A 70,597-nucleotide genomic window follows, 5' to 3' on the forward strand; every position below is an offset into this window, starting at 1 on the left:
CTGTGGCTTGGGGGAATAGGCTTGTTTATCATGCCCGAGACAAAAGGAGGAAGCTGAGAGCAGTTAAAACAACAGTTCTTCCTGTTGCCCCCACGCCTTTCATCCGAGGAGGCCGTTGTGAAGGAGAGTCCTCTCGGTGGTCAGGCCAGGCTCTGGGATGCCATTCGAGGGGGAGGGGAATAAGGCGGGGCCTCAACTGCGCAGGCGAGGCTCAGTCAATCCTGCTACAGCCCCACAGGGCAGATGCGATGTCTCCATTTTACAGAGGATGGTGACTGGCTCAGAGAGGTTGATTCATTCCTCCAAGGCTTCACAGCTGCCAAAGGCTAGCCCTGGGATGCTGAGGGGTCTGGCCGCCTGCAGACTGGCTCCTCTTCCCTTTGCTTCATGTTGACACCTTCATGCTGGACAAAGCAAGAGTCACTGGCCCCAGATGCCCCCAGAACCCTTCTTTAAAGCCAAGATATTGGGTGTCCTGGAACTCTTGTTATAGACTCAGTCTGAGCAATGGCAAGGCGCATAAGCATTGTGGAGTCCAAATGTATTGCAAATAAGTCATTGGACAGATGAAGAAACTGAAGTCCAGAGAGGTGAAGCAACTCATCCACACCAAAATAGTATTTTAGTATCTTGCAGAAGGCAGGTGGTCAGCAGAGCTGTTGAATGATGGAATCTGTGGCAGGGAGCCAGACTCGCGTCCCCACCCAGCTCCCTGTGCTCTCAGGCCTGTGCCAGCCTCTTCAATGGGGATGGTTTTGTCCGAGGGTTGATGCTACAGCCTGACCCGGGGGGTCTTCCAGTGTCTGCTGGCTCCAAGCATCCCACCTGGTGGCCTTCTGCTGATCCTGAGTCCCCACTCTCTGCGCTCTGTAAGTAACTAATATTTATCTTGGATTAGTTCCAAATCTACTGCAAAGTTGCAAGAATGGTACAAAAGGCTCCCACATCCTCCACCGTCTTCACAAGCACTTGCTGCTCTTACCACTTACTTTCCTGGCCATCAGTAGCCCTGTGCCAGGAGGGAAGGAAAGAAAAGAGCAGAGAAGATGGAGGCTCTGGGCACTGAGTAGATCAAAGGCTCCTCCCTTTCTCAATTCCACGGTCCCCTGGAGAGTAACAGAGTAAAGAAGTTACCTGGTCTTCTTTCGTGACCATGCCCAGGTTGAGTAGGTATTCAATAGGGATTTGTAGAGTGGAGGAATGGATTGATCTCATACAACCTGAATTGCGTTGGCTACATTCCTTCAGGACACCTGGGAGAGCAGAAAGTGCATGAGGGGTTGGATCTCTGGGGTGCGCTGGGAATAACCCAGCCTGGTAGGGTGAAGAAGACCAGGGATTAGCCTGGGGTGGGGGAGCATTTCTGGATGCCCAGAAGGGTCCCCCTCTTAGAGAAGGTGACAGAATTATGGGCTGCTGAGGCTAAGGGGTCAGTTGGAGGGCACCTGAGCCTCCATTTCCTCCCCCAGTTTCCAGAGGGGAAAGCCAGGTCCCAGGGAGGTAAAGTGACTTCCTCAAGGACATGCCCTGGCCAGTGGCAAGATCACATGAAGACCGCGTCACCCGAGTCCCCAGCCTCTGCCTGTTCCCTCCCTGGTTCCATTGCTCTGTGCGTTTATGAGGATTAGCCCATGTTAATGCGGCAAAGCTCACAAACACTTTCATACATCCCAGGTGGCACTGCAGGGAAAAAGTGACTAAGAAGCCCCAGCACTCTCCTAGGGTTGTGGTGGATGCATTTCTGGGGGAGATGGGCCTCTTGTTCCTGGTGAAGAGAGTCTTGGGGAGACTGGAGGGGCAATGACTCTTGGTATCTCTTGAGGAGAGGGAGTCCCAGTTGGGGTTGGGTAGACTCACACCAGGTGAAACAGCCATAATGCCTGCAGGTGGACTTGCTCTACCTGTAGGTGGACAGGGGTCCCCGGGGCTGGTGGGTTCTGTGTAGGGCCCCTGCAATGCTAGGAATAGCAGCCACTGCAGCAGCCATCCCCGGGCCTGTGGACTCATTCCTGGGGATGGCTCCTAATCCAGCAGGAGCCTGGGTGATTGGCACTCTTCTGCCAAACCTAGAGTTTTCTGCAGTTCCAACAATGCCAGGAAGGCTGGGGGTGGTCCCCAGATGGAAATGGAAACGCAGTTCTCTCCACACAGCAACACCAGACCTGACCCTCGCTTTCTGCATGTCGGCTATTTTGCATTCTTTGTGTTGATCTTCCCCACCAAATTGGTCCATATGCTGGGAGAAGCCTCACAGATGCCGATGATGACGATGCCGTTGTCCTGGAGGGTGGGCTCATCCTAGGGTCCCTGTGTTGCAGCCTCTTGCAGCTCTGCCCACAAGCATTGGTGCTGCTCCTTCTCGGGTCCTGGGAGAGCGCATATTCAGAACTGTTTGCAAAAGAGGGTGACAGGCACATGATTGAGTTCATTTAGGAGGTGGATAAGTGGGGTGGTGTCAGAGATGAGCCAGGGGACTCTTTTTTCCTCTGGCAGATGCTGTGTGGCATGAGTACTGTACCATGTTATGCTCCCATCACTTCTCTTCTTACTCAGACAGCTGTGGTGTGGTCCAGCCTGACCCTCTGAGCTCTATCTGCCGTGCTGTAGGAGCTGAGGCTGCCTCAGGCCTGCAGCTGGGGATCAGGGTGAGTTGAGCCGCCTGGTCAGGCCCTCAGGCACCCTTCTCCACAGGCAGAGAGAGAGAGAGGATAGGGTGTCGACAGTCCTGAAGCCTGGGTTCCCCTCACATTGGTCAATCAGTTTTCTCAGCTGAAAAACTTCAGGGAGGCTGAAAAGGGATATAATTCATGCGTCCCTCATGGAACTATGTGGAGATTAATTGGACATATACCTTGTATTGTATACCTACAATAATTGGAATATGCCTTGCCATGAAGCAGTGGTTACTGAAGCTCGTGTAGTCTGCACGTAGGTCTGGAGAACGTTCCAGGGCAGCTTGGGTCACGCCCCGGAGGTTTGGAGTCCTCCTGGTGCTCTGGGTGGATGGTGGACTCAAATGATGACCACAGAACAGCAGTTGTTCTGCCTCCTGTGCGGGACGCTGAGCTCCTCTGAGTGGGCTTGCAATTTCCTGGGTCTCCCCTGCGCCTAGCACATAGTAGAGCCATGGAGGGTGTTTGTGGAGCCGAAGGATGCTCCAGGTTGCAGGGATGGAACTGGTGTCCTTGCCCGGGGTTTTGTTTGGCTGGAAGCTGATGCGATTTGGGGATGGGACTGGTGTCCTTGCCCGGGGTTTTGTTTGGCTGGAAGCTGATGCGATTTGGGGTTTAGGCTTATTACATCCCTGTCTGCCCTGGCCCCCCGGATCTACCCTTTGTCCTTTGAACTAAGGGTCTGGCCTTTCTGGGTTGCCTTGTCAGGCTTCTTGCCCTATGATTTCGGGTTGGATTTGGTCAATGGGGGCACCAGTGGGAGATCAGAGAGTAAAGGGAGAGAGAGGTCAGCATCTCTGCTTCCCCATCCCTGACCTGGCTGCAGCTTTGTGAGGCCAGCATTCCTGGCTCGCGGCCCCGGGGCAGCTGCTGTGCAGCTCTAGCTCCCACTGGCCAGCAGTCTCCCCTCGTCCCTCCAGCCACAGATGAGGTCATCACTGCTACCGTCTCCTGGGAACGTCGCCGTGCTCTATTGGATGCAGAGCACTGGACATTGCCCATGTCTCTTCCATAAACCCCATGATGCAGACCCTCACTTTCAGAGTGACCCCCAAGGCACTGGTGCTCCTCTGCCCCCAGCAGTGAGTGAGGAAGCACACATCTCATTTTGCAGCCTCCGCCCAAGGAGAGGAGAGTGGACATGGATGGCGCTGAAGGATGGGCTGGGCATCCTTAAAGGGATAGCTCACTCTTGGCTCTGAGTTGTGTCAGAGACGTCAAGGGGTCCTCAAAGGCTTCCAACTCCTCATCTTGACCTCGTCCATCCTATATCAAGTCAACCTCAGACTGGGAATCAGGGGACCCCTGCGTCGGATGAATGTTGATCCGTTTACTCATTCAGTCTCTCAACAAATAGTACCCGAGCACCTACAAGGTGCTGTGCACTGTGCTGGACACTGGGGAGCCAAAGTCAGCAGCCTCATCCTCACCCTTGGTCTAGCGGGAGAAATAACGCGTGTACACACACGGGGATCCTACAGGCCGTGAGTTGGCAGGAGAATGAGAGGAGCAGAGACAAGGAGCTGCAGGCGTGCAGGGGGAAAGGAAAAAGTCGGGATGAGATGGGGGTCCCTTCCCAGGATGTTAGGTGGAGATATCTGTATACGTCAATAAATCAAATTGCATAGCCAGGAGCTGATTGTTACCAATGAGTTAAATGAAAACATGTGAAAGGTGCTTTATAACCACCATCTCAGACACGCCGCCTCCATTTCCAGAGGAGAAAAGGCTGAGGAAAAATGTTCTAGAACGTTCTAGATGGCGCCAACCCAACTCTAGGATCACAGAGTATTGCCCAGTTATAGCTAAATCTAAGCAGGGAAAATGGGGAATTTCCCACAATCGGACATTGGTGCCCCTGGTTGCTTCCCGTTGTTTGTTGGAAGCAGGGCAGGACTGCAAAACCACACTCCTGCCTTCACCTGAAGCCTCCTCTGGGCCAGGGTCGCCCCATCTTTGTGCTCTTTGTTTCCTCGACAGGACCTGTCCTCTGGTGGCCCTCGAAGCCTCCCTCCCCCACTGTCCACCGTGTGAAGCACGATGACAAAATGACAAAAACATTCTCAAGGAAATGAGCTGCTCTGTTCCTGGGGCCACCGCGAGTGTCAGAGAAAGCAGGTCTGGGAGTGATTCACTCACGTCCATGGCCTGACTCCAAATCCGCCCCGTGCCGGCTTCCCCCTTCCTGTTTTTGAATCCAGACCTTGCCTGGCAGTGTCTTCCCTGCCATGGAGAGCCCCCCAGGACCCATCGCCCTTGGTCTTCATTTGTTCAGGGGTGGGCTGCTTCCCTTCGGCCTCCAACCAGCCCTTGTCCACAGGCTCCGGTGGCACTGGCAGAGAGAACCCAGCGCTTGCGGTCTGAGGGCCAGCTCCAGCCTTGCTGTGGTCGTCTCGGAAGTGGAGGAGGGGGGACAGGGACAAACTGGAACTTTGCCAAGCCTCGGATGTCTCCTTTGTTCAGTGGGATTTCCCGGCCATCTCTCTAGGTAACTGTAGGAACAGTTGAGATAATGTTTATGTGTATATATAATCCCGCTATAAACGGAAAAGAGCTTCACACACGTCATTACGTATTTGAAGAAGTGCTCCCTACCCAGAGTGTGTGTGCGTGTGTGTGCATGTGTGTGTGCGCGCATGTGTGTGCATGTGTGTGTGTGCATGTGGGTGCGCGTGTGTGTGTGTGTGTTTTTGCAGGTGCTGTTGCCTTGACAACATTCTCGCCTGGGCCCCCCAAAATATCCTGCTGGTTGATCTTGGGTGATCACCGCTTTCACAACGTTAGCCCCTGCTCCGAAGTCGACCATGGCTCCCAACTGTGGCAGCCGTAAACAAACCTCCTCCCCACAAGCCCGGCAAAGCCATTCCCCCTGAGAGCCAGGCATTCACTCCACTCGAGCAAGACTCCACCTGCAAAGGGGCCTCCCTTAGCCCCACTCTGCCGGTGCACACCTCCCAGCCCCCACAAGCCCAGCTGGGAAGTTTCATCCAAATTCTCCCGCTGCGATGACTGGTCTCCTATGAATCTCTGTTGTAGACTTAACATCACATGAGTGGGCATGCAGTTGTCATTCCATCATGTCCAGTGTTTTAGCTCAGTGGATTTCAACACTGGCTGAGAATCACCTGGAGAGCTTTTTAAACATGAAAAAATTCACTTATTTGTGCAAGAAGTGAATTTAGAGGTCACTTTACTGATGGGAACCTGAGTCCCAGCAATGGAGGGCAATTTGCCTATGGTTATCTAGGGAGGCAGAGCCCAGGCAGGAGGCTGCCTGCCCAGAGGTGCAAAGCTCCCTTCTCTGACCCCAGCTCCCCTACAGGCTGGGAAACAGAAAGTGAAAGTGAAACGCTCCACTCTCCAGAATTTGTCTTGACATTTTCTTTCAACCTGTCCTTGACAACTCTCAAACTCTACCCCCCTTTCTCTTTTCTCCACTTGAAGGCCCAGCCTGGCTGAGAGTGACATCCCTGCCGTCCCTTCCTCCCGGCTCTCTGCGTGTGTAGGGACAGTCCTGGAACTCAGCTCTGCAGTGGGGCGGAGGCAGGACTTGTTAGATGGAGAGGTCAGGTCAACCTCATATGAGGCCAACTCAGTCTGTGCCTTTGCCTCTGCCCGTCCTCCTGCCTGGGGTGTGGATGGGGTGGCAGAGAGAAGAACGGTCAGGGACGGAAGACAGCAAGATGGGATCTGGTCCCCACTCCACTGCACTCCCAGCTGGGGGTCAAGGGAGGACCATCCAGGTATAGAGATAGATGCTCCAAGGACAGAGGGCCTTTGCCCAGCTAAGCCCCACGACTGAGCTCTAAAGGAGACCCTCCACCAACCTGAGTCCCACTCAGGATGGGGCCTCAGCAAGACATGTTAAAGGCAAACAGATTGGAGAAGTCTCTGACCTTTGACTCCCTGAGCCACCTTAATGCCTAGGTGGTGTGGACAGGGCCATGCCGGAGCAGGGGATAAGTGGTCTTGGTGAGCACAGAGACTTGGGGACAGACCACTAATGCCAGGCAGAATGGGATCTCAGTCAAACTGCAGGGCCCACAACAGCCTTCCTCTGACTGTGAGGCATCTTGAGGAGGGAATAAGTGGTAAGGACAGCAGGGTGGAAAGACAGGAGGAGCCGGGGACATGGGTGGCACCATGGAGCCCCCATGCCAGCGTGGGAGTGGCCATCTCTAGACTATTTCTATGTGAGAAGAAAATAAACCTCTACCTGGTTTAAGTCATTCGTGGGGAGGGACTCTGTTGCTGACAATAAAATGCAATTCTTGATTGCATTTTGTTGCACAGTAGCCTAAGCTGCCTTGGGACCACACCTGTGGTTTAAAGTTGTTTGCTAAGTTGAGCTGAGATCTGCCTCAGAATCCAAGGAAACGCTGGCCAATCCTAACTCCCAGTTCCACCAGGACCACCCCAAAGAAATCTAGTCCCTTCCTCCTCTCCAGCTTTTGCCTATTCCTTCCCATTTTCTTTTCGTCTTGATGTTCTTTGCTCCATCTATCTGTGACTGTTCGTTGGCTCCCAGGCCCCCTTAGTCACCTTCTCACTTGCTCAGTGCCATGGGTAGCCCCAGGCAGGGCCCATGCCCTGCCCATGCACTTTCCAGACCCTTGGCAGCTACCTCCAGCCCCAGCAGCTGCTGGATTTGCTTGTTCCTTGGCTGTTTATATGTTTCCTCCATGCACTTGCTCCATGATTGGGCAAGAGAGCTTTCTACCTGTCCTGTGTTTTATTATCATCCTGTTCTGTGCTTACCATACTTCTCACTCCATTCTCTTCCCTGTTCAGCTCTCCAAGCATTATTTATTCTTCAAACATTTGTCCAGCACTTGTGATGTGCCAAGCACAGGGCCAGAGGTGCACCAGACCCACTTCCTGCCTTCAAGGGAGCTCTGATGAGGCTGCACATCCCGCTTGGTGTTGTAAGCCCTGCAAATCCAGGCCATCTCATTAACCTACTTCCCTTGCTGATAAGTGGCCTAGAGACTATTAGCAAGTGTGTGTTTGTGGGGGGTGGACAGGAAGATACTCTAGTACTTGTTTTTGTTTTGTTTTTTGACAGTTTCCAAGGATTCTACTCCTGGTGTCAGTATCAGGTTTCTTCCAGTCCAAAGTCTTTTATCCTGAGTTGTCATGGATGTGTCCCTCTTTTACCAGACAGAACGGGAACTATCATTGGGAAAATTTTCCCAGTGACTACAGTTTGGACAAGAAAGTCTACATTCAGGAACGTGATTTCTTTTCTTCTTTTGAAGTCATACCATCAGGGCTCCATGGCCAGCCCAGAGCTCCACTGTCACTCTCTCTGTTGTTTCTCCTCTCCTTGTTTTTTTCTCATCACCAAGGATTAGATCACAGGTTCTTAACCTGGGATTCCTGGATCTCTGGGGCTGGGGGTGGGGGGTGCATCTATGATGAGCTGCAAGAGCCCATGCTCTTGCAATTGTGTGTAGTATTTTGCGTTTATAGGAATGTGCTTGTTTTTCAGGAGGGGCATTGGTGTTATTCATGGTTTTCACTATCATTTTGAAAGGGAGGGGGGCTACTACCTAGACAATTTTAAGAATGAACGCCTTTGGTAATTTCTCAAGAGGTCTCTCAGATTGAGGGACAGCACAGCCTCATGTGCTAACTTTTCCTACAAACTCCTAGTGTAACCTCAGTGATCCTGTGGTTTGGCCTCTTTGTTTATGGTTCAGACAATGGAAGCACAGACAACTCAAGTAGGTCACTCAAAGCCATCAGCTTGCTACTGGCAGAGCCTAGTTGGGCTCATGAACCTGGAGCCCTCCAGAAGCAGCTGGGTTGCTCATCCATTATAATAAAAAGAAAAAAAAGAAAGAAAAAAAAGAGTGAGGACCTTGGTGCTATCTGTATTCTTTCCTGGATTATAAATTCCAGGAGGCATGAGCCTGCCTCCCCAAGCTGTGCCTCAGTCTCTGTGTCTAAGTAAAGGTCTGGCACACAGTAGGTGGTCATCATTTGCTGCTGGATTGCTTTGTGCCTGTTCATCAGAAGTACTGATTACCCTTGTGAAGCCCTCTTTCCCTACTTGTTCTGTTACTCTCCATCTGAATTTACTGCCCAGAACCTGGGGCACCAGAGAGTTCCGTGGTGTGGAACGGTGTGATGTTTCCCTAAACTCTCACTAGTTTAGGAATTGGCTTAGGGAACATGTCGTCCACCAAATTACCTTCTTAAAGGGTAATTCATCCCACCCCCTCCTTTTAAATTTTTTTACTTTTTTTTTATATTTCATATTGTGATAAAATACACACAAGATAGAATTGGCCATCTGAACTGTTTGTAAGTGTACAGTCCTGTGCCATTGGTGTGCAACCACCATCACCAACCATCCCCAGAACTCCCCAGGGTGAAACTCTGCACCTCTGAAACATTAACTTCCCACTCCCACCTCCTCCCAGCCCTGGAGTCCCCCATCCTACTTTCTGTGTCTATGAAATTGACTGCTTTAGGGACCTCATACAAGTGAAATTATACAGCGTTTGTCTTTTGCAACCGGCTCATTTCTCTTCACGTAATGTCTTCAAGGTTCATCCACGTTGCAGCGTGGGCCAGATTTTCCTGCCTTTTTAAAGCTGAGTAACTCTCCTTTGTTTGTCTATATCGCATTTTGCTAATCTGTTCATCCACGGATGAATGTTTGGGTTGTTTCTACCCGTTGACTACTGTGAATAAAGCTGCAATGAACGTGGGTGTACACATATCCCTTTGAGCCCTGCTTTCAGTTCTTTTGGGGAGATACCCACAAATGGGATTTCTGGATCATGTGGCAATTCTATGGTTCCATTTTTGAGGACCCGCCATACTGTTTTCTACAGCAGCCACATCATTTGACCTTCCCACCAGCAATGTTCAAACTTCTCCCCATCCATGCCAACACGTGTCTTCTGGTTTTTACAGTAGCCGTTCTAATGGTGTGAAGTGGCATCTCACTGTGGTCCCTCCTTTTTTTTATGAGTCACATTCATCCACCTGCTAGGCCTGACCTGTCAGGTTGGAGCACACTGGCTCCTGACGCTCTTAGCACCCAGAATCAATCGAAATCACACTTGATGACGTGCTGTGGCTTTCTCGTGGAAATGCGAGCCATTGGTGCTTGGCTTTTTGTCATTCTGTCTTTCCCGAACTTTGATACACACAGATTTGGGTTTTTTTCCATGTGTGAATATATCTGAAATCAGGATGCATCTTTGCAATGAATGGCATGTCTTTGTCTTCGTTTGTCACTGTTTCTTTTTTTCATTCTTCCTTTCTTATTGGTTTGTAAAATACCAGTGCTCTTACGACCCGTGGCAAGTGCGAGCCACTGAAAGGTGGTGCTGAAAACGGCTGCCTGACCTCATGCGGCCAGTGTGGGCCTGTGGGGTGGTGGAGAGCCTGCAAAGGACCCAGCTCCCTGCTGTGTGCCCGCAGCTCTTGTTCTCTCTGGGGGCTGCGTGCCCCACGCGTTTTTCTCTGGGGACATGTGGGCTTCCCATCATGCTTGGCTTCTTTCAGTGATCCGCGTGTGATATTGATCAGCCCTTCAAGGTCTCGCAGCAGCCCTGTCCCCCACCCTGCTCAGCCCTCTGGGGCCTAGCTTGGGTTCCTGCCACTTGCATTCTCTCCTGCAAAGCCCAGCCTCCCCCATCCTCCTCCTATTCACTCTGTTCCTGAATCCACTGCCCCTGCTGCCTGCGCCCTCTGCCAGCCCCTTACCCAGCCTAGCCCACTTCTGTTCCCAGGGCTGCCAACAAAACTGTTTCTTCCCTGCAGGTCCGCCCTGCCCATTCCTCCACAGGGGCTGTCAACTCTTGGAGCATTTCCTGTGACTTCTATTTTTTCTCCTTTTGCCCCGTAATCTGTTTTTCCTTGCTCTGTCTGCCCCCTCCCACACACAGCTGGAAGGCCTCTGCTTTCCTTCCCTGCTTCCTCCCAAAATCCCCGGCACCGCCCCCTCCTTTTCCATCCCACAATGCTGCCCTCGCTGCCCGCCCCCCACCTGCACTGACTCAGCCTCCCCCCGGCTCTGATCGGTGCAAGTGGACCCTGGGGTTTGCTGGGGCCTTATCAGCCCCAGGGGTGGATCCCTCGGTCTCTGTGCTCACTGAGACCACCCACCACAGCTCCCTGCTTCCTGCCAGGCCCTCTGCTCCTGCGTGGTCCTGTCCACAGCCTGGGGTGCCTGGATGGTTCAGAAGTGAAATGTCGGAGCCTCGTCCAATGCATTCTACCTGCCCACACCTGAGGAGGCCCTTCCCTGTGTGGGAGGCGGGTCGGGAGGCACCTTTATCGCTCAGTCATGAGGTTTGGCTGGGCAGAAGCCCTCTGCCTATGGAGCATCTCACACCTCATCTAGATGCTTCCCCTCCCACCCCACCCCTGCCCCCCGGGGCTCCCCACTTGACCCCCAGCTGGGCATGGAGTGGAGAGCGGGGACCACACCCCACACCCGCCTTCCAGCCTGGCCCTTTCTTCCCTTTGTCCTTCCTCCCAGCATTTCCTGGCACCCCGAAGGCCCAGGTTCCTGGACTCACGCCCCAGGTGAGTGGCACTGGAGGAAGAGCCTTCTCCCTTCTGGGAGCTTCTGTGACCCTGTAGGTGGCCTGATTCCTGAGATGGTGGAGAGTTGCTTGGTGTAGGTAGGGTGTTCTGTCTCTGGGCCCGGCCTGGTGCCCACCCAGCATGTTTTGTTAAGAGGTCAGGTCTTCCCCTGCTCTTGCTTGGAGGAGAAACCTCATGATTTTGAAAGGAGGAAACCAGCAAGGGGAAAAGTGACTGATATGCGACTTTGCATATCAGCTGATTGTTCACCCTCGGTCCAGCTTCTGAAGGCCGGTCTGGAATGTAGGGATGCAGTGACTGTCCCCTGTCATCCACTGGACAAAGCGGGGGATCTGACAGGAGCCTCGGCTCCCACCCCCACCCAGGCTTCTTCCTAACTCAGAAACCCAGCTTCAGGGTCACTGAAGGTGAGGTGCTTGCTGTTGTCACTCTCTGGGGCCCACATCTCAGTGGGGCTCTTCCTACTCTACAAGACAGAAACCCCAACTCAAACCCACTCAGCCAAGGAGAGAATTGTCAGCTCATGGAACTGAAAAGCCCAGTTTTCCAGGCCGGGTTTTGAACACCCCGATGCAGGGATGGCAGGTGTCCGGCACCCAGAATGGCTCTGCTCCACCCTGACTCTACGGCAGCTGATCCCAGCTTGCAAGAAGCTTCCAACCTTTTCCTCCCAGCCTTCCATCCCAGCTTGCAAAAAGCCTCCAACCTTTTCCTCCCAGCCTTCCAACACCACCCAGATGGCCAGAGAAGACGCCAGGGCCATATCTATTTGCTGTGGTCCTAACTTCTTCCCAGAGCCAGAGAGGCTAATCCCTAAGTTGTTTTTAGGCTTCAGCTCAGGAGTCTCTGCATCACCTCCTCCAGGAGGCCTTCCTTGACCTGCACTGCCATTCCTTTTACTCTGCATTCAGTCACACCCAGTGTATATTGTGGTGTATGTGTGTGTGTGTATGTACACATATACACATCAGAACATTTATTACTGTGTGTAGGAGCATGTCTGTTTGTCACACTGGAATGTGAAGTTTCTGAAGATCAGTGCCATGTCCTACTAATGTTTGCATCCCAGGATGCCACGCAGAGCCTGATACAATAGATGCTCGGAAATCTTTGTTGGCTACATGAGAGAGGGAGTGATGAGTGACAGAATGTGTGGAGAATGTGATGAGTATTCTGAGAGTGAGGACTGTAAGGTGATGCCTCTTCCAAGAAGAAAACCTTCCACGTTTGCAATTTCCTTCCCCATGGCTGCAAGATAAGGTCATACTGGGGACAAGACAGTGCTGAAGACACAGTGATGCCGGGATATGGAGGTGCTGGGGACATGGTGATGCCGGGATATGGAGGTGCTGGGGACATGGTGATGCTGGGGATGTGGAGGTGCTGGGGACATGGTGATGCCGGGGATGTGGAGGTGCTGGGGACATGGTGTTGCCAGGGATGTGGAGGTGCTGGGGACATATTGGTTCTGGGACATGGTGATGCGGGGGACATGGTGATGCTGGGGACATAGTGGTGCTGGGGATATACATGGTCATTTTGGTGGCATGGTGATTCTGGGGGACAGGGTGACAATGAATCATAGCAATGCTGGGGACATGTGCTGTGCTGGGGACACAGCAATGCTGGGGACATGGTGACTCTGAGTGCATGTGATTCTAGAGACATGGTAATGCTGGGGACATGGAGGTCCTGGGAACATGGAGGTGCTACAGACGTGGCTTTGCTGGGGACACGGCAATGCTGGGGACATGATGATTCTGGGGACATGGAAGTGCTGGGGACATTGAGGTACTGGGGACATGGAGGTGCTAGGGACATGGTTATGCTGGGGACATAGTGGTCCTGGCTTCATGGTGGTTCTGGGGACATGGTGACTCTCAAGGCATGTGGTGGGAACATGGTAATGCTGGGGACATGGTGGTGCTAGAGATATGGTGGTGCTGGGGACATGGTAATGCTGGGTTCATGGAGGTATTGGGGACATGGAGGTGCTGGGGACATGGTAATGCTGGGTTCATGGAGGTATTGGGGACATGGTAATGCTGGGTTCATGGAGGTATTGGGGACATGGTAATGCTGGGTTCATGGTGGTATTGGGGACATGGAGGTGCTGGGGACATGGTAATGCTGGGTTCATGGAGGTATTGGGGACATGGTAATGCTGGGTTCATGGTGGTATTGGGGACATGGAGGTGCTGGGGACATGGTAATGCTGGGTTCATGGAGGTGCTGGGGACATGGTAATGCTGGGTTCATGGAGGTATTGGGGACATGGTAATGCTGGGTTCATGGTGGTATTGGGGACATGGAGGTGCTGGGGTTATGGTAATGCTAGAGGACACGGTCATTTTGGGGACGTGGTGATGCTGGGGGACATGGTGACACTGAAGACATGTTGGTATTGGGCACATGGTAGTGCTGGGCCACGGAAGTGCTGATGACATTGTGATGGTGAGAACATGGCGGCGTTGGGGACGTAATTGTGGAGCTGGGAACATGGCACATGGCGATGCTTGGGACATCGTAATGCTGGGAACACAGTGATGCTGAAGACATCATGGTGCTGAGGGACATGATGACACTAGGGACATGGCAGTGCTGGCAACATGGTGTTGCTGGGGATATAGTGATTCTAGGGGAAATGAAGCTGGATGATACAATAATGCTGGGACATGGTGCTGAGAGATACAGTGACACTGGGGATAAGGTGGGCTTCATTTCTTTAGCTCCCTCAGTGTGAGCCAGATGGATGCTCACAGTGGCGGGTGCAAATGAAAAGATGTTGGAAGAAGGGCCGTCCTGCAGCAGCGTCTGGGGGAGTGCTCCAGCCCTGCAGAAAGGTGAGCCGAGGGCTGGGAAGAGCAGCTTCAAGGGATTAAATGTTGGGCGGGAGGAGGTGGCCCAGCTAATTATAAAGCTTGTGTCACAGATGAGGGCAGATTATCAGGTCTTTTTCTGCACTACGATTTTGAAAAAGAGAGGAGAGTTCTTTCTCTTGGGACAGATGGGGCTACGTGGAGAGGAGGGTGAGAAGGGGAGATGGGGGCCCCAGCTACCCCAGAAATGGGCACAGTGGCCACAGCCAGGGAGGACCGCAGCTGCCTGTGGCCTGTAAACCAACAGGGGTCCTGGGCTGAGCCACCTGTAAGCTGGGACGACTCCTCGCCTCTGGTAAGTGCTCGGGGCCAGCTTCCAACAGGCCTGGCTCTAGGAAGCACCAGCTTGGCTCATCTGTGTGCATTTCTCAGCCCGACTCTGTGCACAACGCAGGGCTGGAGCCTTGGGGAGCACAGGTTCTGCCTCCTGGGCCCTGGTGGAGTTGGCCAGAAAGGGCGCAGGCCCAGATGTGGGAACTGTTGGAGAAGCCGCACTGAAGATGGGGTTCCCCAGGTTTTGGGGGCTGAGTAAAACTCTGCGAAGGAGGAAAGCGAGGCAGGGGCCACAGGACAGGGCCATATTGCAGGAAGCCCTTTGAGCCAGGCAGCTGGGTGGGATTGGGGAATTCCCATGTGAGCAAGAAGCAGGAGGTGAGGTGCCCAGAGCAGGCGTGGCCTCCTGGGCTGGGAAGAGCACAGAAACGCACAGAAGGCCTGTGCAGCCCTATGTGAGGCTCCTCTCTGGGGGACAGTAGGAGCAGGAATGGACTGTGGGAGACTGGCCTTTACCTCCCACAGCAGCTCTGAGCCCCCATCTTCCATGATGGCAGCAGTGGCTGGGATATTCACCTGTAGGGTTTATCATGCACCTTGCACAGACTTCAGGGGAATGTGAGAGGCAGCATCGTGTTTATATGAAAGCAAACCTCAATATATAATGAAGATACACAGCTTCAAACAGTGGGTTTGAATCACCCCCTCTGGGTTAAGGACACAGAGCTCCAAGTCTCCCTGTCTGTACCCTTGTCCCTGTGTGGCTTGAAACTCATGCCTTCCGCTTCAGCCCTCTCACCCAACATCTGGAAAGGGGGAGTCCGAGAAGGCGAGAACCCCCAGGGGCCACACAGGGAGACCTCATGAGCAGGGCTGCGCTGCCCGAGCCTCCCGAGTCTCCATCCAGCCTTCTTACCTCTGTGTTTCAAGGTCCTGTCTTTACTTACCCACCTCCTTAGAGACAAACTGCTAAAATACTATTCAAAAAAGTTCAAGGTTGGTGGAAGTGGGCAAGAGAAACAAGAGGAAGGAAAGAAATAAAGATTTATTGCTGGGCGTGGTGACTCATACCTGTAATCCCAGCACTTTGGGAGGCCGAGGTGGGTGAATCACCTGAGGTCAGGAGTTTGACCAGCCTGGCCAACATGGCAAAACCCCGTCTCTGCAAAAATACAAAAATTAGCCAGGTGTGGTGGCGTACAACTGTGATCCCAGCTACTCAGGAGACTGAGGCATGAAAATCGGTTGAACCCGGGAGGCGGAGGTTGCAGTGAGCTGAGATCACACCACTGCATTCCAGCCTGGGCAACAGAGCAAGACTCTGTCTCAAAAAAAAAAAAAAAAAAAATTGATTCTTGCTCAGTGTCAGCTGCTTTCATGTCTAGACTCATCTAATGATCATAACCACTATGCAGTGTGGCTATGGCTGCGTTTTACAGATGGGGGCCACCAAAGTCCAGATTGCATCTTCACCTTCTGGGCCACACAGGAGTAGGTGGTGGGGCTGGGATTTTTTTTTTTTTTGAGACAGGGTCTTGCTCTATTGCCCAGGCTAGAGTGCAGTGGCATGATCAGGGCTCATTGCAGCCTTAACTTGCCAGGCTCCAACCATCCTCCCACCTCAGCCTCCCAAGTAGCTGGGACCACAGGCACACACCATCTAGCTAATTTTTGTATTTTTGGTAGAGATGGGGTTTTGCCATGTTGCCCAGGCCAGTCTCAAACTCCTGAGCTCAAGCAATCCACAGGGCTGGAATTTGAACTCAGATCTGTCCCATGCCCAACTTTTGTCCTTCCTTCTGTTCCATCCAAATAGATTCACTTGCCTCTCCATAGTGGAGCGGAGCACATTTGGTATGGGCAGGAATCACCTCTATAAAGAAGGGAGACACAGGAAACACCAATCCCCAAGCTGCTCTCTGACCCCTCTTCCTCTGCCCTGTTATAGCTGCCAGAGCCCCCACACCATGAACAGCACCGCGAGGGATGCCCAGGCCCCGAGCCACCGTGAGTGCCTCCTGCCCTCTGTGGCTCGCACCCCCTCGGTCACCAAGGTCACGCCAGCCAAGAAGATCACCTTCCTCAAGCGAGGGGATCCACAGTTTGCTGGGGTCCGCCTGGCCGTTCACCAGCGCGCCTTTAAGACCTTCAGCGCCCTCATGGATGAGCTCTCCCAGCGCGTGCCTCTCTCCTTTGGGGTGCGCTCTGTCACCACACCCCGGGGCCTGCACAGCCTCAGCGCCCTGGAGCAGCTGGAAGATGGTGGCTGCTATCTCTGCTCTGATAAGAAGCCCCCCAAGACCCCCAGTGGACCAGGCCGGCCACAGGAGAGAAACCCCACTGCTCAGCACTTGCGGGATATCGAAGGCCAGCGTGAAGCCCCAGGAACCTCCTCCTCCCGGAAGAGTCTTAAAACCCCCCGGAGGATACTGCTAATTAAGAATACGGACCCTCGCCTCCAGCAGACAGTGGTTCTCAGTCACAGGAATACTAGGAACCTGGCTGCCTTTCTCAGCAAAGCCTCAGATCTCCTGCACTTTCCTGTGAAGCAGTTGTACACGACCAGCGGGAAAAAGGTAGGCTGTTGGGGTCTGACGTTTCCTTGAAAAAGTTCTTTAGACCTCAGGTCAAAATACTCACATGGAAGAGGGAGATTATTCCTTAAAAAGAGGCATTTGATTGCCCTGTTACTAATTAAAGGTGAATAGCATGGAGACACTCAGTAAAGTCAATAAATCAACAAGCAGCTGTAATTCATATTTTTAGGTATACTTAGAGAGCATGTGGTAAGTGGCAGGCATTGTGCCTTGTGTACTCTTTTTTTTTTTTTTTTGCTTTGTTTTTTTTGAGATGGAGTTTAACTCTTGTCACCCAGGCTGGAGTACAATGGCATGATCTCGGCTCACTGCAACCTCTGCCTTCTGGGTTCCAGTGATTCTCCTGTCTCAGCCTCTGAGTAGCTGGGATTACAGGCATGTGCCACCATGCCCAGCTAATTTTGTAGTTTTAGTAGAGACAGGGTTTCTCCATGTTGGTCAAGCTGGTCTTGAACTCCCAACCTCAGGTGTTCTGCCCGCTTCGGCCTCCCAAAGTGCTGGGATTACAGGCACGAGCCACCATGCCCAGCAGCCTTGTGTACTCTTATTGTTGTCTTATCCAATAACCTATTATTGCAGGAGTTCAGTGCAGGAAACAAACTACTCAAGTTACCTTAAGTAGAGAATGATTTAATACAGGGCATTGGAGGGCTTCATCTTTGGGAAGCTAGAGAGTGAATTGGAAGCTGGATCTGCAGGAATGGCTCCCAGCACGTGCAGGAAGCTGCTACCTCTGCTGGAAGCCACTATTATTATCGAGTTCAAGGACACTCGTGAATGTAATTTTTGCCTTTCCAGGTTCTGCAGAATATGAATTTCCACCAAAGGTGGGCAGAATGGAGGATGGAGGTTGACTGATCTAATTCAGTCTCCTCAAGATTCAGTCCTGTTGCTACTTAACATCTGTATGCATGATTCCACCAATACTTCATAAACATCATATCACTGGGCGCAGTGGCTCACGCCTGTAATCCCAGCACTTTGGGAGCTGAGGCAGGCGGATCATCTGAGGTCAGGAGTTCGAGATCAGCCTGGCCAACATGGCGAAACCCTATATCTACTAAAAATACAAAAATTAGCCAGGTGTGTTGGCACACACCTGTAATTCCAGCTACTCAGGAGGCTGAGGCAGGAGAATTGCTGGAACCTGGGAGGCAGAGGCTGCAGTGAGCCGAGATCGCACACTGTACTCCAGCCTGGGTGACAGAGCCAGACTCCATCTCAAAAAAAAAAAATCATATCATAACATCATTACAAAAACTTCATTATAAACATCAGCTACAGCAACATGCACTCATGTAGTAACAGAGCTCTCCCTCCTACAATCAAAAACACATTCACCTTCTCCCCACAATCACATTATCACTGGACCCTTCGTCTTCTATGCTGTGACAACCTCACCTTGATATCATCTATCTCAAGGTCTACTTACGTAGTCCAGCACCATCAAAGTACCCTATGTTAAGTAGTATAGGAAATAAAGAACAAAGAAAAGGGAAATTGATTAATATGTATACCTAGCAGAGCTGTGAAAAAAATTAGGCTATCTACTGCAAGGCCTTCGTTGGTGTTTAAAACTTCTTTTCACTCTCTACTCCCTGTTCCTCTGTCTCCCACCAGCACCTCAGCTGATTATGGTTATGTACTCAGCAGAGTGACCGAACCGTATTCCTGAGGGGTCTGAGCCCTTGGGGTTCCTCACTACATGGGCCATGATCTTGTGTTCATGTTTATCCCTGGACATGACAGCCAATGGGCTGCATGGGTAATAGATGACTTCCTCCCTATCCCATTGTGTAATAGTAGCCCTATTTCGCCTTCAGACAATCAAAACCAGCCACCCCGTCCAACACAGAACTTCCTTGTTGCCTATTGGTTCATTGTCATGAGAAGCCTTGTATGTCCAAAGTGACTGTCTCAGGTTTCAGCTCCATGGGGCCACTGTTGTGTCTTCCTTTTTTTTTTTTGAGAGAAGAGTCTCTTGTCGCCCAGGCTGGAGTGCAGTGGCGCGATCTCTGCTCACTGCAACCTCTGCCTCCTGGATTCAAGCAATTATCCTGCCTCAGCCTCCCAAGTAGTTGGGATTACAGGCATTCACCACTATGCCTGGCTAATTTTTGTATTTTTAGTAGAGATGGAGTTTCACTATATTGGCCAGGCTGGTCTTGAACTCCTGACCTCAGGTGATCCGCCCACCTCGGCCTCCCAAAGGGCTGAGACTACAGGCATGAGCCACCGCGCCCAGCCCACCATTGTGTCTTCTAAGGGGGAACATTCTCCCTTGGGTCCTGAGACCTCCAAACCCATGCCATAACCCATGCAGCTTACTTCTATGCAAAGAACTAATTTTATAGCAAAAGAAGTGAGACCGTGGACTAACATCCATGGAATTCACTGTATAGCTTGCAGAGACCAAAACTGCTGGGATGGAAAGCAAAATGTTTGCAGTGAGGTCACAGGTGTAGTAGACTAAGATACAGGTGTCTTAGTCCCCAGAGAAACAGCACTATGTGTCAGTTGCCATTTCAGAGCACATATCACATTCTGTAAGACAACACCCCAACATCATAAAGTGATGTCTTCCAGCTGCTGTCCAACTGGGTCTTCCGTAGAGTATTCCATTGTTCTATAAGTTAGAGCTGCTTTGGGTGATGGGGTACGTGGCCAAACGGTGAGTTTCATGGGTGTTAGTCCATCTTCTCACATCTTTGCTATAAAATCAGTCCTTGGGTGGAAGTAATCTTCATCGGTTTTGGCAAGGATGAGTAAAGCGTTCAGTGAGTCCATGGAGGGTGGAGAAGGATGATGGGCCAGGTGCAAAAGCTACCTGTGAAGCAGGATTACAGTTGGCACAGATTGCTGAATGCTACCATATCAGAGGGGTTCAATGTCATTAGCTTTCCACCAGGGGTCTGGCTGTGTCCCTCAAGGTCTGATATGAATCATTGGTCTCTGCTCTTAGCAGATCAGGCCCTGAGCAGAGGTGGCAGCCAGGTTTGCTTGAATGGAGGGTAGCGTCTGCTGCTAGTTGATGCTTCTTTGCCACTTTGTTCAGGAGCTGCCTGAGCATGCCCTGGGGTGGCTGGAGGAAGAGGATGATTGACTCTACAGAGCTGGTCAATGTATCCACAGGATTTTCACTTTTTGGTAAACATCCACATGGGACACCAATGTTCTTACCCTCTAGGCCAATTCTCAACGATCCATTCACAGGTCCTTCTCTGGACTTCCTGTCACCCATCCTCCAGTCCCCTTCCTTCCAAGCCCCTTGATTGTCAGATTTAACTGCTAACCACTGCCCATAAATTGCTCTAGAACCTCTTGCCATTGCTTCTTTCGAGTAGTCACTAAATCACACTGTCTCCTGGTTTTTCCTTTCCCACTGCCCTTCATGGCCGAAGTGCGTCTGTCATGCAGCAGCCAACTGTTGGTCGTGTCAACATACTCTGTGCAACCATCTGAAAGCCAGAACTGAATCTTTTCTTCTTCAGTTAGCTGGGAGGGGGAATTTCCCAGGAAGTCATAGGTGTGTGCTGAGGAGAGATGGGAACGCAGCAGGAGGAGATGAGCTGGGGTGTGAGCCACCTGCTCGAGCAACTTAACTGAGGCCTCAGTCAAGCTACTTGAGCCTGATCTAGTCCACGTCATCTCTACCTGGTGATCAGGGGCCACGTCTGTACACCACCGCTGTTTATGGCTTGATGGAACACCTAACACCCAGTTCAGCTGTCTTTCAGCCACCAGCAGAAGTAGTTCTGCATTTAAGTTTTGACAAGAGAAAAGAGACTCTTTGACACAAGAGAAAAGAGACTCTTTGACAGCAGTTGCAGAAGCCCCCAAGTCCTCTGGCCATCCTCGAACTAGGGCTTAGACCTTGAGCTTGCCATTTTTAAAAAGTGAAAAGCAGCCAGCCCACTCCATAGCCCTTGCAGCTCTTATTCTCATTGTAAGGGGCTATCCTGGCAGCCAGCGGAGGGTCAAAGTCCTGCTCTCAGGAAGCACTAGTTTCTACTATCAGAGGGGATCATCTAAGAAGTATTTTGTCACTGTGTGCCATGCGCTATGAGTGTCCCATTGTCACCAGTTTATCACCACCTTCAAATCAACCAGATGAGAACACGAATCCCAGATTCCTGTCCTTGAAGGTCCATTGCCTGCGGCCACCTCCGATGTGATACACTGTATAGCCATGCTTCAGTACAGGAAACAGAATCCTCTCTCAACATCTTTTTTTTTTTTTTTTTTTTTTTTGAGATGGAGTCTCCCTGTGTCACCCAGGCTGGAGTGCAGTGGCATGATCTTGACTCACTGCAACCTCTGCCCCCAAGGTTCAAGCGATTCTCCTGCCTCAGCCTCCCTGAGCAGCTGGGACTACAGGCACCTGCCACCATGCCCAGCTAATGTTTTTTTGTTGTTGTTCTTGTTTGTTTTGGGGTTTTTTTGTATTTTTAGTAGAGATGAGGTTTCACCATGTTGGCCAGGCTGGTCTTGAGCCCTTGACCTCAGATGATCTGCCCACCTTGGCATTCCAAAGTGCTGGGATTACAGGTGTGAGCCACTGTGCCCAGCCCTCTCGGCATCTTAAGCAGGAAGGAATTACACTCAGAGGGTTTGATGCTTAGAGATTCAGTGAAAGGCTGGAGGAGCACAGGCTGGGTTCCTGGAAAAGTTTCCCAGAATGTCACAAACCAAACTGTCAGGGATGTCTAGGAAATGAGGAAAGTGGGTTTTGGGTCTGAATTACCCCACCATTGCTGGAATCCCAAATGGGAACATGATGGGTACTAGAACAACGAGGGCGACTTTTGATATCTCAGCGGCACACACCTCTCTGCATCTTTGACTTCCTTTTGCTTGTGGCAAGAGTCAGGAACAAAAGGAAGATGGCCTGTGCTTCGCTGCCATGTTCCATGCCCTGTTCAAGTGCATCTAATTAGTGGGACTTCTTTCGCATTTAGATCCCAAGCTGCAAGAGAGTTCAGGAAAAGGGCTGGCAGCTTTCTAAACTCTGCAATACCTGGCCAGGCACGGTGGCTCACACCTGTAATCCCAGAACTTTGGAAGGCCGAGGCAGGTGGATCACTTGAGGTCAGGAGTTTGAGACCAGCCTGGCCAACACGGGGAAACCCCATCTCTACTAAAAATTCAAAATTAGCCAGGCATGGTGGTGCGTGCCTGCAGTCCCAGCTACTGGGAAGGCTGAGGCAGGAGAATCGCTTGAACCCAGGAGGTAGAGGTTGAACCCGAGAGGTGGAGGTTGCGCCACTGCACTACAGCCTGGGCGACACAGTGGGATTCCATCTCAGAAAAACAAAAAAAAACACCAAAACAAACAAAGAAACCTCTGCAGTACTGGAAAGCACACCAGAAAGAGAGTGGGATAGAAGCAGCTGGTATGGGGCATAGCATTTACTACACAAACTCTCGAGGTAGCTGATATTACTATTATTAATTTATTAATTACTATTATTAATATTTGAGACAGGGTCTGGTTCTGTTGCCCAGGTTGGAGTGCAGTGGCACAATCTCAGCTCATTGCAGCCTCGACCTCCTGGACTCAAGTGATCCTCCCATCTCAGCCTCCCAAGCAGCTGGGACTACAGGCACATGCCACTATGCCTGGCTAATTTTTTTGTTTGTTTGTTTGTTTGCTCTTTGTTTTTGAGATGGAGTTTCACTCTGTCACCCAGGCTGGAGTGCAGCGGCCCAATCTCAGCTCACTGCATCCTCCACCTCCCGGGTTGAAGCAATTCTCTGCCTCAGCCTCCCGAATAGCTAGGATTATAGGTGCCCGCCACCACGCCCAGCTAATTATTATTATTATTATTTTTTGTATTTTTAGTAGAGATGGCGTTTCACCACGATGCCCAGGCTGATCTCAAACTCCTGGACTCAAGGGACCTACCCGCCTCGGCCCCAAAAATTGCTGAGATTACAGTCGTGAGCCACTGCATCTGGCTGGTAGCTGATATTATTACCCCCTTGGGACAGATAAGAAAAGTGAGGCATAGAGGTTAAGTAATTTGCTCCTAGTTGCATGGCTGGCTAATGAGAGAGCCAACATTAATGCTTGGAAAATGAAAAAGAACATGCTCTGTGCTTTAAAGATGGAAATACATCCCCAAGCATTGCTAATTACAATGTAATGCAAGGATGCTTTTGAGTTAGTGGCATTACCGTGGACTAGCATGTGCCACATAGACAGACAAATGAGACGAGGTCCCTACCTTCAGTTAGGTACAGTTTAGTGGGTGCGGTGATGGGGAGAGAGCTGGCATAACATGAGTGAACTGGAGAAAAGTACTTAGGGTATTTTCACCTAGACTTATTGTAGAGCTGTGAGAGTTTCTGTAAATATAATGACCTCATTTCTCCCCAGGAAGGACTGCGACATGATTATCAACTTTCAGATTCCCTCCTGGATAGTTATTCTTGAAAATGCTCCTTTTCCTGTAGATTTTAGACTTCTACGTCTCCCTAGGAATGGGAGCATCATTTAGTCTTCAATTTTTTTCTTCTTCCCTGGAGAGTTTGATTGCCTAGAAGCATGGCTACATCCATGAATTGATAGACTTGGGTCATGTTTGCAATTTTTGATGGACTAGGAATCCAAATCAAAGAAGAAATTGACCTCTTCATTTAAAACAAACTTCTAGGCCAGGTGCGGTGGCTCACACCTGTAATCCCAGCACTTTGGGAGGCCGAGGCCAGCGGATCACGAGGTCAGGAGATCGAGACCATCCTGGCTAACACGGTGAAACCCCGTCTCTACTAAAAATACAAAAAATTAGCTGAGTATTGTGGCGGGCACCTGTAGTCCCAGCTACTCAGGAGGCTGAGGCAGGAGAATGGTGTGAACCCAGGAGGTGGAGCTTGCAGTGAGCCGAGATGCACCACTGCACTCCAGCCTGGGTGACAGAGCGAGACTCCATCTCAAAAAAAAAAAAAGAAAGAAAGAAAAAAACAAAAACAAAACTTCTAATTACCTAGACTGAAAGATCTGGTGCACAACAAACTTCTATGACATTTTTTGGGGAAGAGAATGTAATATTCCTTCTTTTTTTCATTTTTTTTTTTGTTAATGAGCATACCCTTATAATTTTAGAGAATGAAAAAGAACATGCTCTGTGCTTTAAAGATGGAAATACATTCCCCAGCATTGCTCATTACAATGTAATCCCATCAATAGTGCAAACTCTTAGATCTGCAGGTGCCTCTGGGTCCAGGGACCGGTTTCCTAGAAAGGAATTCTGCAGTGACATGGCCTGCCCTGAGCCCAGGAGTGCATAAGGGACATTCTAATGGGTCTGGGGAGGGTCAGGAGCCCAGAGACCATTGTAGGAGTCTGGAAGGGAAGGGGTCCCTGCAGGGAGAGTGGTGCCTAGCCCCTCTCCCCTCCACTTGAGCAGAGGCAACAGACTCAGATTGTACCAGAAAACACAGGTCAGGCAGCACAGAGGCTCCTCCATTTGGGAAAAGAGTGAGACAGTGAATCGGGCCCCACTGTGGGAGCTAGAGGGCATGCTGCTCCAGCTGCCTCAGGGAATACATATTCTAGAGGGTGGACATGTGGGCAGAAATGCAGCCTACAGAAGTCTTTTGCAGCAGGGGCATCCAGAGTGCCCTTCCATGACAGGCCTTACACCTGGTGGAGGGAGGGGTATAGCTAGAGCGGGAGATCATGGTGGTGGGACCTCAGCCTCCAGCTAGTGATGGAGGTGTTATGGGGAGTGGATAAGACCCCTCGTTGGACCAGGAGTCTGGGGTGAGATGTGCAGAAATCAGGACAGGGCTGGTGAGACTGGATCCTTCCTACCCAAGGCCTCAGGGTAGAGGGGTTTCTGCAGCCCAGGCCTCCTGACCCCGCCTGCTCCTCCCTCAGGTGGACTCGCTGCAGGCCCTGCTGCACAGCCCCTCTGTGCTGGTGTGTGCCGGGCATGAGGCCTTCAGACCCCCAGCCATGAAAAATGCCAGGAGAAGCGAGGCTGAAACTTTATCTGGGCTGACTTCAAGAAACAAAAATGGTGAGTTGGTTTTTGGGTTTCCCCCGTCTGATTTTCACTGGATAGTGGTTCAGTAGGACTGAGTGGATACCCTTCCAGGTAATTTAGGAAACTTCCCTTTGGCCCCAAATCTTGGGTATCCCAGTCATTTTGGGATCTCTCTTGCCTCTTCCTCCTTCTCAGTACTGTCAACCTTACTTGGGTTCAACATTTGACCAAGATAGGAGAGGGCAGTGTTTGGTATATAAAAGGAACAGAGGCTGGCACGGTGGCTCATGTCTGTAATTCCAGCTGTTTGGGGGGCAAAAGTGAGAGGATTGCTTGAGTCCAGGAGTTGGACACCAGCCCGGGCAACATAATGAGACACTGTCTCTAACAAAAAATACAAAAAAATAAGCCAGGCATAATGGCACATTCCTATAGTTTCAGCTACTTGGGAGGCTGAGGTGGGAGGATCCCTTGAGCCTAGGAGGTTGAGGCTGCAGTAAGCCGTGATCGCACCACTTCACTCCAGCCTGGGTGACACAGCAAGATCCCGTCTCAAAATAAATAAACAAATGGAACAGGGATTAAGAGATCTTGAACGTGAAGTTTCTAGAATCTAAAATCTTATTAAGAACCACAGGCGCAGAGGCTCACACCAGTATTCCTAGCAATTTGAGAGGCCAGGACAGGAAGATCACTTGAGCCCAGGAGTTCAAGACAAGCCTAGACAATAGAGCAAGACCCTGCCTCTACCACAAACATCAATAAGTACATGAACAAATTAGCCAGGCATGGTGGCACATGCCTGTGGTCCCAGCTACTCAGGAGGCTGAGGCGGGAGGATGATTTGAGCCCAGGAGTTTGAGACTTCAGTGAGTCATGATCGTGCCACTGCTCTCCAGCCTGGGCAACAGAGACCGTGTCTCAAAAAAGAAACAACTACAGTGGCCATGACATCATGGCAGCAATGGGCCGCGTGTGTGGCGTTGCATCCTTTCAGGGTCACGATGGTCTCAGGCAACAGTGGTGGCCTGCACGGGGGTCAAAAGGACTAAAACTAACCATGACCATGGATCATCCATCCATCCATCCATCCATCCATCCATCCATCCATCCAACCAACCATATATCCAGCCAAAGAGCCACAGTCTGGACTACGTTATTTTTTAAAACCACACACACTTATTTTTAAAAGCACAATTAACAAATGCAGTCTGACGATGGAAAAATTTGGTGAGTAAACAAAGTACTATCCTTTGTGAAAAGCTCAGAAACACCAAGAAGCACAGGCTCAGTGATAACTGTGGGTCAGGTACTGGAGGCACAAGGACATGCTCAGTGATCACTGTGGGTCAGGCACTGGAGGCACAAGGACAGGCTTGGTGATCACTGTGGGTCAGGCACTGGAGGCACAAGGACATGCTCGGTGATCACTGTGGGTCAGGCACTGGAGGCACAAGGACAGTTTACTCTGGGTCCCTCCCTGGAGGAGTCTCCAGTCTCATTTGGTCCCTGTGGAGGGGCAGGACTGGGCAAAGCCATCTTCTGCCCAGATGTGCACCTGGGGTTCTTTTGCTGGCCATATGGTCGGCCTCTGCTAGCCCTACCCTTTTGCCACATGTCGGCTCAGGAGATGGAATTTGTTTTTATTTATTTATTTATTTTTATTATACTTTAAGTTTTAGGGTACATGTGCACAACGTGCAAGTTTGTTACATATATATACATGTGCCATGCTGGTGTGCTGCACCCATTAACTCGTCATTTACATTAGGTATATCTCCTAATGCTATCCCTCCCCCCTCCCCCCAGGAGATGGAATTTGAAAGCACTTAGGGGCTTCATTCAGTTATTCTTTCTTTCTTTTTTTTTTTTCTTCCTTCCTTCCTTCCCTCCTTTCTTTCTTTCTTTTTTTTTTTTTTTTTTTTTTGACGACAGAGTCTTACTCTGTCACCCAGGCTGGAGTGCAGTGACACTATCTAGGCTCACTGCAACCTCTGCCTCTCGGGTTCAAGAGATTTTCTTGCCTTAGCCTCCTGAGTAGCTGCGATTACAGTCTCCCACCACCACGCCCAGCTATTTTTTTGTGTTTTTAGTAGAGATGGGGTTTCCCCATGTTGGCCGGGCTGGTCTCGAATTCCTGACCTCAGGTGATCCACCTGCCTCGGCCTCCCAATGTGCTGGGATTACAGGCATGAGCTATCGCGCCTGGCTCATTCTTTCTTACAGCCACTCATTTGCATCCCCAGCAGCCCTTTCTTCTCTTTTTCATGGCTGGGGTGCAGGCTTGACTAGCAGGACCTGAGATGGTTCGGCCAGGTCCTTCCCTTCAGCCATTTATCAACCAGGAGCTTGATGAGGGTTAGGGTGATAAATCACCACTAATAATCACAGAGCATATAACAGTTTACAATCAGGGTCATATGCAGCAGTTTATTGATTTCACCTGCTGTGCTGGGTGTGGGTATGAGGAGGGCCAGGAGCAAGCTCTGGGCACTGCCACTCTGCCTGCCAAGTCTGCCATCTCTCGAGAGCCTACTGTGTGCTAGCAACTATAGAGGAAGTTTTATATGCACAGCCATGCATCAATACGAACCAAACCAATCAATATTATGCTTATTTTACGGTTCAGAAAACAGGCTCTGCCAAAAACTATGCAGTTAGTAAGCGGCAGAGTTGAGATTGAATTCAGACTCAAGTTCTCCTTGCTAGACGATGCCAGTTCACAGACTGATAGCTCTGTGGATTGTCATTCTAGAATAGCTCCCCCCTTATCATGCTTTTTTTTTCTTTTCTGTTTTTAATGGTCTTGCTCTGTCATCCAGGCCGGAGTGCAGTGGTGCATAGCTCACTGCAGCCTCGACCTCTGGGACTCAGGGGATTCTCTTGCCTCAGCCTTCCGAGTAGCTAGGAAGCTGGGACTGTAGGGGCATACTACCGTGCTTAGCTAATTATTTTTTTACTTTTTTTTTTTTTTTTGTAGAGATGGTGTCTCACTAAGTTGTCCAGGCTGGTCTTGAAACCCTGAGCTCAAGCAATCCTCCCGCCTCAGCCTCCCAAAGTGCTTGGATTACAGGCCTGAGCCACCGCACACAGCTGTTACCATGCATTTTGGAGGCAGTGTTGATGTTCAGGTTGTGGGAGGCTCATGACTGTTTTATTCCTTTACCCTGATGCTGCCCCCATAGCTCACAATCTTTTCTTCTTTTCTTTTCCTCTTCACTGTGTGCCAGGGAGCTGGGGGCCAAAGACGAAGCCGAGTGTGATCCATTCGCGGTCCCCGCCAGGCAGCAGGCCACGGCTGCCAGAAAGGCCTGGTCCTAGCAACCCCCCGGCGGGCCCTGCTCCTGACAGGCACCCTCAGGACACGCCAGCTCAGCCGGGCCCGCTGGTGGCCGGCGATGACATGAAGAAGAAGGTCCGCATGAATGAGGACGGCAGCCTGTCGGTGGAGATGAAAGTCCGCTTCCACCTGGTTGGCGAGGACACGCTCCTGTGGTCCCGGAGAATGGGCAGGGCCAGCGCCCTCACGGCAGCCAGTGGGGAAGACCCCGTTCTGGGGGAGGTGGACCCCCTCTGCTGTGTGTGGGAGGGCTACCCTTGGGGCTTCTCAGAGCCTGGGGTGTGGGGACCCCGGCCCTGCAGGATGGGATGCAGGGAAGCCTTTGGCCGAGGCGGGCAGCCAGGGCCCAAGTATGAAATCTGGACGAATCCCCTGCACGCCTCCCAGGGGGAGAGAGTGGCAGCTCGGAAGAGGTGGGGACTGGCCCAGCACGTCCGCTGCAGTGGCCTGTGGGGCCACGGGACTGCTGGGAGGGAGAGATGCAGCCAGGACAGTGCCAGCCCAGCCTCCAGCACCGGCCTCCCCGAGGTCTCGGAGCCAGACTCCTCCTGCTGCCCCAGGACCCCGGAGGACGGGGTGGACAGCAGCAGCCCCTCTGCCCAAAGAGGGGCTGAGCGGAAAGCTGGAGGGAGCCTGGGTGAGGACCCCGGCCTGTGCACAGATGGAGCAGGGCTGGGTGGCCCAGAGCAAGGTGGCCGCCTGACACCCAGGGCCCGGAGTGAGGAGGGGGCTTCTTCAGACTTGTCAGCCAGCACCGGATCTCACGAGGGATCCAGCGAATGGGATGGGCGGCCCCAGGGCTGTCCAGGCAAGGCAAGGGCCGAGACCTCTCAGAAGGAGGCCACCGAGGGAGGCGACCCCGGTTCTCCAGCCCTGAGTCTTTCATCTTTAAGGAGTGAGGACCTGCAGGCAGAGATGCAAGGACAGGGTACCGAGCAGGCCAGGGGGGCATCTGTGACAAAGGAGCCTCTGGTTCCAGGCCTTTCCGGCTCCTGGGACTCGGAAGGAGCCTCTTCCACCCCTTCCACCTGCGCTTCATCTCAGCAGGGGTGGAGAAAGCATAGAAGCCGGGCCAGTGCAATGTCCTCACCCAGCAGCCCTGGCCTTGGCCGAGTGGCCCCGAGAGGCCATCCCAGGCATTCTCACTACTGCAAGGACACCCACAGCCCACTGGACTCCTCTGCAACCAAGCAAGTGCCGAGGCCTCCTGAGCAGCGAAGGGCCTGCCAGGATGGCTCAGTGCCACGATCTTCTGGAAGCTCATCGAGCACCAGGACCCAGGCCTCCGGGAACCTGAGACCTCCCTCCTCGGGATCTCTTCCTTCCCAGGACCTTCTGGGAACCAGCAGTGCCACTGTCACCCCTACAGGCCACTCAGATTTTGCTTCTGGAGTCTCCCTGCACAACGCTCCCTCTGCCGGGCGGGCAGGGGACGCGGGGTCCAGGACATGCTTGCCGGCCCCCATACCGCCCCACACATCCGACTCCTGCTCAAAATCTGGGGCTGCCAGCCTGGGGGAAGAGGCCAGGGACACGCCTCAGCCCTCCTCACCCTTGGTTCTGCAGGTTGGATGGCCTGAGCAAGGGGCGGTGGGCCCCCACCAAAGCCGCTGCTGCTCACAGGCTGGGACGCAGCCGGCCCAAGAGGCCCAGTGGGGACCCTCCCCTGAGGCCAGCTGGCTGTGTGGCAGGTACTGTCCCACCCCGCCCAGGGGGCGGCCCTGCCCCCAGAGGCGCTCTTCCAGCTGTGGGAGCACCAGCAGCAGCCACCGAAGTGCTGCCCAGGGGCCAGGTGGGAGCCAGCAGGAGGAGGGGACACGCCAGGCAGGCCCCACGCCGTCCCCGGGCCCCAATTCAGGGGCATCAAGGAGAAGCAGTGCCAGCCAGGGTGCGGGGTCTGGGGGGCTGTCCCAGGAGAAGACCTCGAGGAGTGGGGGAGGCCCCCAGGGGCAGGAGGAGGCCAGTGGTGTGTCACCCAGCTCTCTGCCCCGATCATCTCCAGAAGCTGTGGTCCGTGAATGGCTGGACAACATTCCAGAAGAGGCCATACTCATGACATATGAGATGGTGGACGAGACCACAGGTGCAGCCGGGGGTGGCCTGAGAGGACCCGAGGTGGACCCTGGGGATGACCATTCTCTGGAAGGCCTGGGGGAGCCAGCTCAGGCGGGACAACAGTCCCTGGAAGGGGACCCCGGCCAGGACCCAGAGCCAGAGGGAGCCCTCCTGGGGAGTAGGGACAGTGGTCCCCAATCAGGAGAGGGTGTCCCCCAAGGGGCAGCTCCAGAGGGAGTTTCCGAGGCCCCTGCAGAGGCCGGAGCAGACAGAGAGGCCCCAGCCGGCTGCGAGGTGAGCCTGCGGGCACTTCCTGGCCGGGTGTCTGCCTCCACGCAGATCATGAGGGCGCTGATGGGCTCCAAGCAGGGCCGGCCCAGCAGCGTGCCCGAAGTGTCTAGGCCCGTGGCCAGGAGGCTCAGCTGCTCAGCCGGGGCCCTCATTACTTGTCTGGCCAGTCTCCAGTTATTTGATGAAGACCTTGGGTCTCCTGCCAGCAAAGTGAGGTTCAAAGACTCCCCTCGGTACCAGGAGCTGCTCAGCATCTCGAAGGACCTGTGGCCAGGATGTGACCTTGGGGAAGACCAGCTGGACTCAGGCCTCTGGGAGCTCACATGGAGCCAGGCTCTGCCGGACCTTGGGTCCCATGCCGTGACAGAGAACTTCACGCCCACGTCCTCCTCTGGTGTGGACGTCAGCAGCAGCTCTGGAGGCTCAGGGGAGAGCAGCATACCCTGTGCCATGGACGGCACCCTAGTCCCACAGGGGACAGAGCTGCCCCTGAAAACCTCCAACCAGAGGCCTCATTCCAGAACCTCTGAGAACCCAGGGGATCTGGAAAACCAACAGCAGTGTTGTTTCCCAACCTTCTTGAATGCCGGAGCCTGCGCTTGTGCCACCAATGAGGATGAAGCAGAAAGAGACAGTGAGGAGCAGAGGGCGAGCTCCAACCTGGAGCAGTTAGCTGAAAACACAGTGCAAGAAGAGGTGCAATTAGAGGAAACTAAAGAAGGAACAGAAGGAGAAAGGCTGCAAGAAGGGGGGGTGCAGTTAGAGGAAACTAAAACAGAAGAAGGGCTGCAGGAAGAGGGGGTGCAGTTAGAGGAAACTAAAGAAACAGAAGGGCTGGAAGAAGAGGGGGTGCAGTTAGAGGAAACTAAAACAGAAGAAGGGCTGCAGGAAGAGGGGGCGCAGTTAGAGGAAACTAAAACAGAAGAAGGGCTGCAGGAAGAGGGGGCGCAGTTGGAAACTAAAGAAACAGAAGGGCTGGAAGAAGAGGGGGTGCAGTTAGAGGAAACTGAAACAGAAGAAGGGCTGCAAGAAGAGGGGGTGCAGTTAGAGGAAACTAAAGAAACAGAAGGGCTGGAAGAAGAGGGGGTGCAGTTAGAGGAAACTAAAACAGAAGAAGGGCTGCAGGAAGAGGGGGCGCAGTTAGAGGAAACTAAAACAGAAGGGCTGGAAGAAGAGGGGGTGCAGTTAGAGGAAACTGAAACAGAAGAAGTGCTGCAAGAAGAGGGGGTGCAGTTAGAGGAAACTAAAGAAACAGAAGGGCTGGAAGAAGAGGGGGTGCAGTTAGAGGAAACTAAAACAGAAGAAGAGCTGCAGGAAGAGGGGGCGCAGTTAGAGGAAACTAAAACAGAAGGGCTGGAAGAAGAGGGGGTGCAGTTAGAGGAAACTGAAACAGAAGAAGGGCTGCAAGAAGAGGGGGTGCAGTTAGAGGAAACTAAAACAGAAGAAGGGCTGCAGGAAGAGGGGGTGCAGTTAGAGGAAACTAAAGAAATGGAAGAAGGGCTGCAAGAAAAGGGGGCACAGTTAGAGGAAACTAAAGAAACAGAAGAAGGGCTGCAAGAAGAGGGGGTGCAGTTAGAGGAAACTAAAGAAACGGAAGAAGGGCTGCAAGAAGAGGGGGTGCAGTTAGAGGAAACTAAAGAAACAGAAGAAGGGCTGCAAGAAAAGGGGGTGCAGTTAGAGGAAACTAAAATAGAAGGGCTGCAAGAAGAGGGGGTGCAGTTAGAGGAAACTGAAACAGAAGAAGGGCTGCAAGAAGAGGGGGCGCAGTTAGAGGAAACTAAAGAAACAGAAGAAGGGCTGCAAGAAGAGGGGGTGCAGTTAGAGGAAACTAAAACGGAAGAAGGGCTGCAAGAAGAGGGGGTGCAGTTAGAGGAAACTAAAACAGAAGAAGGGCTGCAAGAAGAGGGGGTGCAGTTAGAGGAAGCTAAAGAAACAGAAGGAGAAGGGCTGCAAGAAGAGGGGGTGCAGTTAGAGGAAACTAAAGGAACAGAAGGAAAAGGACAGCAAGAAGAAGAGGTGCAGTTAGAGGAAACTGAAGAAACAGGAGGAGAAGGGCTGCAAGAAGAGGGGGCGCAGTTAGAGGAAGTTAAAGAAGGACCAGGAGGAGGACTGCAAGGAAAGGCTCTTGAAGAGGGTCTCAAAGAGGAAGGACTTCCAGAAGAAGGAAGTGTCCACGGGCAGGAATTGTCAGAGGCCAGCTCTCCAGATGGGAAAGGCTCCCGGGAAGATGACCCAGTCCAGGAGGAGGAAGCAGGAAGAGCCTCTGCCTCTGCAGAGCTGTGCCCCCCAGAGGGCACAGAGGAACCCACAGAGCCCCCTAGTCATCTCAGCGAGACGGATCCAAGTGCCAGCGAGAGTCAAAGTGGCTCCCAGCTTGAGCCTGGCTTGGAAAAGCCTCCCGGAGCCACCGTGACGGGCCAAGAGCACACGCAGGCCCAACTCACCCAGGGGGCTGCAGAGAGGAGCTCTTCAGCTGCCTGCAGAGCGGCTCTGGACTGCGACCCCATCTGGGTGTCCGTGTTACTGAAGAAGACGAAGAAGGCCTTCCTGGCCCACCTTGCCAGCGCGGTGGCTGAGCTCCGAGCACGCTGGGGTCTGCAGGACAACGATCTGCTGGACCAGATGGTGGCCGAGCTGCAGCAGGACGTGGCCCAGCGCCTCCAGGACAGCACCAAGAGAGAGCTCCAGAAGCTCCAGGGCCGGGCGGGGCGGATGGTGCTGGAGCCTCCCAGGCAGGCCCTCACTGGGGAGCTGCTCCTGCAGACCCAGCAGCGTAGACACCGTCTCCGGGGCCTGCGAAACCTCTCGGCCTTCTCTGAGCGGACCCTGGGCCTGGGGCCCCCCTCCTTCACCCTGGAGGACGAGCCAGCCCTCAGCACAGCCCTGGGGAGCCAGCTGGGTGAGGAGGCGGAGGGCGAGGAGTTCTGTCCCTGCGAGGCCTGCGTGAGGAAGAAAGTGAGCCCTACGTCCCCCAAGGCCACAATGGGGGCAACCAGAGGTCCCATCAAAGAGGCCTTTGACCTGCAGCAGATTCTGCAGAGGAAGAGGGGAGAACACACCGATGGGGAGGCAGCAGAGGTGGCCCCTGGCAAGACCCACACAGACCCCACGAGCACCAGGACTGTCCAGGGGGCTGAGGGAGGGCTGGGGCCGGGGCTGAGCCAGGGGCCTGGAGTGGACGAGGGTGAGGACGGCGAGGAGAGCCAGAGACTCGACAGAGACAAAGATCCCAAACTGGGGGAGGCAGAGGGAGATGCAATGGCTCAGGAGAGTAAAGGGAAAACCCACGACAGCGAAACCAGTGCGGGCAGCGAGCTGGGGGAAGCCGAGCAGGAGGGAGAGGGCATAAGTGAAAGGGGAGAAACTGGGGCCCAGGGCTCTGGGCATGAGGACAACTTGCAGGGTGAAGCTGCGGCAGGAGGTGACCAAGATCCAGGACAGAGTGATGGGGCCGAAGGCATAGAGGCCCCGAAGGCTGAAGGGGAGTCCCAGCCAGAGTCAGAAGGTGTAGAGGCCCAGGAGGCTGAAGAGGAGTCCCAGCCAGAGTCAGAAGGTGTAGAGGCCCAGGAGGCTGAAGAGGAGTCCCAGCCAGAGTCAGAAGGTGTAGAGGCCCCAGAGGCAGAAGGGGAGTCCCAGCCAGAGTCAGAAGGTGTAGAGGCCCAGGAGGCAGAAAAGGAGGCCCAGGAGGCTGAAGAGGAGGTCCAGCCAGAGTCAGAAGGTGTAGAGGCCCCAGAGGCAGAAGGGGAGGCCCAGGAGGCAGAAAAGGAGGCCCAGCCAGAGACAGAAAGTGTAGAGGCCCTGGAGACTGAAGGGGAGGACCAGCCAGAGTCAGAAGGCGCAGAGGCCCAAGAGGCAGAAGAGGAGGCCCAAGAGGCAGAAGAGGAGGCCCAGGAGGCAGAAGGGGAGGCCCAGCCAGAGTCAGAAGTTGTAGAGGCCCCAGAGGTTGAAGGGGAGATGCAGGAGGCAGAAGGGAAGGCCCAGCCAGAGTCAGAAGGTGTAGAGGCCCCAGAGGTTGAAGAGGAGACCCAGAAGACAGAAGGGGGTGCCCAGCCAGAGTCAGATGGTGTAGAGGCCCAGGAGGCAGAAGAGGAGGTCCAGGAGGCAGAAGGGGAGGTCCAGGAGGCAGAAGGGGAGGCCCAGCCAGAGTCAGAAGGTATAGAGGCCCAGCCAGAGTCAGAAGGTGTAGAGGTCCAGGAGGCAGAAGGGGAGGCCCAGCCAGAGTCAGAAGGTGTAGAGGCCCCAGAGGTTGAAGAGGAGACCCAGAAGACAGAAGGGGGTGCCCAGCCAGAGTCAGACGGTGTAGAGGCCCAGGAGGCAGAAGAGGAGGTCCAGGAGGCAGAAGGGGAGGCCCAGCCAGAGTCAGAAGGTGTAGAGGCCCAGGAGGCAGAAGAGGAGGTCCAGGAGGCAGAAGGGGAGGCCCAGCCAGAATCAGAAGGTGTAGAGGCCCCAGAGGCTGAAGGGCAGGCCCAGCCAGAGTCAGAAAGTGTAGAGGCCCCAGAGGCAGAAGGGGAGGCCCAACCAGAGTCAGAAGGTGTAGAGGCCCTGGCAGCTGAAGAGGAGGCCCAGCCAGAGCCAGAAGGCGTAGAGGCCCCGGAGGCTGAAGGGGAGGCCCAGCCAGAGTCAGAAGGAGAAACTCAAGGTGAGAAAAAGGGGAGCCCTCAGGTCAGTCTAGGGGATAGCCAGTCTGAGGAGGCTTCTGAAAGCATCAGCCCAGTCCCTGAGGACAGGCCCACTCCACCCCCTTCCCCAGGTGGAGACACTCCCCACCAAAGGCCAGGCTCCCAAACAGGCCCTTCCTCCTCCAGAGCATCCTCTCGGGGCAACTGCTGGTGGAAAGACTCAGAAAATGACCATGTACGTGGAGACACAAGGAGCCCTGACGCCAAGTCCATGGGGGCCCTTCATGCAGAGAGGAAGGCCACCAGGATGTACCCAGAAAGTTCCACTTATGAGCAAGAAGAGGCCCGTTTGGGCCCAAGGACTCCAGAGCAGGGGGCCAGTGAAGGCTGTGACCTACAAGAGGACCAGGCACTTGGAAGTCTCACCCGCACCGAGGCAGTGGGCAGGGCAGACGGCTTTGGCCAAGATGACTTAGATTTCTAGACAAGATCAAGCTACAAAACGATCATGAGCTTGGGAGCTCTGTTTTTATTCATATTTTTTCTACAAAACTGAGCAACGTTCAGTCCACTGGAGACGTCCACAGTACATGGACAAAGACCAAGGACTTGCCAAGGACACAGCCCATGCCATGCTGTCCCAGGACTCTAAGTCCAGAAGCTTCAGAGAGCTCTGTGGCCCGTCCCACACACAGTGTGAAGAAAGGGGGGTCTGCGGATCTGCCCGGTTATCGGAGGTCAGCCCAGCTCCCGTTCATTTGTCTGCAGAGCCCGAAAGATGCAACTGATTGGAAAGGCTCCAGTTTAGCTTTTGTTTGTGGGTTTGTTTTCTGCTAGCAAGTGTTTCTCTCCGTCTTTTCCCTATTGATCTCCTGTTACTTTTCTCCTTGGCCTCTGTTGGCACTCACCTCATTTGACTTTGAGATGCTTTTTTTCTAGTCTTGAATATATTTGGTGACTCTGCAGAAATACTTGGGCAAAGCAGGTAACTTCAGAGTCATTGGATAAAGTTTGTTCTCAACCCCAAAATCCAAGTTGTTTTTTCCTTAATTCATACTTTTTGTAATGAAAAAATGGAAAATGCAAAAAAAAAGCAGAGAGGAAGAAATAATCCTGTCACTCAGAGACTTCTGTTGGAATTGAATGTATTTCCTTCTCCTCCTAACCATTTTACAGTTGAGATGATTCCTTATATATATATTTACATATGTTTTAAAAACTTAACAATGTAAGGATTTCCCCTATTTGTCTCAAAATCATCATAAACCTATCTCTTAGGTTTATGAATAATGTGCCGTTAATGAGTATATTGAATACTTTCTCATTTTCCTATTTTTGACCTTTTAGGTGGTTTCCCTTATTTTGTTCTTAACACTTTTTTTTTTTCTTCAACTTCTGATTAAGTCCTTAGGATCGACTCCCAGGCATGGAATTACTGGGCCAAAGGATATCAACATTTTTAAGGCTTCTGATATCCTGTAGCCAAACTGTTTTTTCTAAAGCTCTGTACTCACGGTTGAGAGTATGATCAGTGTTTGGTATTGTCATTCAAATTGAAAAATCATTTGCAAATTTCATTGGCAAAAAAATAGTATCATTTTAATGCGGTACTATCTTAGATACATATTTGATAACTAATGAAATTAAAATTTTTTGTAGGTTTTAAAAAACTATTTGAATGTAAATGATGTGTGCATGCTTTTGACCCATTTTTCTACTGAGATCCTAGCTTTTTTTTTTCTTTTAATGAATTGATTTGCCTGTGCCCTTTATAAATTTTTTAAAATTCTATTTCTCATTTGTAAGATTTTAAAAATGCCCTCTCTGCACACCCTTCAAAAGCAGGGCTTAGACTGAGCCCCATGCAGGTAGAGAGCTCCTGGATGGCGTAGAATGTCTTTGACTGGTTCTCACTGGCTTTCCTGCGTATACCAGAGCACTTTGTGGCATCCAGATGTATTAAAATGGAGTCTGTGCTACAATGGCAAGTACTGGCCACCAGTTATCTAAATGTATACACACAAAGCAAAGGTTGGGTATCTGCTGTCTCTACATGTCTACAGTCTTCTATCTACAAATGGAGATGTTATTTAAAAATTATGACATGTGCCAGGCATGGTGGCTCACGCCTGTAATCCCAGCATTTTGGGAGGCCGAGGCAGGCAGATCACTTGAGGTCAGGAGTTCGAGACCAGCCTGGCCAACATGGTGAAACCCCATCTCTACTAAAAATACAAAAATTAACAGGGCCTGGTGGTGCATGCCTGTAATCCCAACTACTTGGGAGGCTGAGGCAGGAGAATCACTTGAACCCAGGAGGCAGAGGTTGCAGCGAGCCAAGACTGTGCCACTGCACTCCAGCCTGGGTGACAGAGTGAGACTCTGTCTCAAAAAAAAATAAAAAAATTGACATGTTTTAAAAATGTTCTGCAAAGGTGATTCCTTAAGGTGTTTACAATAAAAGCATAATTTTATGTAAATGTAAACTATGATATATTTGAGGGGTAGTGTTCCTTCATATTGGATGAAGGGCTGATGAAGAATTACACTCACAAGTCACATGTCAATCAGAACTGGCATCTTAGCTAGAAGCCCCCAGTGGAACAGATTGCACTGTGAGCTTATTCTGGAAATGGTGACATGCAGGCGCATGCAGCACTTGTCACCACTACTGGCTGGCATGAAGCATCCACCGGGCACCTCTTCTGTGATTTGAAGTCCCCATTCATTCTCTGAGAGATGCTTCAACCTCTTTGTTTCACTCCCTACCCCCCGCCCCCCAAATGCTAGTGACAGCCAGCCCTGCCACCTACTGACCTGGCACCTCATTAAAATGGCATCGTCTATCTCTAGTTAAGAGCATGCAATGAAAAGAGCATGGGACCTACAGCTGAAGGACCTGGGCTGAAGTCCCACTGATCCCAACTCAGTTTCAGCATCTGCGAAATGGGCTAAATGATGTTTTCCTCACTGTAGTGTTGAGAAATAGATAATATGAAACTTTATTACACACGTGGTGGGGACAGATGCATATTTTAATTATAACCGCTAAGTATTCAATGCCTACAATGTGTCAGGTATCGTACTAGACTCTTGATATAAATGATCATTTGTGAGATTTAAACTTCTCAACACGTCTGTGAAATAGGCAAGTAGGTGTTCCATTTCACAAATGGAGAAACCGAGGCTTAGAAGAGAGACAGACTTGCCCAGACTCACACAGCTAGTGAGGAAGAAAGCCGGGATTTAAAATCAGATATTTCAGACTCCAAAGTCCACATCTTCCATTGCATCATAATTTTTCTTTTTTGTTTTGATTTAGATCCTGTAAATAAACACCTGAGCTAAAGGTAGCCAACACCTTGTTGAATGACTTTACTGCAAGATCCTGACAACTTAGGGGAGTAAATTAAATGGGATTTTTGGTTCAGCTGATTCCATTCTGCCTCTAGCAATGTTCTCCTTCTGTACAGATATCAGCAGCTGCAGATAACCTGGGTTTATAAAGCCGATCATTAAACTGAAAAGTTATCTGCATTAAAATGAAGTTATCTGCCTGTGGGATTCTCCTTTTAGTTTACAAACACACCCGCTTTAAACCACCCCCGCCCCGTATGTCTGCACTTTATATTTAAAAAATTTGTTGTTAATGGACAACTCTGTGTTTCCTTCTGACCTGGAGACAAAGAATTTCAGGGCCATCGGCTGAGAGGATTTTTGTGCCTTCTTCTTGATTCCTTTCTCTACAGCACTCTTTTAGCATCTCTTAAAATGCTGGCATTCCTATAGCCTCAGCCTGCTCCGAATCAAAACCCATGTCATGTGTCACTCAAATGCTGACAAAGCAACCATAGTATCAGCATAATGTGAAAGCTTTTGGCCAGGGGAGTTTCTCCTTGAAGGGAAGGGGAGGGAACCACGCCCTTCTCTCCTGTGTATTGTCCAGCTGGTGGGGATCAGAGACTCCAGTTGAAAAGGATCACCATTTAGGGGTTAGAACCAAAGACCCATGTCCAGCCCCACACCTAGAGATGCTGACTTTATCAGTCTGGGGCAGGGCTCCAGCACAGTGCTCTTGGAGGGGTTTGATGTTCAGTGGAGGTAGGTGATGGCTGATTCAGTCCAAAACCCCACAGCTGTATGAGTGGCTGAGCCCAGACCAGATTCCAGGCCTTTCTCCATCTCTCACTCAATATGCCCCATCCCAGAACTAGGAGAGGCCCTGCAGAGAAACGCAGGCAGGCAGCAAAGCCACTCCCTTGTCATCCAGACCGGTTGTCCCCTCACCCACCTGCCCCCATTCCTCTCCATTCAAACTCCTTGCGTCGTTGGGGTCTCCACACGAGAGCAGGCTGTGTCTCCAGAAGGGCCCATCTAGCCTGGCCAGGGGAGAAGGGGACCCATCCTTAATCTTATCAAGCCTTCAACATAAGTGCATGCTTGGAACTGGGAGGTTCCTGAGGTTTCCAAAGATCTCACAGGCCCGTGGGTTTTTTTCCTTCACTTAAATGAACATGAAAACCACCTATGGGGCTTTAAGATGAACAGTTCCACTGATCCAGTGTGCCTGAGGCCTAGGAATGTGCATTTCACCAAGCACCCAGAGGAAAGCGGCACAAACCTCCGCCTGCCTGCATTCTACATCTGGGCCACCCTCCCACCAGGATGTGTGGTCCTCAGAGAGGCTAAGCACCTCTCACCAGCCCCGGCCCAACAAACGCACACACGGACACGCACACACACGCGCACACACAGACAGCTGCTTCCTTGCTCTCATTATGTAGTCTCCCCAAGGGACAGTGGGGGTCAGCCAGAGTCAACCTCCTGCTCTGTCTTCCTCTCCGGAGAGGCAATTAGGGTGGATACGGAGCCATCTCCCTCCTCTGACTCTCCTGCCCCCGTGTCCACAGGCACAGCTGGCAGCCCAGGCCCCCGTCTATGGAGACGGGACTCAGCCCGCACAGACACACGCCTGGGCTGCAAAGGTGCCGGGGCTCGCTCCCTCTCACTAACCAAGTACCACAGGCAGAGGGACCCTGGCTTGTTTCGTGACTTCCGCTGGAGCCAGCCAGGCCTGGCCTCCTGGGGTCATCACCCTGGGGTCTGAGCTGAGCCTCCAGATCCAGGGGGTGGGTGGCAGCCTCATGGCGCTCGTCCAGGGACCAAGTCTCCAACCTCCCATTGGTTCAACCCTCACCCTGCGAGGCTGATAGAGCCCACCTGTGCCCTCCTGGGTCCCACATTTTGAGAACTGGTTGGGGTGATCCTGGCCCCAGGCACTCAGATTGTGGGTGAGGCCCCTGCAGCCCCGTGGGTGAGGAGCGTACTCTTCCCTGGCCCTGCCTGCCTCCTCCATCATCTCTTTCTCTCCTCCCCTCTCCGCTCACCGCCCCCACCACCTGCTGGGCCCCAAATCACTGCTGGCTATGATCCTATTTTCCAAAGGCTGGGATGTTCTCAGTTATCACGTCCCTAGATGGTGGTGGCCAGCACTCCTAAGACACTGACCCCAGCTCGGTGACTATCTCCCGCCCTCTCTAGCCCAGCTCTGGCACCTCGAATGGGGAACGTCAGCGTCTCCCTATCCTCCACTCACTGCCAGCCTCTGCCCTCAGCCCCCCGGGTGAGCCCAGCCGTGCTCTGCTGTTCCTGCTCCTGCTTTTGGGCAGAGGACTCCCAAGTCCGTGGCTCAGGCCCAGGATCTCTCTCAGCTCCCTTCACCACATTGCCTGGGAGCCACACACCCAGAGCAGAAGGCACCCTCTGTCCTCGTCCTCAGCCTGCTCTTGTCCCCATGGCTAGACCTCGCCCTCGGCCATCCGAGGCTTATCCACCCCCACCCCCAGCTCCCAGCCCTGAATCTACTAAAGCTGCCCCAGGCCCAGCAGTTCCTGCCTTGCCAACCCCTCCACCCGCCTCCTCAGGGTATCCCCACATCTAGACTTGCCCACGCCACTCTGTCCTCACCACTTGCCACCACTTCCCTCTGGAAAAGAGAAACCTCGCCATACTGCCTCTGCCTGCAACCGCCCAAGGGCCTCTCACCACCCCCAGCCAGAGCCAGCCCCTCAGCCTTGGTTCTGCTTACCCCATTTCCCTACCTCCCTTCCTCCCCTCCTCCTCCTTCTCTCTCCTCCCACCCCTCCCCCATCCTAGCCCACTGTCCCCTCCCTCTTCACCCATCTTCCTCTTGCCCCAGCCTAGCAGCTCCCAGTGTCCAGGAAGCCACCACTCCAGCACCAGATGCCTGGGCCTGCAGGGCCTTTGCTCTAGCGAGTACTCCATGCCCGTCCTGGGCACAGCACCCACAGGCTCACACTGGCCTGGGCTAAAGGGCCTTTGCCCTGTGGAGCACCCAGCCCCTTCCTGGGCTCAGAGTGTGCCCATAGGCCCACACCACTGCCTTGGAGGTCGGGGCTGCCCACGGCCCCTCCTGCTGCTGGCCTGCTGACAGTGACCTGCACATCACAGACACCTACCAAAAGCCTTATTGTTAATGACTTGAAAAAAATGTGTTTTTACTAAGATATTTTGCTGAAGCTCAGGGATGAGGAGGAGGTTTCCTCCTGACTCCCTTTCCCAGGAGGGTGGCTCAGGTGCATCCTGCCCTGACCCTGTCCTGGAGGCAGCACCGGGGAGGCGGAGGGCAGTCTCTGGGGTGCACCGAGGGGTTCCAGCCTCGCTGCACCAGGAGCTGCTGTTCACTCAACTGCCTACATCTGGAAAGGAGGAAATTAATAGTCCCCGCCCCACTGAGCTGTTGAGATGGCCCTGAGACAAGGCTTCTAAGCCATCAGCCACCCCTGGTCACCACGGAAGCTCCTTGTTGGCAAATGTCATCACTCTGTTCCTTTTTTTTTCCTTTCTTTTTGAGACAGAGTCTTGCTCTGTCACCCAGGCTGGAGTGCAGTGACACGATCTCAGCTCACTGCAATCTCTGCCTCCCGGGTTCAAACGATTCTCCTGCCTCAGCCTCCAGAGTAGCTGAGATTACAGGCATGCGCCACAACACCAGGCTAATTTTTGTATTTTTAGTAGAGACAGTGTTTCACCATGTTGGCCAGGCTGGCCTGAAACTCCTGACCTTAGGTGATCCGCCCACCTTGGCCTCCCAAAGTGCTGGGTTTACAGGGGTGAGCCACCACGCCCGGCTACCGTGTTCCTTTTATCTAGCATAGTTGGGTATGTCAGTCCAAGAAAAGCAACTTGGGGCATTTTTATTTGGGGGTGAGGGAGCTTCCCCTAAGACCAAGGCTGATATGCTCCAGTGAGAGGGGAGCAGGGTGTGGGTGGACGCTGTGGACGCTGCAGGCAGCAGGGGCCTCCCCGAAAGCAGTGGGACAGTGACACTTGGTCCAAGCTTGTGGGATGAGCTTTGATGCGGGAGATAAAGGTGGGGGACGTTCCAGATGGAGGTGGCCACAGGAGCATGGAAACAGAGAGGCCCAGCATGGACTCGGATGGTGAACAGGGAATAGTCAGGGGCGCAGATCGGAGAGTGCGTGGATGTGTGCAGGGCCCACTGCTGAGGCCCTTGGGACCTCTGGACCCCAGGACAGCCCTGTCCTGGGGGGCAGAGGTATAGAAGCAGCCCTGGGATCATCTGGGGCCTGACTGAGGTCTGCACTCCAGGAGTTGGACCGCTGTCTTGTCCCCTGGGCTTAGGTCCTTGCCTGGGGAACTCAGCTCTGCCTGGGAATTCCTTCCATGGTGTCTTTGCCTTATTCTTAAAGATGCAATCTCCTCCCTCTCCCCAATACAACTTTCCTTCACTGATTGCACCCTTAATATCTATACCCCAAAGGCTTTTGTGAGCAGAGTCACTTTTAATCCTGACCACATCCCTGCAAGTTTATCTTGGATGAAGAGACAGGTTCAGAAGAGACCCCTCCAAGGACATTCGGCAGGTGGATGCCAAAGGCAGGATTTGAACCAAACCCCACTTCCTCCAAGCAGGGGCTCCCTGTTCCACGCAGCCTGCCCTAACCCCATGGGCCAAGAGTCCTCTAGCCTGCACCCCCTGGGCTGGGCTTCACCCCCATCATCTGTCCTCGAAGCCCCATCGCCCCCAACTGCTGTGGCTGAGACTTGCTGGGTCGCACTCTGGACCACGTTGAAACCCTGCCCTTGGTCTGCAGGACAGAACCTCCCAGGCTCTCCTAGATTGTGTCTCAACCCCACCCCAGGACCCGACCTGACACCCTCCACCGGCCTGTCGTTTCTAAGGAACAGGGATTCTGCGGTTTTCCAGTTGTGGGCAGCCTCGGAAAAGTGTTGAGTGTTTTTGCTCGTCCCAGGGACTGGGGATGCCGGTGCTGTTTTACCTGCAGGGGCCGGAATACCAAACATCCTGCAGTACATGGGCCTGTCCCGCATGAGGACAAATAGCCTTGCTCCCAATGCCCCAGTGACTGCTCCACTCTACAGCTGAAAAGACTGTAGTTCAGGGTCACGGTGCCTGCCCCAGAGCCCACGGCCAGGAGGGGATGAGCATTCCCCTGCTGATTCCTCACTCTTCCCACTGCGTCCCAGAAGGAGCAAGACTACCCCAACACTCCAGCCTGGCTTGGCAGCACCCTGTCTCCAGGCAAAGCAATGGACTGGGTGACTTCCCAAAGCTCCACCAACCACAACAATTCCAAGAAAGGGCAAAGCCAGGGACAGGCACCCGCGGGGTTAAGCAGTGGAAAAGTGGGAAGGGCAAGAGCTGGAAAGTGACTCATCTCCCTGGAAAAGGCTGGGCCCCGCATTCTATTTGCCCCAGCACTGTGAGATTGTACTTGGCTTGTGAGAGACAGGCCCCGACAGGACAGGCAGCTTCCAAAGTGTTGGGGACTCAGAGGTACAGAGAATGCTTTACAGCTCTTTTGTTCTGCCATCGAGTAGCAATGGGTCTTTTCTCATTTTTGACCTCAGCTTCCAAGTACACCTGAGCTCCCCAAATGCACATCAGAATTAAACCCGCAAAAGGTTCTGAATTCAAGAGATGAAGGTGAGGAGAGAAAACTATAGGATAAGCTGAGTACATTCCCTCCTGGGTCAAGAACTCTTCACCCCTACTATGAAGCTAGATGGTGCCCACTGCATCCTGGTCTGAGCAGCTGTTCTGGGTCAGGCCATGTGGCAGCAGCTGAGCTGCACAGTTGAAAGCACTGCCCCTTCCTGTCCCCGCTTCAGTGTGCACCTGCCGTGTGCACCACCTCTTACCCCCCCGGGGTTCGTTGGTCACAGGTGCTGCCCTCCTGATGGATAAGTGACAGAATAGAACAGCAGTCCTACTCCATGCACCCAGGGGTCACAGTGACAGCACCGAACCCAGAGGGTGGCTGAGGAAATGGAGAGATGCAGAGAAGTGGCCTGGACAGCAAGTGCCATGTGAGGTCCTGGGCCAGGGGCAGTAGCAGTGAGAGGCTTCTCCAGGAGGCAGGGCTTGGGCTAGGATGGCTAGTGGTCATGAGCTGGGGCTAGGGGTCTGAGGGGACCTTAGGATGGGGTGACCCCAATAATGAGAAACTACAGACAGATTACACAGCATGCACATGTGTGCATGTGTGCACACATGCATATGTGTTTATGTGCATGCATTGGGGGGACAGAAGGGTCTCTGGGTAGTGGGCGTGCGGCAGACAGGGAGCTGAGAGTGACAGAAATGCTGCCCAGTTGAGGAGGGGACTCTGATGTCCCCCAGGCCGGAGACCTGAGAGGCGCCCATTTGGAAGGTGTGAGTGTGTTGTTAGAGTGGCCGACACTGGGAGGAGCAAGCATGGGACCTCCTCAGGGTCTATCAGAAAAATAATGTGGAGCTTTGGCCAATGAGGGGCAGGCCTGCGAGGTCCTGCCTGTGGCCTTGGTGAAGATGGGGCTTCAGCCAGCCCAGCTGCCAGCTCAAGGCCTGTCCCTGGGTTGAAGGCCACGCAGCCACCAGGTCCCCCAAACACAGACCCAGAAAGGAGTGGCTGAGAGTCTGAGAGAGGTGAGGGTCGCTGTCAGTCGGGCTTCTTTCTTGTAGGGAACATGGCTGTGTGTGTCAGAGAGAGCCCAGGACTATCAGGATGCCTGGGTTCCTGAGGGAGGGTGTTCAGGCCAGCATGAGGGGTCTGGCCTTTTCTCTTCCAGATGTTTCTGCCTGAGGCCACACACTTCTCCAACCAGAATGGCCTTCCTTACTATGCCTGGCTTCTCATGCCAGCTCTGTCCCCAACCAGCATGGTGACCCAGGGTGCCTATGTCTCTGGCGGACTCAGCCGCCCCTTCTCAGCTCTGGGAGCCAAGGATTTGAGAGTCCCATGTGCTGTGGTTAGCAGCAACAGCATCAGTGCCAAGATGAGAAAAGAGGACTTCTCACCATACCCAGAAACCCTCGGTGTCTAGGGCTGTGACAGTCAGCCACTGGAGCCCTGTCGCTGTTTCCCAATTCTCATGCCATAGAAGCACAGGACTTTGGCACCAAGAGGGCCACACACCTGCTGCGTCTTAGCTCTGCCATGCTGTCTCTCCGTGTCGCTGCAGCTTGTGTAGTGCAGCGCTCTCATTTGAGAGATAACAGCATAGGGGCCCAGAGAGGTTGTGTCCCTGCCTAAGGTCACACAGCAAGTCAATGCCAAGCTAGGCCTAGGAACCGGGTTCTCTGATTTGCAGGCTCCACGGGCCTGAGAGCGTAAGCCTCAGATCGCCAGCTTCCTGCGCAGTACTGGGCACAGAGCTGGGGTGGGGAGGGCAGCGTTCTGGCCTAATTAAGACGCTGTTGAAGAGCGGGAACATGAGAGGCCCTGCTCGGAGATTAGTGCCCCTCCATAGATCATAGGCATGCCAAGGACATAATAAATAATCTGCCCAAAGGTTTTAAAGGTAAAAATCAGCAAACCATTAATAATGTCCCCAGCACCATACATCACGCTGAAATCTTCCCATTACGCCGCTCCCTGAGCCGATGTGCCTTTTCTTTGCTGTCTTTTTTTTTGGGGGGAGGGGTGGGGGGAATTACAGTTGATTTTATTCTTTTTAAAAAACATTTTGCTTTAAGTTCTGGGATACATGTGCAGAACGTGCAGGTTTGTTGTGTAAGTATACATGTACCATGGTGGTTTGCTGCACCTGTCAACCCAGGTTTTAAGCCCCACATGCATTAGGCATTTGTCCTAATGCTCTCCCTCCCCTTGCTCCCAACTCCCCGACAGGCCCTGGTGTGTGATGTTCCCTCCCTGTGCCTTTTTTCCCTCCCCTTTCTAGTGTGTTCCTCCGGAGCCTCGAAGCCCCTTCCGTGTAGCCTGCTGAGCCCAGACAAGGATGCAAAGCCTTTCAGGGTTTACACCCCGTTTACACTCAGGCATGGTGGCAGCCTCGGGGTGAGACAGGGGAGCTGCCCACTCCCTCTCTCGGCACTCCGGGCTCTGCTTCCACATGTCCTTCCAGGGAACAGGATGGAGTCTCAACCACTTCCTGCACCCCAGCTCTAAGCAGGCACAGCTCTGCCGCTTCTCAGAAACAGAAGACGTTTAATTAATTAATGCAACAGGGCCCCGTTAAATAACAGAAGTGCTGATGGTGCATTTTCCATCCCTGGCTTGCCTGCCCTCAGTCAGGAGCCCCAAGGCAGGAGCCCCAAGGCAGCCAGCGGGCACTGGGGTCCTGGTTCCCCACATTTGGGGGTCTGGATGCATTTATTTAGCATTTGCGGGTGACCTGTCGTGTGCAGCAAATCAAGAGCTGGGCAAGGAGTGAGGAAGATCAAGGAGAGAGCAGCTAGAACAGTGGCTCAGGCTGGGCCAGTCCCATCCTGGCAGGTAGCGCTATGTGCGGGTGACTTGCCCTGCCATGCAGGGAGGCGCGGGGGTGTGGCAGCGCAAGAGCAGAACCAGAGGCTGCACCGGGGTCTCCTCTCCAGCACAGGGGGTGAGACTTTGACTGAGTCACACCCTTTTGGCCTGAACCTCCTCAGCGGCACAGCAGGTGAGTTATTCGACGATTCTGTGCAGTTCTTTGCAGGTCTCGGGCCTCGCTCCTTCATCAGTTCCTTGAAGGAGACTTGGATTGGGAAGCTCCTAACACTGCCGCGGTGAAAGTGGTCTCTGGAACGAAGAATCAAGACTGAAGACAGAAGAATTCTGTACTCGCCAATTGTTGGCTTCTGGGTAGACCCCCTAGGGGACCATTGTAGGGGGACCCTCCTGGCCACTTCCGGAGAGGTGTTCTGGTGTCAGCTCTTTTGTAATAAGCTGGATGACCTTCAGCCTTGAACCAGCTCCTTCACTCTTCTGGGCCTGTTTCCTCACCTATGACATTGCTGAAGTCCTTTTCCACTTTGAAACACAGGGCTGAGTCACCCCTAAATTTCCATGACACTCCCTGGAGTAGAACGAAAGCCATGTGCTGGACTCGAGTAGTTCTGGTTTAGAGCCTGGGGTCCACCAGCCTCAGCCTTTTTCTTCATTTTGCTTTTTGAGACAGGGTCTCACTCTGTCACCCAGACGAGTTCATTGGCACGATCACAGCTCACTGCAGCCTTTACCTCCCAGGCTCAGGTGATCCTCCCACTTTAGCCTCCCAAGTACCGGGACTACAGGCATGCACCACCACTCCTGGCTAATTTTTTTTTTCTTTTTTTGGTAGAGATGCAGTCTCGCCATGTTGCTCAGGGTGGTCTTGAATCTCTGGGCTCAGGTCCTCCTCGGCCTCCCAAAGTTCTGGGATTACAGGTATGAGCCACTGGCACCCAGCCCCTGCCTCAGGCTTTTTCAACCATGGCTAAGACATGACCTTCTTCTCCACGGCTCAGGGTTCCATTGCCTTCCCCTCCCCAGCCCCACAGAGACAGATCAGAGGAACCCAGCAGACGACACCTCACGGGTGAGTTGCCCTGTACATTTTACAAAGCCCAGCTGGGTTTCCTCTGTCCCTCAGCATGACCCATGAAGAGTCAAGGCCAGGCTTGCTAGACCTATTGGACAGATGAGAAAACTGATGCAGAAAGATCAGCGGGAGACTTGGAGAGCTCCTCCACAGGAAGGATCTCTTGTGAGGAGAATCTGGAGACCGGCAGAGGATGAGTCAGCAGAAATGGGGATGTGGGCTTCCCCTGGCAGGCACCCCTGAAAGCCCACATCCTCCTGAGGCTGGTGGAACTTCCAGAACCAGATCATCCAGCCAGCCATTGTCCTGCCTCGATCTAGCCCGGGGTCCCCAGTAGCACATCTGTAGGTCCTGAAGGTGCAGCGTGTGGACCCCATCACGCCTTCTTCCGTGCCTGCAGTTTGCCCCTCTGCCACTCTCTGCTCATGAAGAGCATGACTCAGGGCAAGTTCCCAATGTCTCTGCACCTCGTTTTCCACGTTGGCCTCCCACCTACTGCAGTGGTTGTGGGAATTCAGATGGTACAGACACATCTTCGTGAACATTTAATAAGTTAGCTATTGTGACAGGCTGACATTGGCTTCAACGGTTTTGAATGCGGCTGCTGCTCAGCCAGGAGCAAGAAAGCACACTCACACTGGGGTGGGGGTGGAGTAAATGGGGAAAGGCTCCTTGAAGAAAGAGGAGAGTTGGGGTGGGGGAGATTCCAGGGCAGGGAACAGAAGTGTGCACAGTGCAGAGGCTTGGAAGACGGCCAGGGTCCAGCTTGGCCAGAGCTCAGGCATCGGGGGAGAGGGAGGCATTTTGGCTCATGCCTGGCTCCTGGAAGCCAGGCCTCACCCCCTGCCCAGACACTAATTCTGATGATGTAAACCACTTTGCCACCTGGCTGTTCTGAGATTCTCTGGCTTCACCACCTCCCCACTGCCACCCCGCTCCCTGTCACTGTGACAGGCCCTGATGGATGGCCCCCATGCTGGGTGTCATATATCTCCGTCTTCCCTAGAAGCTGTGACACAAGTAATTGGTGTCACCACTGTTGATTGCATGCCAAGTGCTGACAAAACAGACCATAATAGGAGCTCTGGAGCAACAGCGTTGATTGTGTTGGGGAAGAGCCTGCTGGGACCCAGTCCAGTGTGGTCCCCCAGGGTATGTGAGGGAGAGGCAGTGGCCCGTTGGACCAGGGCAGCAAATGCAAAGGTCTCCTGGTCCCCACCTGGAGAAGGTGCTAGAATCCCTCTGAACTGCACAGCTCCGTGTTGGGGACCCACGATTGGCCCCAGGGCAGCACCTGGCATAGAACATGCACCTGCCCAACCTGGGCAGCGGCCTGTGGGCCCCCTAGGGGTGGAGTTGGAGGCCTTGAGAGCTGCCCTCCCTGGCTCCTACCAGCCGAGCCTGCTATTCCCCTTCATAGCTGATGCTTTGAGGTGACTGCAGGTGTCCGCCAGGGGAGGTGCTGGGGGCTGGGCTCGGCGGGTGACCCACCACATGACAAGGTACACTCTCATCAGGCCAGGCCTTGGCCTCCTGCCCTCCAGGGTGGAGAGGGGTTGGATGGCCTCTCAGATGTCTTGCCTTTCACAAGAGGGCGGCAGCCCCACCCAGCGCACAGGGCTCAGCAGGGAGGTCTGCAAGGAACCAGGAGCATGCACAGCCAGAAGAACGGCTCCGGCTCTGACTACCTGACACCTAGCCAGGGCCCACTGAGGAATGGGCAGGCTGAGGACTGCGGAGGCCTCTCTATATGCAGGCAGTCTGCCCCTACCTGAAGCCACACAGCAGAGGGCTGGACACGTGGATGGCAGACAGTGGCCTCTGTCTCTGTTCCTGACCGGCCCTGCCTGTGCTGCCCCTGCCCATATCATCGAGAGAAGCTCCCAGAGACAGCCCTGGGAGGGGCAGGCTGTGGTCACAGTGAGACCCCGGGGTAGGTGTCCATGGATTTACACCACGTCCTCTGCAGGAGGACCTTGCCTGAGAAATTCCTTTGGTTTTAGTATCAGAAAAGAACACCTGGGCTTCCTCCTCCACGTGATGGGCCATGGTTTTTCTTTCTTGCTATGTTAGCAGCTGACCTGGTCATACTGGCTTCCTGGTGTGACCTTCGTGGACTTGGCCTCACTCCTGGCTCCATTTTACCTTCCTTTCGTGTTTCTTTTCCCCTCAATTTTGTTCCTTATTAATGTATTTTATCCCGTTATACTGTTTGCATCTTATAGGTTGCTCTAAGGCCTTTTCAATATAAGGTGGAGCTGGGGAGTGAACCCACAGACGGTCTCAACCCCAGCCCTGTGAGTGCCGCAAAGGAAAGGGGCTTAGCCTTCGCTCCCCGGGCACCCCTGGTGAGGATTCCCATTCCGGCTGGGAGGGTGGGATTATAGATGCCACTCACATCCATGTCACCCCTACTGCGTGCCATGAGCCATAGAAAGAGTGTGCTGCCCTCCTGCCATCTCAGCCACCAGCCGGCTCGGGGCAGAGAGAGCTGCTCTTGGGGACCGTTTCAGCAGCTCCCACAAGGCACGTGGCCATCTCCACAATATGGTCCGATGTTGGGCCAAGCCTCGAGGTATTTTGTTTCCCTGCTGCCCCAGTGGCCAGCCTACCTGAGTGACCGGCAGGCCCACCTGGGTGTCCTGCGCTGGACACAGATGCTCTCACAGGCTCAGGGTGAGAAGGCCTCCTGCTCAGTGTTGGAGGGACAGGAGAGCAACAGAGTGAGAGGTTCCTGGATCCCCTGCGGTCAGAACCGTGGCCATCCTGGGAGCTGCTCGATCCTCACTCTGACAGGTGACCTGCCCTCCTGCACATGGAGGGCAGGAAGGACCCATCTCAGGGGCAGGAGTCCCTGTCTGCACCTGCCCCACCCACAGGGATGTGTGACTGCCTCCCTGGGGAGAGTGGAGCCTGTGGCGTCTCCCAAGCGCCCGCCGCAGCGCAGTCTCCAGCCTGGCCCCTGGGACCCGCGAGTCCTTCCTCGCTCCCGCCAGCCTGGGAGAGTCCTGCCACTGGCTCATTGTCCTGCTCCTGCCACTTTTCCTCTGCGGCATTGTTCCCGTTATCAGCATCCTACACCCTGCAGCGGCTGTACAGGAAAGCCAGGCTGCCGCTGAGGCTGCCGCTGGGGCTGTCGCCGAGGCTGCGCGGACGGCCCAGGTGTCCTGCTGGTGGGGGCAGCCGCACAGGCGGTCTCACAGGCCTTTCCCCGAGTCCCGGCCGTCTGGTGTGCTGGGCAGTGGGGGTACCAAACGCATGGCTGTGCTCTCTGTGTGGAATCCTGGTCTCGGTGCTCAGGGTGGGGGAAAGGAGACTCCAACCCAGGCACCCACTTTGCAGCTGTGATGTTGGGAGGCATGTGCTGTGCCCCCAAGTGTGTCTGTTGAGTTGATGCCCTGCACAGGTTGGAATCTCTGTGCCTCAGTTTCCCTCTCTGTTAAGCACAGGCCTGTTGCTTTATTGAAAGGACCAAAGAAAGCCGAGGAAATGCCAGTCTTTGTGGACTGTCCATCAGACAAGAAGAGGTTAGGGTAGCTCGGTTCGAGTGGCCCGTAGCATCCACTATTCCTTGCCCCTTCTGAAGTGAGGGGTTTAGATTGGAGCGGGCCTGGTATGGAAGCTCCTCCAAGGAGTTTTGGGGAGAAGGGGCTGGGGTAAGGGAGAAGGAACCCCACTTTTGGTCTGTGCTGGACTAGAATATTCTAGGAGCCTCACTAAGGGAGTGGTAATGACTTAGCAGATAAAAAATACAAGACACTTAGTTAAATTTGAATTTCCAGATAAACAAAGACCACTTTTAAAAACATATGCATATTCCGTGCAATATTTGGTGCAGGCATACTAACAAATTGTTCTTTATCTGGAATTCAAATTTAATCGGGAGTTCTGTATTTTCTTGGCCATCCCTATTCTAAGACTCCCGTGTAGGGTCTGGAATGCTGCAGGGAGGTCTTTGGGACCTTCTGGCCGAAGGAGGTGGGCGGGGTTCTGTTCTTCCCTGGAGTTTCTCCCCAGCATCCTTCCCTGAGCTTTTTAGGGGAGACCTGAGGGCCAGGCTGGCTCTCCAGGGCTCAGGGGATGCTCCGAGTCTGACGCCCCCGGCGCAGCCTGGCTCAGACGTTCGGGCCCAGGCACCTCTGCTGTCTTCTTAGATGGGGCCACTTTGTCAGGGGGCGTGGGTGCAGTAGGGAAAGCCGCCTGGTGGCCCCTCTGGTCCGGGACAGATCCCTGGAGCCTTCTCCAGCTCTGTCCCTGCAGATGGCTGTGTGTCGCCCTCTGCTGGCGAGTGAGGATACGACAGGGCTTCGTACGCCCAGGACAATCTGGATGACAGCTTTTCTGTAAAGAAAAATTCACCCTCATGAATCTTGGTTACTGAAAAAACCCATTTCCTTCCCTCTAGACAAGCAGGAACTCGGAGATATCAAAATATAAAACCCTTTCATTTTGTGTTGCAGAAGGAGGAAACTCAGAAACTTCTAGAAACAAAAACGTACCCAACAGGCTGGGAAGTAAGGCCTCCCAGCCATTAAAAGGATGGAAGCACCGGGCCGGGATGGCCACACTGAGGGAACCTTCTGGCTCCTGGCGACCCAGTTTGGCAGGGCAGGACGCCCTCTCCCGAGACCTTCAACTGACCAGCGATCTCAGGACGAAGCTCCTCACACCCTGCCCGGCAGGCCCGATGGCACCATCCCTGCAAAGAAGTCGGGGGGTGAGTGCCCTGTGCGAGGAGAGGGGCCGGCGACTCCAGCCAGAGAACACGTTCCCCTCTTGTGCTGAATGCCAGAATGGGAGACACTTCACCACCAAGACAGCCACAATCTGGATTTGGCGTGGTGGCTTACGCCTGTAGTCCCAGCACTTTGGGAGGCCGAGGCGGGAGGATCACCTGTGGTCAGGAGTTCGAGACCAGGCTGGCCAACATGGGGAAACCCTGTCTCTACTAAAAATACAAAAATCAGCCGGGCGCGGTGGCGGGTGCCTGTGATCCCAGCTACTCAGGAGGTTGAGGCAGGAGAATCTCTCCAACCCGGGAGGCAGAGGTTGCAGTGAGCGGAGATTGCGCCACTGCACTCCAGTCTGGGTGACAGAGTTAAGACTCCATCTCAAAAAATAACAAAAACAAACAAACAAAAAGACAGCCGCAATCTGAATGGGAAAATGACTCGGTTGTCAGCATGAGCCGTGAAACTGAAAGGATGTGCTACACACATAGGGCAGACCCAGGGTTTGTGGCGGCCAACAACCTCGACAATGGGAGAAGCAGAGTCCAAGACAGTGAATGCATAATTAGGCTCAGAAGTTCATATTGACTAGGCATGAGGAAGTTAATCACAACAAATAACAGATTTTAAAATAGGCTTTATATTTTAGAGCAGTTTTAGGTTCACAGTAAAATTGAGCAGAAGGTACTGAGAATCTCCATATATGCCCCCACCCACACACACAGCCTCCCCCACTATCATCACCATCCCCCCACCCCAGAATGGTGCATTTGTTACAATCAATGAACCTACATTGACACGTCATCATCACCCAGCGTCCATATGTTATATTAGGGTTCACCCTTGGTATTGAACATTCTGTGAATTTTGGCAAGTGTGTAATAACCTGTACCCACCATTACATTACCATACAGAGGAGTTTCACCGCCCTAAAAATCCTCTGTGCTCAGCATGTTCATCCCTGCCTCCGCACAACCCCTGGCAACCACTGAACTTTATACCGTCTCTATAGTTTTGCCCAAATAGTGCATTTTCCAAAAGCTAAAAAACTCCACAAATATCACAAAACCAGAAAAATGATCCTTACAAGCTTCTGGGTCTGTACATTTCAAATCTTTCTCTTCCACTGGATACGCACCGAAGCCCTAAGACAAGTTCCCACAGAGGCCCCGTGACCAGCCTTGTGTCTTCACCTTGTGGCACTGGTGACTCCCCAGCGAGTGCCTGCAGGCCATGTCTACACCAGGACAGTTATCGACGCTTATCATTCTACAGAAATGACTGAGATAGATTAGATAGCTAGATAGATGGTTAGATCAATAGATAAATGGATAGATGATGGATACATGGATAGGTAGATGGATGGATGGTCAGATTAGATCCCATTAAACCCGCCTAAATAGGTCTTCAACTAAACATCCCCTTAGCCAGATTTCAAAAATGTCCTTGGCCACTCCAATGCCACCCAACAATAGGGCAAGTACAATGGAAGGGAAGTCAGAGGGGAAACAAACCACAGTCTTCACCAATTTGTGATGAAATTTACTCTGGCAAATTTCATGAACAAATGGCTGTGGGAATACATTGCTAGGGTGCCTTGAGGCTTCACCTCTGCTAGCTTTACCCACAAACCTCCCACATACACCTTACACTAAGGCCAAACCTCAACACAAATAATGTTAACATTAGCCACAAAAAAAATGGCTAATATTGAAAGAATTATCAGTGTTTCAAGTGTTTTAGGGACATTTTTCCAAGAAGCATAGCCTGGTAAGAGTGACTCTGATTTTTGCATGTGTTTATAGAAACCAGGCTTCCTACTTGTAAGCCCAATAGTCAAATGCTCTTTATTTACCATTTATAAGATCAAGCTTTATCCTGAACTCTCAGACAATGTTACATTGAATCTGCCAATGTTTAAATTAGGCCCAATTTGTCCTGTTCCAACCCTACCCTATCCTCCACCCTAGAGACATTAATGTGGTGGCGAATGCCCGGTAAACAAGAATAATAGAGGGAAGGCATTTTGGGGAAGTAATCTGATCTGCTGCAATGTGAACCTGAGGTTCAAAGTCAGTGGAACAGAACGGGAGGAAATGGAACACAATGGGTGCAGGTTGGTTGAAGGGTTTCTCGATGGGGAGGATCTGCTGTACCCACACCGAGTTCCTGAGTAAGGCAGGAGAGGTCTTTGTGAGCGTACAGCCTTCTCATCTATTGGGCTGGGTGGACTTGGTCTGGGAGAGACTGGGGAGCTGGTCAGATGACCACTCTTAAGATGTCAGAATGCTAACTTTCTTTTGGCCTAGGTTCATGCCTGGATTTTAAGTAAACAATGCCCTCTACTGCTAAACAGCTAGCATGACAGCTGGGAGGGCTGCACAGCTTTCCCATGGGAGCTTTGTCTGCAGGGAACCCTCCAAGGCAACTGCAGCAAGGTGCACATGAGAGTTTGATCCTTAAGACACGGAGCACCTTCAGCAAAGGCAGAGATTTCCATCTCAGCAACGTATTTAGGGTGAAGCATCGGGGTGAGGTTTGACTACATGACTCTTAGAACTGTGTCAGCACCAGGATACAAGACTATCTGAATTTGGTTGGATAATTTAAAAAGCAAAGCAAAACACTTTTTCTGCCTGTTTAGATCCAATGGATTGGCTGGTGTATATATCTCCCCAGGTCAGATCTTTGCAAACAGAACGGGAGGCTTTGTCAATTCGGAGCTTATTCTAAGAAACAAGATTCAAGCACACCTATCTCTCCAGGACCTCCAATTTTACGTAATTTAAGAGAGGTGAAGGCATAGACATCTGTGCTTTATGTAGCTTGAATGTTTCCCTGGGAAACCTGAATATTCTTTGAAAGACACTTGGAGCTACAGTGTACATGGTAATTTAAAATAACCCGGGTTCAGTCATTGGTGACAAAGGCCTTGTGTACATGTTCTCTGGCTTCTTTTGTTCCTTGGGTGGCAGAGCTGTCACTCCCTTCTTAGCTGGGCTTTTCAGATGAATGCTACCTCTCTCTTTGGCCCCTCCCTGTAGGCCGAGGGAGGAGGCCAGCCTCCTTTGACCTCAAGCACTTTGCTTGACTTGCTCAACCTCACTCTTCCGTCCTGCAAAATGGATTGAACTAGATGATGGCTGTAGTATCTTCCAGCTCCCTCTAAGAACCAACAGTCCCACTTCTTTCTCCCCCAGGCTTCCACCGGGCTCCTTCTGGGTAGACCAGTCACCTCACTGTGAAGGGGAGAAAGGGTCCTAGTAGTGGACGTCTAATGCCAGGTAGCCTCTGCAACCTGGGACACTACTACTCTCTCTACAATCTGTGTGTTAACATCCGGGTAGAGTAGCTCTCTCCCCCTCCCCATATGAAAATGAATGGTGTTAAGGAATGGCCTTCATGCTCTGTGGAAGGCAGGCACATCTCATACCTCCACCTAAGATCACTGTGGATGAGGTGACAAGTTGTTCCACTGGCTTAAATGGTTACATCAGGCAAAAATGCCAAAACTCAGCTGGGTTTATATTTTCAAGTCTTAAAAGTAGCGGCGGGGGGTCATACCCCAAGAATTCAGGCTTATTGTCTTTTCTTTCTTTCTTTTTCTTTTCTTTTTTTTTTTTTTTTTTTAGACGGAGTTTCACTCTGTCGCCCAGGCTGGAGTGCAGTGGTGCGATCTCAGCTCACTGCAATCTCTGCCTTCCTGGGTTCAAGCAATTATCTGCCTCAGCCTCCCAAGTAACTGGGATTACAGGTGCTCATCACCACACCTGGCTAATTTTTTATATGTTTAGTAGAGACAGGGTTTCACCATGTTGGCCAGCCTGATCTTGAACTCCTGACCTCATGATCCACCCGCCTCGGCCTCCCAAAGTGCTGGGATTATAGGCATGAGCCACTGCGCCCAGCCCAGGCTTATTTTCTATCTAGACTTGCACCCCAACGGACTGCACGCTCAGAAGCATCTTTAGGCATTCAGGTTGTTAGGCAATGGGGTGCCTGCCCTGTGCCAGGTACTAGGCTGGGAGGCCTGTGCCCACCAGGAGCGCCCGGCCAGCTCTAGTTACCCACCCCCCGGGGGCACCAAGCCTCTGTCCTGAAGGAGGCAGCTCTCCACGGACATCAGACTCCTCCAGTCGTGCTCCATTTGTTTCTCCTCTAAGCTCCTTGGCAGCTGAGGATGGGAGGAGAGGGCCAGATAAAATCAAAAAGGAATCCATGCCATTTAACCAGGTGCCTGGAGAGCTTCTGGGAAACTCCCAGGGGCATGGAACCACCCAGAAGGTAATAAATAATAGTGACAGAAACCAGCGCCGAATGTCTCCCCTTTCATCTTCTGTTTCCTCCATAGGGTCTTGGCGCCTGGGTTCAACGCTGACTTGGGAGTTTTGTTCTACTGTTTGACTGTGCCTCGGTATGAAAACAAAAACTTCAACTTCCTCTGACTGCACGGCGACCCTGGGTCCGGTGACCCTGGGAGGACCGAGGAGAGACTCCCCAGGGGCAGGGTCCTGCTCATCCCCACTCCCTCCCACCCTAGCAGGTCTCTGTCTGGGGAATCGTGGCACCCTGATCTATGCTCAGGTTCAAGTGGAGAACTTGGAAGGTGACAAGCCAGGCTTCATATCTTGTTAAACCCACATGTGTATGCGCGCACACACACACACACACGCACGCACACACAACCACACACACCCCTCTCACTGTAAATACAGGATTCAGCCTATAAAAGAAACAATGAGAGCTGGATTCAATGAGGTTCCCCCAGCAAATGGAGTGTTTAGGGTTTTGTTGGGATTCTATTGTGTAGACTAGAGTTCCTTAATACAGTGAGACAGTGAGCAGCTTCCTGTTATGGAAACAGTCAAACCCTGACATTCAGCAAGTCAATCTATACAGCAACTGGATAAACAACCAAGATAATCATCAGCCATCATCGGCACAATAGCCAAAATGGCATTGCTTGGGGACAAGGGGCTGGCTCAGACCCAAGCAATTCAGATGAATACAAGCCATCTCCTGGCCAACGGGACCATTCATTGTGCCCGGGATTGTGCACGCCGCCCTGTACGCCGGGCCGGGAGTGTGCATGCCCAGATCCAGATGCTGTTTATAGGTCTGCTCCCCGGGAGCCGTGTGTCTGGCTCTCTGGGTGACCTTCTGAAGGCCTGTGTAGGGCACTGGGTCAGGACAGGTGTCCCATCTTTGCCAGCACTGAGATTGGAGACAAGACTCTAGATCCCATCAGTTGTGGGGTGAGCTTGGCCAAGCCAGGCCTTGAATGCAGTTCTTAGCTTCCCCGTCTGCAGAAGGAGCACCCTAATGATGTGTCCAACTCTTCTGCTTTCTTTCCTCTGAGGGCTGCACACATAGCTGCGCCTTTGACTAGAGAAGATGGGACGGCCGGGGCAGCTTTGTTTTAGGAAGTGTCTGAACTCTGGACTTGGCCCTTTCACAGTTGCTAGGCTTGTTACTGGAAAGGGGTCTGGATCCAGACCCCAAGAGAGGGTTCCTGGATCTCATGCAAGAAAGAACTCAGGGCAAGTCCATACAGTGAAGTGAAAGCAAGTTTATTAAGAAAGTAAAGGAATAAAAGAATGGCTACTCCTTAGACAGAGCAGACCCCAGGACTTCTGGTTGCCCATTTTATGGTTATTTCTTGATGATATGCTAAACAAGGGGTGGATTATTCATGCCTCCCCTTTTTAGACTGTATAGGGTAACTTCCCGATGTTGCCACGGCATTTGTAAACTGTCATGGCGCTAGTGGGAGTGTAGCAGTGAGGACGACCACAGGTCGCTCTTGTGGCCATCTTGGTTTTGGTGGGGTTTGGCCGACTTCTTCACTGCAAACTGTCTCATCAGCAAGGTCTTTGTAACCTGTATCTTGTGCCAACCACCTATCTCATCCTGTGACTAAGAGTGCTTAACCTTCTGGGAATGCAGCCCAGTAGGTCTCAGCCTCATTTTACCCAGCCTTTATTCAAGATGGAGTTGCTCTGGTTCAAATGCTTGTGACAGGCTGAGTGCAGTGAGATGCTGTCTGACACTGAGAGAGTCCTGGTCCCTGATAAGCCCTTACTCAACTCATGTCTAGCTGGTTAACCTGCCCTTGGCATCAGATTCACACCAAGAATGACACAAGCCCTCTACCTCAGTGGCATCACTGATCACCCATGTGTTCTGGCCTGGAGAGTCCGAGAAGGTCTTACAACCCGCTAATCTTTTCTGCAGCTGCCAACATCTGTCTGAAAGCAAGTGGCCAGCATTTGACTCTTTGGGTTAAACCAAAGGTTGGGGTGCATTGCAAGTTGGGGCATAGTGTCAGGAAAGCCCTGTTGGGGTGGACGTAAGCCTGTGAGGGAGATGTAGGGCCTCAATCTCTTTGTTTGGGAAGACAGAGCAGGTGTCAGACAGGGCCTGGGGAGTCAGAGGGCCTGGATAGGACACTGTAGGGGCAGGAGGGACAGAGGAGGCTGGCCTGGAGTCTGGGGAACTCTTGGAATTATTCAGAGGACAGAGGGGAGAATCAATCTGTGAGTGCTTGTCTGTAACATTAAATTCTGAAATCTAAGCACAAAAGAGTGGACTAATACATTTTTTTTCCAGGTATAAATACTACTTTACTCAGTCTCTATTTTTCTTCTACACATGATGGATGCCATTCCAATTATGAAACAAACAAAACTGTCAATATATAAGGCAATCAACAGAACCAGACTCAGAGATGGTCCAGATATTGCAGCTATTATACAGCAACTTTAAAAATAACTATGATTACTATATTAAAAGATATACCAGAAAAGGTAAGCAACATATATGATGGTGAATTTCAGCAGAGAGATAGAAAGTACAAAAAGGACTTAAATAAAATGCTCAAAATACAAACCAATCAGATACAAAGCATTAGTATTAGAAGCCCATGGATTCCTATCCAAAATTTATTTCAGATGGGAGTGGACTAAGAATACATTCTGAGTGCTCAAGGGTCAGGGATTCACTTTTCAGAGCTAGTATGCATCTCAGAGACTACTCCAGGCTAAACGCTGAGGCGCACAAGGAGGATGTGACTTGGTCGTGGTCACAGCATGAGTGTGACAGGTCAGAGGTGGGAGCCTGGACTTTCCCAGTCTGGCCTTCCTCCCTACACACCTCACAGCTCCCACCCTGCAGAGCCTGAGATGGCAGCAGATGTCCTGAGAGCTTCCCAGCTTCCCAGCCCCAGAGAGAGGCCTGACCCAGCATCCTGCTCAGGGAGTACCTGCATCCGTCATTCCCCGAATCCCCAGCCTACCTGCCTCCTAGGAGCTCACAGCACAGGGCCTCCCCGGCAACCTCTCAGCAGGGAGGAGGAAAGCAGGCTTGCTGGGTTCAGCACCCTTTCATCCCTGCCTGAGAACGAGGCTTCACCCAGGCCAGGAGAAGCCCGTGACCAGACACCGGACCTCACCCCTGGCCACTCTGCTTTCCCTGCCGTCCAAGGAGAGGAGAGAGACAATGGTGAATGCTAGCAAGGACGACACGAAAAAAAAAAATCACATCCCAGGACACCAAACTCACTACGCCAAAGGGAAAAGTTCAGCTAGGAGCTGAGTCACACAAAAACTATCCTCGTTTTGTTCCCAAACACAAAGCAGTAATGCCACATTCTTACTTTATCTCATGTAAAATGTAGATTTATTTTCACATGTAAAATATGGATTGGCTGGGCACAGTGGCTCACGCCTGTAATCCCGGCACTTAGGGAGGCCGAGGTGGGTGGATCACTTCAGGTCAAGAGTTCAAGACCAGCCTGGCCAACATGAGAAAACACCGTCTCTACCAAAAAAATACAAAAATTAGCCAGGCGTGGTGGTGCATGCCTGTAGTCCCAGCTGTTTGGAAGGCTGAGGCATGAGAATAGCTTGAACCCAGGAGGTGGAGGTTGCAGTGAGCTGAGATCACACCTGGCTAATTTTTCTATTTTTTGTAAAGACAAGGTCTCACTATGTTGCCCAGGCTGGTCTTGAACTCCTGGGCTCAACTGATCCTCCCACGTTGGCCTCCCAAAGTGCTGGGATTACAGTCATAAGTCACCACACCCGGCCTATTTTGTATCCTTTAACAAATCTCCCCTTATCTCTCCCTTCCCCTGCCCTTCCCAGCATCTAGTATACTCTATTCTACTTTTTGCTTGTATGAGATCATTTTTTTTTTTTTTTAGCTTCCATATAGGAGTGAGAACATGTGCTGTTTAGCTCTGTTCCTGTCTCCAGCCTGGGTAACAGAGGGAGACCCTCTCTCAAAAAAAAAAAAAAAAGGATTCAGTGAGTGCTAACCAGGGCCTCAGGGGAAGGGAACCACTTGCTCATTTCCTACCCTCCCCTTTTCTTCCCCCTTCCTCTCCTGCCCATTCTTTCCCCTTTAAATGTTGATGTCCTCAAGACCGTCTTTGGAAAAAAGCGTAGGCCACAGATCCTACTGTAACTTGTGTTTCTTCTTCCTGGGCGCATCCTTAACCTTGGCAAAAGAAACCTTTAACTTGATCGAGATCTATCCAAGCACTTTTTGGTTTACAACTTTGGGCAAAAGCAAATTCAGGCCAAGAAAATCAATCCTTGAACCCCCAAATTATAACCCTTCCTATTTGTATGGCACATAAAACGGTTCCAGGCCCTACATACACATCACGGTGTCTAAAGCATTTTCAGGCTCATGCACCCTTGACAGTTTCCCTATGTTCACAGTATCCATTATTCCATTTACAAACAAGAAGCACTAGCATCCGTGGGGCTCAGTAACTTACCTGAAACCACACACTTCGTGAGTTCCGTAGTCAGGATTTCAGGCGGGCCCTGTGACATTGAGCCCAGTGCTCATTCCACTAAATCTCCCCAAACCTCAACTTCACAAAACCCCTGCTTAATCATCACCCACGGAATTCAATGGCAGGAGGGATGCGCATTTACTTTGTTTATAGCTGATAACTTTCAAACTTAGGTGAATGCCATTGTTCAACTGCTGCTGGTTCATTTCAAGAATCTCAAATTCTCGAAAGTAAAACAAACAAACAAACAAAAAAAATTCCACCGTGATTCTCAAATGAGGTGAATGTAGCTTGGTTTACCGTGAACCTCATCTCTCCATGGTGGAGAAATTATCTTTCAATTACGTACATATAATAATAAAGATGTGGCCTAGGCGAAGAGGCCGGAGGGAAAGGAAACCTCTCCATACAGCTCCCTCCAGAAACGGTATTTTCTGGACTGCTTTTTATTTATTTATTTATTTTTTTGAAACAGTCTCGCTCTGTCACCCAGGCTGGAGTGCAGTGGCATGATCTCTGCTTACTGCAACGTCTTCCTCCTAGGTTCAAATGATTCTCCTGCCTCAGCCTCCTGAGTAGCTGGGATTACAGACACACGCCACCAGGCCCAGCTAATTTTTTGTATTTTTAGCAGAGATGGGGTTTCACCATGTTGGCCAGGCTGGTCTCGAACTCCTGACCTCAGGTGATCCATCCACCTCAGCCTCCCAAAGTGCTGGGATTACAGATGTGAGCCACCACACCCAGCCTCCATTTATATAGATTTTTTACAGCTTTATTGAGGTAGATTTGATGCACAACAAAAACTACACTTTTTTTTTTTTTTTCTTGAGAAGCAGCAGCAGCAGCAGAGGCTGGACTCTGGATTGATAGGCTGTGGGTCTGGTGATCCTTTCTGTACGCCTTGTCGCCCGATACCCCATCCCTCAGTCCCACAGTCTTAGGCCCTTCCTCGTCTTGACCCAGTAAAGCTCCAGCCATACTCCTGGCCCGGTCTTCTCCTGCCCTGCTGGCCTCTGGTCCCCAGCTCTCAGAAGGACCAGGTCCCATATTTCAATCCTAAGAGACGCCACTGGCTCACTCCTCCTACCAATTCATCACACTTTCTCAGGAGCAGAACTTGTCAGTGGCTTTGTCTCCCTCTCCCTGCTTCCCTTAGCATGGACGGCGTAGTGGGAATCATAAGAAAAAACTTCCAGGCTGCCAGCCCCCCAGACCTGTGGGGTTGAGGGAAAGACAGGCCTGGATCCCAGGCTCCTCACGCTCTCTGCCGTTGCTGGTGGTGGTCTCTGGCCTCCCAGACGGCTCCCCCATGATACCACAGGGTCACTTCTGACACAGACCAAAGGCCCAGCGCGGGCGCCTCCCGGGCTGCATACCTTCAGCAGGCCCTCTTGGCTTCAGAGGAGGCCCTGCCCGACTCGGCTCCCTCATCTCATGCCCCAGGTGGGCAAAGCTGCTCTCGACCCTCCCTCCCTGCAGCCCCCCTCCCACAGCCTCTCCTCCTCCTCTGGACTCCTCCAGATCTCATCCACGCTCCCAGGCCCCACCCACATGCTTGCTCCTTCAGGAAGTCTTCCCTTGTGATCCCATTTTGCAAAGGAAGAAACTGGGATGGGCAGGTTTCAATAACCTGCCCGAGGTTCCGCAGCTAGTGGGGAAGGGCTGGCTTCCTTCATCTGTTGGATCTTCATCTTTTGGATGTTTCCTCCCTCTGATGGACTCTAAAATCAGGCATCTCTCCGCAAAGCCCTGCCTCCTTGGGAAGGACAGGGGACGTGTCTTTAGTGCACTGCCCAGCACAAGGCACTGCAGCTGTATGAGCTCCCCTTGCCCCTCACATAGGGGCGGGAAGCTCAGAATGTGCTTCTCCACCCCCTAGAACATTTTGGGGGTGCAGGCAGTCCCCCCTGGAAAGACCTCGGTATTAACTGATAACATCAGCTGCTGCTTGCCAAGTGCTAACCGCCTCGGAGCCCTCTGCTAACTCTAAGCACATCGCCCCACCTAATCCTCTCCCCCACCTCTCACATTAGGTCTCATTATTTCCACTTCCAGAGGAAGATGCGGTGCTTAGAAAGCCCGCTGGAGCTCAGCATTTTCCCCACACTTCTGCCTCACAACCATGTGAGGTGTTATTTCTACGGGATGGTTGGCAAAATTGGGGTTCAAAAATCTTCAGCCACAGGCCCTTTTATGTGGTGGAGCTGGGATGAAAGCCCAGACCTGGGGACTTTGTTCCCTGGGTCCACTCTGTTGCTACTGACAGGGTGGAGGGAAGGCTCACCATGGGAGCCCTGCAACTGGCCTGTGGGCACTCCCATTGCTTCACTGACTGGAGGAAAGGAGGTGAGGAGCTTGTCACTGCTTTCAAGGGACAATGAGACACATCACATATGATGCATGAGACAATTAACTAGGGGGTCCCAAGACCTGGGAAGAGGTCTTGCTTCTGTTACTAGCTGTGTGTCATGGGCAAATAACTTAACCTCTCTTAGCCTCCTTTTCCTTTCACTCTAATTTGGTGTATGAGGCCATTCTTGCGTTGCTCTAAAGAAGTTGGGAGGCTGGATAATTTATAAGAGGCTTAATTGGCTCACGGTTCTGCACGCTGTACAGTAAGCACAGTGGCATCTGCTTCTGGGGCAGCTTCAGGAAGCTTCCAGTCATAGTGGACGGCAAAGGAGGAGCAGGTATGTCACATGGTGAGGGCAGGAGCAAGAGCAAGGGAGGGGGTGCCATACACTTTTAAATGACCAGATCTCATGTGAAGTCAGAGCCAGAGCTGACTTACACCAAGGGGATGGCCTAAACCATTCATGGGCGATCCATCTCATGATGCAAACACCTCCCACCAGGCTCACCTCCCACCAGGCTCACCTCCAGCACTGGAGACTACAATTCAACCTGAGATTTGGGCAGGGACATCATTCAAACTATATTACTTTCTTCCCGGCAAGAAGCAGAGCGGGAAATGGTGAGCAAGTAACAAACAAGATGCTTGCAGATAGTGATAATCTGATAACTGATATGGAGAAGAGGAACAGATTTGGTAGGGGGATGGGAGAGAGAGAGGGAGGGAGGGGATGGCATCAGCCTGTCCCTGCTGAATCTGTCCCTCACCCCCACTCCCGCCAAGCTGGAGCCAGGACTGACCTTTCTCCCCTGTGCCTGAGTCATGGGTGATTTGCCTCCTCTTATACCCTGGGCATGAAAAGCTCCATCCTGTGTTTCTTCCACCTGCCTCCCCCTTTCCCTGCCCTGAAGGCAGGAAAGCAGTGGCCTTGCTGGTGGTCATATTCCAGTTCTCCTTCCAAGGGGATTCGTTTGCTACTGGGATAGAATTTTCAGCTCTGGGGAGAGTTGTTTAGTGGCTGGCTCACTTACCTCACAGCCCTGGCAGCAACCGCAAGCAAAGTCCAGAAACTAGGTGCAAAACCACATCTGCATCAACACAAGCAAACGCCAGGCAGCCAGTTCTCCCCACCTCCCATTCCACACGCTTCCCCAAAATGTGAAGATTAGAAAGCCATCTACAGCCAACACAGCCATACCCAAAGTGTGAATTCTAGGCCACGGGGAGCCTGGGAGGGATGGGGGGTGGGGCTGTCCTGGTTTGCACCTTTGGAACATTCTGGAAAGTAAGACTCAGAGCTCATCTTGGAAATTGCAAAAGTGCGAGGGGTGTGGTTCAGCAGTGGAATGGGTGGGGAGGTGCTGTCCTGGGGGTAGAAGGTGCGCTGGGCCCAGTGGGGTGCCAGGTGGGGGAAGGCTGGGTTGTGGCTCTGGGATCTGCTGTTTCAGAGCAGGGTCTTGACCTGGAAGATGGCTGGGGTTTGTACAGCTGGAGCAGGTGAGGAGAACCTTCTCCCAGGGGTGGCACCTGCCTCCCGCTCTCAGTTCTCTCTTCTTCCAGGTAAGAAGATGGTATTGTAGTGGCCTCCACCAGGTGGACTTCTGGAAGGTGTAAGTGGCCCCCGAAGGGCCCTGGGGCCATTTTAGGATCACTCATAGTAAAACTGGATGGAAGCACAACAGAGTATGTAATTGAATTCCTCGACTTTACATATGAGGAGACCGAGGGCCGTTCAACTAAGATCACGCAGGTAGAAAGTGGCTGTCCTGTGGCTGTCCCGTGATTCAACATAGATTTTTGGCATCTAGCTTGGTGGCTTTTTTTTCTACCACACTTCTCATCTGCCTTACGCCTGGCAGCCCTGAGCCTGACACACCTACAGACTGAAGGATGGAGGAGAGACGGCCTTGCATCCTGCAGAGTCTAGTAGAGGCCCTGGGTCACTTTGCTTCCCAGAGGCACATCCGATTTCCCATACTTGTTGTAAGAGGAACTAAAGTCATCCAGTTCCAGTGGTGTTTCAGAGCCCAACAGACTCCCCCAGTGTGGCCAATATTCAGCTGGCCTGGCATCTTCTGGGCGGTGCCACTGTGCTAGGCAGCACACTGCAGACCTGACTTTTCGGCTGAAAAGACAAAAGATGGTCTCTTCCACTCATTAATTATGAGACTTCTGACAACCCATGTAACTTCTATGAGCCCCCGTGTTCTTATCTGTACAATAATCTATACTCTTCTTACATCAATTAGTCGCTAGAACAAAAATAAAATGTCTGCTATGAAAAGTCCATAGCTCTGCATTCAGCCTGAACTGTTTATCTGTGTCTCCTCCTCCTGATCATGGCCTTGGGGAGCTGAAGATGTGCATTATCTTGGATGTCATTACGCATAACTCTAATTAGTGATTACCAAAGGCCTCAGGGGACTAATAAGGATACCGACCAGATAGTTGGACTGCCCAGAGTTGGAACTTGCATTCCCAACAACTTCCTCTTTTTTTTTGAGACAGTCTCACTCTGTCACCCAGGCTGGAGTGCAGTGCTATGATCTCGGCTCACTGCAACCTCCGCCTCCCAGGTTCAAGCAATTCTGCCTCAGCCTCCCAAGTAGCTGGAATTAAAGGCACATGCCACCATGCCTGGCTAATTTTTGTATTTTTTGTAGAGAAGGGGTTTTGTCATGTTGGCCAGGCTGGTCTTGAACTCCTGGCCTCAAATGACCCGCCCACCTTGGCCTACAGGCATGAGCCACTGCACCTGGCCTCAGAACAGTTTCAGTGAGAGGACTGCTCTGCTCCCAGTAGTTTCTGTAAATACTAATTTCTTGACTCACCAACCTCTCCTGAAGGTGGAACCCAGAGAGGCTGGGCATGGAGGTGGTTATATTTAGGGCTCACAACTGGAGGTTCTACCACCAGCCCCGGCGATGCTGCAACAGCTGGAACAGCACAGTGATCCCTGTAGAGGCATGCCTCCCAGACACTGCAGGCTCCGTTCCAGGCTCTGTTCCAGGCACAGGCATGCCTCAGAGGCATTGCAGTCTCCATTCCAGACCATGGCAATAAAGTGACTACCGAGCTAAAGCTACCCACACTAATTTTTGGTTTGTTTGTTTCCCAGCACATATAAAAGTTATGTTTCCAGCCAGCCGCGGTGGCTCATACCTATAATCGCAGCACTTTGGGAGGCTGAGGCGGGCAGATCACCTGAGGTCAGGAGTTCGAAAGCAGCCTGGCCAACATGGTGAAACCCGGTCTCTACTAAAAATGCAAAAATTAGCTGGGCATGGTGGTGGCATGCCTGTAATCCCAGCTACTCGGGAGGCTGAGACTGGAGAACCACTTGAACCCAGGAGGCAGAGGTTGCAGTGAGCTGAGATCACGCCATTGCACTCCAGCCTGGGCGACAAGGGTGAAACTCTGTCTCAAAAAAAAAAAAGTTATGTTCCATTGTTAAGTGTGCAATAGTGTTGTGCCAAAAAAAGCCATGCACATACTTTCATGCGCGTCCGTGTGAAGAGACCACCAAACAGGCTTTGTGTGAGTAATAAAGCTGTTTATTTCACCTGGGTGCAGGTGGGCTGAGTCCAAAAAGAGAGTCAGCGAAAGGAGATAGGGGTGGGGCCGTTTTACAGGATTTGGGTAGGTAAAGGAAAAAGGGGGGTTGTTCTCTGGCGGGCAGAGTGGGGGTCACAAGGTGCTCAGTGGGGGAGCTTTTGAGCCAGGATGAGCCAGGAGAAGGTATTTCACAAGACAATGTCATCAGTTAAGGCAGGAACAGGCCATTTTCACTTCTTTTGTGGTGGAATGTCATCAGTTAAGGCAGGAACTGGACATCTGGATGCGTACCTGCAGGTCACAGGGGACATGATGGCTTAGCTTGGGCTCAGAGGCCCGACATTCCTGTCTTCTTATATTAATAAGAAAAAACGAATAGTGGTAAAGTGTTGGTACGGCAAAAATTTTTGGGGGTGGTATGGAGAGATAATGGGTGCTGTTTCTCAGGGCTGCTTCGAGCGGGATTAGGGGCGGCATGGGAACCTAGAGTGGGAGAGATTAAGCTGAAGGAAGATTTTGTGGTAAGGGGTGATATTGTGGGGTTGTTAGAAGAAACATTTTTCATTTAGAATTGTTGGTGATGGCCTGGATACAATTTTGTATGAATTGAGAAACTAAATGGAGTAAGAGAAGGAGAAAAACAGGTATTAAAGAACTAAGAATTGGAGAAACAGTGTAAATCGGCAGTGTAAACAAGAGCAGGGCATGTATGAGTAGTTGAGAACGGTGAATAGGAGTATGACTAGACAGAAGACAGTAGGGATGACAAGTTTTTTGGGGTCACAGTCCAAGTTGGTCTGGGGTCTGGAATGAGACTAGGGCCTAATAAAAAGAAGTATCTATACAGGAGCTTAAATGGGCTGTACTTTGTAGAATTCTGAGGACAGGCCTGAATTCTGAGAAGGGAAAGTGGTAAAAGTATTGTCTATTCTTTTTTAGGTTGGTGGCTGAGCTTGGTGAGGTGTGTTTTTAAAAGACCTTTAGTCTGTTCTACTTTTCCTGAAGACTGAGGACTGTAAGGGATATAAATATTTCACTGAATACTAAGAGCCTGAAAAACTGCTTGGCTGATTGACTAATAAAGGCTGGTCTGTTATCAGACTATATAGAGGTGGGAAGGCTAAACTGAGGAATTATGTCTGACAGAAGGGAAGAAATGACTGCGGTGGCCTTTTCAGACCCTATGGGAAAGGCCTCTATGTATCTAGTGAAAGTGTCTACTTAGACTAAGAGGTATTTTAGTTTTTGTGACTCAGGGCATGTTGAGTAAAGCTAATTTGCCAGTCCTGGGTGGGGGCAAATCCCTGAGCTTGATGTATAGGGAAGGGAGGGGGCCTGAATAATCCCTGAGGAGTAGTAGAATAGCAGATGGAACACTGAGAAGTTATTTCCTTGAGGATAGATTTCCATGATGGAAAGGAAATGAGAGGTTCTAAGAGGCGGGCTAGTGGCTTGTACTATAGCATAGCCTGCCTTTGCTGGTGTGTGGTGATTAGGCCTGGTGGAACTGCCATCAATAAACCAAGTGTGATCAGGGTGAGAAACAGGGAAGAAGGAAATGTGGGGAAATGGGGTGAACGTCAGGTGGATCAGAGAGATGCAGTCATGAGGGTCAGGTGTGGTATCAGGAATAATGTGGGAGGCCAGATTGAAGTCCGGGCCAGGAACAATGGTAACTGTGGGAGACTCAACAAAGAGTGAGTACAGCTGAAGGAGCCAGAGAGCAGAAAGTATATGCATCAGGTGTTTGGAAGAAAATAGATTTTGGAAATTACGAGAGCTGTGGAGAGTGAGTTGAGCATAGTTTGTGATTTTAAGGGCCTCTAAAAGTATTATGGCGGCAGCAGCGGCTGCACGGAGACATGACGGCCAGCCTAAAACAGTAAGGTCAAGTTGTTTGGACAAAAAGGCTACAGGACACGATCCTGGTCCTTATGTAAGAATTCTGACTGCAGAGCCCTGCACTTCGGCTGTATGTAATGAAAAGGGTTGGGATGAGTCAGGGAGAGCTAGAGTGGGGACAGTCTCTAAAGCTGTCTTCAAGGAATGCAAAGAGGAGTGGGGAAAGGATTTAGGATCTATGGGGTCAGCTAGGTTTCCTTTTGTGAGTTTATATAATGGTTTTGTTAGGATGGCAAAACCAGGTATCTAAAGGCGAAAGTATCCAACCATGCCCAGGAAGGAAAGGAGTTGTTGTTTTGTAGAAGGGATTGGGGTTTGGGAGGTTAGTCGAACACAATCGGCAGGGAGAGCATGTGTGTTTTTATGAAGAATTATGCCGAGGTAGGTAATGGATGGAGAAGAAATTTGAGCTTTGGAAGGGGATACCTGATATTCTTTGGAGAATAAATGCTGAAGGAGCAGAAGTGTGTCTTGTTGAGAATATTCAAAGGAGGGGCTACAAAGAAGAAGGTCATCAATATATTGAATAAGATGAGAAGTGGAGGGGTGGAAAGAAAGTAAATCATGAGAAAGAGCTTGGCCGAAGTAATGAGGGCTGTCCTTGAAACCTTGCGGCAGTACAGCCCAGGTAAGCTGCTGGGACTGATGGGTGTCAGGGTCAGGCCAGGTGAAAGCAAAGAGAGGCTGGGATGAGGGGTGCAGAGGAACAGTGAAGAAAGCATGTTTGAGATCCAGAACAGAAAAATGGATTGTGGAGGGAGGTATTGAGGATAGGAGAGTATATGGGTTCGGCACCATGGGGTGGATAGGCAAAACAATTTGGTTGATAAGGCATAGATCCTGAACTAACTTGTAAGGCTTGTCTGGTTCTAGGACAGGTAAAATGGGGCAATTGTAAGGAGAGTTTATAGGCTTTAAAAGGCCATGGTGTAACAGGCAAGTGATAACAGGCTTTAATCCTTTCAAAGCATGCTGTGGGATGGGATATTGGCATTGAGCGGGGTAAGGGTGATTAGGTTTTAATGAGATGGTAAGGGGTGCATGATCAGTTGGCAAGGAGGGAGTAGAGGTATCTTACACTTGTGGGTTAAGGTGGGAGGATACAAGAGGA

General features: G+C 52.0%; 1 protein-coding gene across 1 annotated transcript; it reads left to right on the forward strand.

The window, feature by feature from the left end:
• Positions 1–16,362: 16,362 nt before the first annotated feature.
• RP1L1 (RP1 like 1) lies at positions 16,363–35,772 on the forward strand. Its single transcript, XM_054499076.1, has 4 exons — positions 16,363–16,971; positions 24,875–25,016; positions 28,214–31,470; positions 32,629–35,772. The coding sequence occupies exons 1-4, from the start codon at positions 16,363–16,365 to the stop codon at positions 35,770–35,772; spliced, it is 7,152 nt and encodes a 2,383-aa protein (XP_054355051.1).
• Positions 35,773–70,597: the final 34,825 nt, after the last annotated feature.

Source organism: Pongo pygmaeus, chromosome 7, assembly GCF_028885625.2.
Source record: "Pongo pygmaeus isolate AG05252 chromosome 7, NHGRI_mPonPyg2-v2.0_pri, whole genome shotgun sequence".
In the NCBI taxonomy this organism is placed as follows: domain Eukaryota; kingdom Metazoa; phylum Chordata; class Mammalia; order Primates; family Hominidae; genus Pongo; species Pongo pygmaeus.

Excerpts from the sequence above, each read along its gene's own strand:
- RP1L1 (XM_054499076.1), top strand. The coding sequence starts at position 16,363 with ATGAACAGCACCGCGAGGGATGCCCAGGCCCCGAGCCACCGTGAGTGC. Across the intron at positions 25,017-28,213 it reads GACTTCAAGAAACAAAAATG|GGAGCTGGGGGCCAAAGACG; the intron begins GTGAGTTGGTTT and ends ACTGTGTGCCAG. Across the intron at positions 31,471-32,628 it reads AAGGGCTGCAGGAAGAGGGG|GGGGTGCAGTTAGAGGAAAC; the intron begins GTGCAGTTAGAG and ends CTGCAAGAAGAG.